A 58,575-nucleotide genomic window follows, 5' to 3' on the forward strand; every position below is an offset into this window, starting at 1 on the left:
CATGTGCACTAGAGAAGAATGTTTATTCTGTTGCTTTGGGATGGAATATTCTGAATATATGTGTGATGTCCATCTGGTCCAGTGGGTCATTTAAGGCCTTTATTTCCTTGTTGATCTTTTGCTTAGATGATCTGTCCATTTCAGTGAGGGGAGTGTTAAAGTCCCTACTATTATTGTATTATTGTTGATGTGTTTCTTTGATTTTGTTATTAATTGGTTTATATAGTTGGCTGCTCCCACGTTAGGGGCATAGATATTTTAAATTGTTAGATCTTGTTGGACAGACCCTTTGAGTATGATATAGTGTCCTTCCTCATCTATTATTATATTCTTTGGCTTAAAATCTAATTGATCTGATATAAGGATTGCCACCCCAGCTTTCTTCTGATGTCCATTAGCATGGTAAATTGTTTTCCACCCCCTCACTTTATATCTGGAGGTGTCTTAGGGTTTAAAATGAGTTTCTTGTAGGCAACATATAGATGGTTTTTTTTTTTTATCCATTCTGATACCCTGTGTCTTTTGATTGGAGCATTTAGCCCATTAACATTCAGGGTAACTATTGAGAGATATGAATTTATTGCCATTGTATTGCCTGTAAGATGATTGTTACTGTGTATTGCCTCTGTTCCTTTCTGATCTACTACTTTTAGGCTCTCTCTTTGCTTAGAGGACCGCTTTCAATATTTCCTGTAGAGCTGGTTTGGTGTTTGCAAATTCTTTCAGTTTTTATTTGTCCTGGAAGCTTTTAATCTCTCCTTCTATTTTCAATGATAGCCTAGCTGGATATAGTATTCTTGGCTGCATGTTTTTCTCATTTAGTGCACTGAATATATCATGCCAGCTCTTTCTGGCCTGCCAGGTCTCTGTGAATAAGTCTGCTGCCAATCTAATATTTTTACCATTGTATGTTACAGACTTCTTTTCCGAGGCTGCTTTTGGGATTTTCTCTTTGTTGCTAAGACTTGTAAATTTTACTATTAGGTGATGGGGTGTGGGCTTATTCTTATTGATTTTTGAGAGGGGTTCTCTGCACCTCCTGGATTTTGATGCTTGTTCCCTTTGCCATATTGGGGAAATTCTCTCCAATAATTCTCTCCAATATACCTTCTGCTCCACTGTCTCTTTCTTCTTCTTCTGGAATCCCAATTATTCTAATGTTGTTTCATCTTATGGTGTCACTTATCTCTCGAATTCTCCCCTGGTGGTCCAGTAGCTGTTTGTCCCTCTTTTGATCAGCTTCTTTATTCTATGTCCTTTGTTCTTCTATATCACTAAATCTTTCTTCTGCCTCATTTATCCTAGCAGTAAGAGCCTCCATTTTTGATTGCACCTCATTAATAGCTTTTTTAAATTTCAACTTGGTTAGATTTTTAGTTCTTTTATTTCTCCAGAAAGGGCTTTTATCTCTCCAAAGAGGTTTTCTCTAATATCTTCCATGCCTTTTTCGAGCCCTGCTAGAACCTTGAGAATCGTCATTCTGAACTCTAGATCTGACATATTACCAATGTCTGTATTGATTAGGACCCTAGCCTTCAGTACTGTCTCTTGTTCTTTTTCTTGTGGTGAGTTTTTCTGCCTTGTCATTCTGTCCAGATAAGAGTATATGAAGGAGCAAACAAAATACTGAAATGGTGGCAAAGACCCCAGGAAAATGTGTTTTAACCAAATCAGAAGAGAACCCAAATCGTGGAAGGGAGAAAGGGGATAAAAAGAAGTTCAGGGAAAAAAAATTAAAAAAAGAAAACAAATAAAGAAAAAAAATATATGTATATATTGGATAAACTAGTTTAAAAACGTTAAAAAAGAAAAGGGTAAAAGTTTTAAAAAATTTAGCAGAAAAAAATTTTTTTTTAAATTAAATTAACCACAAGACTAAAGAATCACGGGGAGAAAGCCATGAGTTCCATGCTTTGCTTTCTCCTCCACTGGAATTCTGCTGCTCTCCTTGGTAGGTGAACTTTGTATTGACTGGATTTCTTGTTGCTCTTCTGGGGGAGGGGCCTGTTGTAGTGATTCTCAAGTGTCTTTGCCCCAGGCTGAATTGCATCGCCCTTACCAGGCGCCGCGCTGAGTAATCAGCTCAGCTTTGCTTTCAGGAGATGCTTTTGTTCCCTGAGTGCTTTCCGTAGAGTTCCAGAGGACAGGAATGAAAATGGCGGCCTCCCAGTCCCCTGCCCAGAGGAGCGGAGAGCTCAGGGCCCCACTCCTCAGTGTGCCCTCAGAGAAAAGAGCCCAATCACTCCCGTCTCCCTGACCTCCGGCCGCGCTCCGAGCTCACCCAACCTACGACTGGTTCAAGGTAACCCCGAGCCGAGAGCTCACTCCTCAGCTCTGTCTCTGGAGCCGGCTTCCCCGTTCTAATACCTGTGAGCTCTGCGACACTCAGACTCCCCCGATCCTTCTGTGACCCTGCGGGACCTGAGGCCATGCTGACCCCGCATGGGCTTCACCCCGGTTTAGCCTCTGGAGCGATGTCCCTCAGCAGAACAGACTTTTAAAAGTCCTGATTTTGTGCTCCGTTGCTCCACCGCTTGCCGGGAGCCGGCCCCTCCCCCCGGGGTCTATCTTCCCGTCGCTTTGGATTCACTTCTCCGCCAGTCCTACCTTTCAGAAAGTGGTTGTTTTTCTGTTTCCAGGATTGCTGTTCTTCTTCTCTTTGATCTGCCGTTGGATTTGTAGGTCTTTGCAGTGGTTTGATAAGCTATCTAGCTGATCTCCTGCTAGCTGATGTCATCTCAGCCTGCTACTTTTCCACCATCTTGATTCCTCCTCTAAGTATGTTTTTTATTTTTCTAATCATTAAAAAAATCATTAAACTTCAGAAATATAAGAAATCTTGAAATTCATTAAGCCCCGTGTTTTCTGGATTTCTGTCACTCATGACTTTTGCCATAGTCTCTTTTTACTTGTACTATTTACCGGATAACATCTTCATAAATCAACTCACATTTAATAAATAAGTAATTAAGTATATGTCTTTCAAAAGGAAACTTCCTATTACCACTACAAATAGAAACCGGTCTTATTTGCCTTAAACAGGAAGTAATTATAATAGTCAAAGCACTAAAGAAAAGCTATTCTAGTATAAAAGTAAAATGTCTTCTGGGTTAAGATGGTGACGTGAAAACAAATGTACTGATATTCTCTGTCTCCCTGCTCAAAGACTGCTCACGCTGCAGTAAAGGGGTGTTTAACTAAAGTGCAGACTCACCAGGGGTTGGGAGGTACAGGAGGCCCCAGGCCCTGACTGTGGAGCTGGAGCATCAGAGGGTGAGAGGGACAAGCTGTGACTAACTCCAGGAAGTCTGGTTTGGGGGGTGAGGGTGTTGGGGGGAGTTTCCTCCAGAGTCCGTGGCCAGAGGTGAGAGCTGAGGGACAAAAGCCATGCGGACTCAAAGGCCCAGACACTGTCATGCTGAGATGGGGACTGGGCGTGAAGGGGACTTGGGGAAAGCGTGGAGAAGCAGTCATACCCTGGCTTCCTCATCATGAGGAGTTAAGTGCTGGTCCCCATCAGTGCAGACCTGTGGTCTCTGGAGAGTGTGGAACAAAGGGTTCTGGATTAGGGTCCAGCCTCTGGGAGGGACTGAGAGACTAGTCCAGAAATAAATGACCAAGGCTGACATCAGACCCTCTTCAGCTGCTCAGCTCCAGGCCTTTTCTCTTCAGTGAGGAGACTGGAAAAGGCCTTCCTGGGGGCCTGAGCACCTGAAGGAAAGGCCTGGAGAAGTGATTCTGGCCCTGGAGTAAAGGAAAGGATCAGAAAAGATAATACTTGCTCAAGCTTAGAGATGTAGACAGTGAGCTTGATTTACCAGAAAGTTCTCAGGGAACAACTTTGGGTAAGAGCAGCATGGAGGGGGCATGTCTGGGACAGAGGAGCCCTCATCTCTCGCTACAGGCACCAACAGTGTCAGTGAAATGGAAGAATCCAGAGATAGCACTGCTCTCAAATGGCTTCCCACCCGCTGAGGTAAAAATGCTGGAACAGACAGCTAAAGCAGACAGCAGTCACGGCAGTGGGGGAAAGGGGATGGCTGTCACCCCAGGGGGCTGAAGGATGACACCTGCTGAGAAAGGTCTGGAGCTTAGTTTTGAAGGCAGCTAGCCGGGAGAACACTGCTGCTTCATGGGTGTGATGGAGCAAAGGGTAGGACTTAGCCGCTCTCTGCTGCTCTGGCACCTGGTGCAGCCCCACAAAGCAAGTTCTGCTGCAAAATGATTGTGCTGGGTATCATGTTTGCCCTTCCAGACCCTTCTCCACTTGCCCTGTGTCCTAGGAGATGATGGGGGCCTCTTTGATAGGACCCTAACCTCACCCTAGCTGGGTGCAGAGAATGGGAGGCATTCAGAAGAGACCAGAGGGGCTGGGAGCCCCAAACCCGCCCGTGGGCCCTCTCACAGCTGCAGCACCCCTTCCTTCCCACTGTGAGTGCAAACATCTCCCCACTGTGACCCTCGGTCCCCATCACCTTACTCCATCTTCCTGCACCTTACCCCTGGGACTCTCCCAGCCCCTTGGAGCAGTCCAGCTTTTGTTTCCTGCCAGAACCAACTGGTGGGAGGGGAGAGCCTGGGGCTTTGGGGCATTTTATTTCAAGGAGCCTTCTAGAGAGTGATCTGGAATCTTCTCCACACACATTAGGTTCTTCTGTAATACTGGCCAAGTGATGCGGAGGGGTCCTTGTCCACTTGCCACTGTCACCCAGTCTCAGAGAAGACTGGCGATGACCTGACTTCAAGTCTTAGGAATCCCTGCATCGCACAGGCCCTGCCCTGTGAGCTTGGCCCAGGCCTGGAGCTTGTCGGGGTGGGTGGGAGGTCTTTGCTCTCCAGCATCTGACTATCAGCACACACCTGCCTTCCTGCGTGGAACCTTGTGCTGCAAACTCTGGAGCAGAGAGTCAGGATGCCTGAGCCCGGGAGGGAAGAAGGGATGCGGTGCGCTGTCGGACTCAGCAGCGCACTGTGCACTTGATGGCTGAGGATGGTGTGTAGACCCAGAGACTGGCCGCAAGTGGCCTGAGGGACTGGCCTGTGCTTGGGGCAAGGTGTGGGGTGGGGTGGGGTGGGGGTAGGGAGAAGGTGGGGGGTGCTCCTATTTCAGCAGCTCACCAGTACCTTCATCACCCCAGCTTTCAGGACAGCCCCTCTCTGCACCTGCCCCTGCTGGCCGAGCTTCCCAGACCCCTGTCCCCACGGCCCCAGGTACAAAGATGGCCCCACAGAGAGCCCTGTGGGCATATGCCTCCCCCTTCTAGGGCCACCTGACTGTGGGGTTTGGGAAAGACGTCAGACTCCTGGCTTCTCACACAGCTACCTGTGGTGCCAGGGCCCTAGCGCTCAACACTGCAGTCCTGAGAAAATGTAATCTCTGGACCACTGTCCTCCCCCGCGGGTGCAACTCTCACCACAGGCCCTGGCCACAACAAGCACTCAGGGTGAAGACACAGTTTTGAGGATTTCACACTAGTGAAATGTCATCAATATCAAATGTCCTTGCTTTAGCAGTAGTCACAAGCCAGACCCGGGGTGGAGAAATGTTCTCTCACCCTGCAGGTCCCCCACCCTACAAAGACAGCACTCTACTCGGAGTTGAATTTGGGTCTCTGTGTTTAACAACATGCAGTTTGAGTTTTCTTTCCTTTTTTTTTAAGATTTATTTATTTTTTTAATTTGACAGATCACAAATTGGCAGAGCGACAGGCAGAGAGAAAGAGGGAAGCAGGCTCCCTGCTGAGCAGAGAGCCTGATGCAGGGCTCAATCCCAGGACCCTGAGATCATGACCTGAGCTGAAGGCAGATGCCCAACCCGCTGAGCCACCCAGGTGTCCCAGGTTTTCTTTTTAATGGACTCTCAGGCCCCAGACTCCCAATTTTCAGCAGGATTCAAGGTCCCAGGATCTGGGTGTGCCTGCCCCTCGGGCAACCTTGGAGGTGGGAGAAGGAGAGGATGGTTGCATTATCCCAGAAGAAACCTCATTGCCCAGGCAAAATCCTCAGTCACAATAATGTCAGAAAGAAGGAATTGAAAGGAAAAGATACTGAACAGGACAAAGAGGGTTTTGTTCACCCTGGGAATGTAAACATCCAGAAGCTCTTGGCTCCAGAACCTCTGAGGGCAAATGTGGTTTCAGCTCTGGCTCATCCCTCCAACCCAGAGAAGCCTGTGGACAAGCAGTCTTGCTGGCCCACTGGGGCAGACTCTCCCCTCTCCCCATAACTGAAGTACCATTGACCTACAGTATCATACAAGTTTCAGGTGCACAGCATAGTGATTCAACAATTATATACAATTGATTCTTGAACAACATGGGGGTTGGGGTGCCCACAGCCTGCACAGTTGAAAATGCACAAAACCTCACTTCCGACTCCCCCAAAACTTAACAACTATATCCCACTATCCAGAAGGCTTACTCTTAACATCAACAGTCGAACGGTTAATACGTTCTTTGTATGTTGTATGTAGTATAAACTGTATTCTTACAATAAAGTGAATGGGAAAAAAGAAAATGTTATTAAGAAAATCATAAGGAAGAGAAAATACTAACCTACATACAAATGGACCCATGCAGTTCAAACCTGTGTTGTCCGGGGGGGTCAACCGAACACTCTGCAAAGCTCACCACTGTAAATGTAGTTGCCTTCTGTAATTCCACTGCTGGGTATTTGCCCAAAGAACATGAAAACACAAATTCAGAACGATATATGCACCCCTAGGCTTATTGCCCTCTCTAGATGCTCAAAATCTCTAGGGCCGGCGAAGTCCCAAAGGGAGGTGGTAAATCTCCTAGGAGCCACTGCTGCTCTTCCGCCTGTGCCCACACGATGGCACCAGAGAGCCAGCTTTCGCCGCTGCCTGCGTAGAGCTGAGCAAGGCCTGTGCAGGGGTCCGCGAAGGTTCTGAGTAAGGAGTGCGCTCTTTCTGCAGATTCCCGCCAGTTGCCCCGGCCTTCGGCTCCCAAGACACAACTCTCAGTCCCTGGGCCGCTTCAGTCCTGTTCTGCCCTGTAATCCATTTAGGAGTCAGGCAAAATTCTCTTTAAGTCAGGAGTCTCAACCTTGTGTGTCTTCAGGGCCAGGTGCTAAGTGGGAAGTGCCCAGGCATCCGAGGCAGCTTCCAGTCTCTGACCCACTACTGCCCCCTGGTACTGCGGGCCTTCGGGGAAGCCATACCCCCCCCCCCCCCCCCCCCCCCCCCCCCCCCGCGCCCACTGGCCCACAAAGAATTAAGAGAAATGAGGAATTTGCGTTGCTAAATGAATCTCCTTCAAATACTGGCAACAAATTCCTTTACCATCAGGTTCACTGAGGTCACCACCACTGTGATCATTATTCAGAATAATTCCACAGTCCTAAAGTGTTCCCTGTGCCCATCTGAAACCAGTCTACTCCTCCCCAGTGCTGAGCCCTGGCAACAACTGGCCGTCACAACAGTTTTGCCGCCGGAATCGGAGTGTACCTAGTCTTCACCGGCTCACTTTGTGAGCTAACATCTTGCATATGAGACTCTTCCTGTTGTGGCTCTAGGCTGTTGGAGCTGAGTGACAGCCCATTGGAGTAATAAAACACAGTGGTCCTGATTTGACCGGTTGAACTAGTTCTGTGTCATTTTGATGTCTCTTCATCATTCTTTGATCACTTCCTTTCTGGCAAACAAGATGTTCTAGACTTTCGTGCATGTGTGTGTATGTGTGCATGTGTTAATAACAAGATAAATTCACATAACATGAACTAACCGCCTTAAAGCATGCAGTTCACTGGCATTTCGTAAATGAAACAGTAACTCCCAACTTCTAGCCCCTCCCTAGCCCCTGGAACGCTTTATTCTACTTTCTGCCTCCAGGCATTTGTCTATTATAGATTCCATAAGTGGAATCACACAGGGATGTCTGGGTGGCTCAGTCAGTTGAGAGTCCAACTCTTGATTTTGGCTCGTGTTGTGAGCTCAAGGTTGTAAAATCGAGCCCTGCATCAGGCTCTGTGCTGGGTATGGAACCTGCTTAGGACTCTTTCTTTCTCTCTCTTCCTTCTGCCCCTCCACTTGCAGATACACACTCTCACTCTCTTCCTCTCTTAAAAAAAGAAGTGGAATCCCACAATATTTGCCCTTTTGTGACTGGATTATTTCGTTTAGCCTGATGTTTTCAAAGCTTGTGGGGTAGCATGGATCAGAATTTCATTCCCTTTTAAGGCTGAGTAAGATTCCATTGTATGGATATGCCACATTTTGTTTACCCATTCGTCTCTTGTTGGACACAAGCTATTTCCACGTTTCGGTTATTGTGAAGAACGTTTCAGTAAACCTTTGCATATGAGTATCACTCTGAGTCCCTGTTTTCAACTCTCTGGGGGTATATCTTAGAAGTGGAATCTCTGGGTCATATGATCACTTGATGTTTAACTGCCTCATTTTACATTCCCACCAGCAATGCGCAAGGGTCCTGATTTTTCCACATCCTCACTAACACTCGTTTTCCTTCTCTGTTTTTCTTATAATAGTCATCTAAAGGGGCCTGAAATGGTATCTCATGTGGTTTGGTTTTGCATTTCCCTGATGTCTAGCAGTGTTGAGTAGATGCCTAATTGTACTTCTGCTTTGGTGAAACATCTATTTACCCATTTTTACCCATTTTTAAACTGATGGTTTGTCTTGTTGTTGTTGAGTTATAAGAGTTCCATACATATTCTGAGATAGCTGTTTTGCAACTATTTTCTTCCCTCATATGGGTTATTTTTAAATTTTTTGATAGTGTCCTTTGAAGAAAAAGGTCTTAATTTTTGATGAGGTCCAATTTAATTGTGTGTTCTTTGGTTGCTTATTCTACTGGTGTCATATTTAAGAAGCCCTTTCCCTATCCATGGTGACAAAGAGCTAAACCTATATTTCTTTCTCAGAGTTTTATAATTTAGACTATTTTTAAAAATATTTTATTTATTTATGAGAGAAAGAGAGAACAAGAGTGGGTTATAGGGGCAGAGGTAGAGGGAGAAGCAGACTTCCCACTGAGCAAGGAGCCCACTCAGGGCTTGATCCCAGAACCTTGGAATCAGGACCTGAGCCAAAGGCAGATGCTTAACCCACTGAGCCACACAGATGTCCCTAGAAGACACTTCATAAGAGTCTTAGATATATTAAGGTTTTGGATTTACTTTGAGTTAATTTTTGTATCTCATATGAGGGCCCAGTTTCATTCCTTTGCATGTAGAACTTCCAGTTGTCCCAGCACCGTCTGTCCAAGAGACTGCTCTTCCCACCAAGTGGTCCTGGCATCCTTGTCAAAATCAGTGGACTGTAACTGTGGGTTTGTTTCTGGACTCTCAATTCTATTCCATTGATCTGTGTCTCTCCAGGGCCAGTACCACCTGTTTTGATTACTGTAGCTTTGTAGCAAGTTTTGAAATCAAGAGCTATAAGTATTTCAAGTGTTTTACTTTTTTAAGTTTATTTGGGCTAATTGGCGCCCCTTGAAATTGTATGTGAATCAGCTTTTTGATTTCTGTACAAATCTGATGAGATTTTGATAGGAGTTGCATTGAGCTTGTGAAATATTTTAGGTAGTATTGCCATATTAGTAATATTAAATCTTCCATTCTAGGGGCACCTGGGTGGCTCAGTCTTTAAGCATCTGCCTTCAGCTCAAGTCACAATCACAGGGTTGTGTGATTGGGCCCCTCATCAGGCTCCCCGCTCAGCAGAGAGCCTGTTTCTCCCTCTCTCTCTGCCACTCCGACTGCTTATGTTTTTTCTCTCTCTCTCTTTAAGTAAATCTTTTAAAAAAAACTTCCAGTCCAGAAACAGGATGGTTGTCTCCTCATTTACTTGGGTATTATTTAATTTCCTTCAGAATAGCAGGAGAGGCAAATAACAATGAAACTTTGGAAAGAAAAGTACATAGGTGGGTTTTAAAAAAAATTATAAGCATGTAAGGGAAAAGTCAAGAAGCTTGGCTTCTCATCAAAGTCATCAAAGGTTAGTGACACCATGTTTGTCTGGTCAGGGTGTGGGGGCCAGCTGACATCAAGCAAACCCAAAATCCATTTAAGAAACAGTGAGACTTTCACCTCTGGGCACTCTACAGAGCATTTTCCACACACTGGCAAGTATTTTCTAGAGGTGGTTAAAACCAAAGGCCTCTTGACTAGGGGCATCTGGGATCAAATGAAGGTGTGGATGTCATCCCAGAAAATACATATGGAATCCTACACATTGCCCACTGAGCTGCCAGAACTCTGGCAACAAGCCCTTCACTCTTCTCTGGCCAGAGGTTGGTAGAGTTTGATTTCTCAGACTCAGAGGGGACTCTGACAAGTCCATAGAAAAAGACCTAAAGGTACTGATAAGGGTCCCCAAATAAACTTCCCAGTTAGAAAATTGGACAGTGATGCCCAGATTCAGTAAGCTGTAAACACAAGCTCAGAGCTTTCAAACTTGAAAAAATATATTTTTTAATTGAAGCATAATTTACTTACAACAAAATGAAGCTTTTTTCTTTCTTTCTTTCTTTCTTTCTTTCTTTCTTTTTTTTTTTTTTGGTTCAAACATTTGTAAAACCACTGTTAGAATCAGGATAAAGAACAGTTTCATCAACCTCCAAGTGAAATATCTCCAACATTTAACATGAACATACAAATCATATGAAGCACAGGACTTGAAAGAAACAGAGATTGCATATATGCTCAAAGATAATGTATTGCACTCAGGAACAGAGACTAGGACATCCGTTCGGAAGTAACGTTCTGAGAACCATAGGATTTGGTTCTGAGAACCATGCATTTCTGTTAGAAATGCAAAATATGATAGCAGAAATTAAAAACTCATTAGATGGGCATTCATCCCAGAGAAACAAAGACTTGTATTCATCTCTCTGCTATTGTTTATAGCAGTTTTATTCATAATAATCCCCAAATGGAAACAGTTGAAATGCCTACAATGGGTGAATGGTTAAACAGTGATGCATGCTACTCAACAATAAAGATACATGAACAGAAGTGGCATTATGGAAATGGTAGAGTAGGAACTCCAGGAATCCATCCTTCTACTGAAAGAATAACTGAGCTGGAAGGAATGGTCTGAAGCAAGTGTTTGGGAGCTCTAAAATTTAGTTAAACACCAACAGCATCTAGGGGAGAGCTTGGTGAAGAGGTTTGTAAATTTTAGTGAACTTCTATTCCATGTTTCCAGCACCATGGCAGGCAGCCACAGGCACAGGGGCCTGTGTTCATGGTGTGGCTTACTGAGACAATAGGACCTTGTCCTTCAAAACTCAGGGTTGTTTTTTTGTTTTTGTTTTTGTTTTTTTGACTACCTGTTGCTGCTATTAACTACTGATGGCTGATTATGCAGAATTAAAAGGATTAGAAGAGAATACCATAAACAACTATATGCTAACAAATTGGATAATCTGGATGAAATGGGCATATTCCCAGAAATACACAACCTACCAAGACTGAATCATGAAGAAATGGAAAATCTGAATAGACCTAAGTAGTAAGTAGACTAATTCAGTAATCAAAAACCACCCAACAAAGAAAACCCCTGGAACAGATGATTTCACTGAATTCTACCAAACATTTAAAGAACTAATATCAATCTTTCCCAAACTTTTCCAAAAAAATTGTAAAAGGGGAAACATTTCCTAACTCATTCTATGAGGCCAGCATTTCCCTGATGCCAAAGTCAGAAGACACTACAAGAAAACTAAGACTGATAATCCCTTATGAATATTGGTGTAAAAATCTTCAGTGAAATACTAGCAAACTGAATTCAGCAACATAAGAGGATTATACACGACGACAATGTAAAATTTGCATCTGTAATGCAAGGATGGTTCAACTTATGAAAAGCAATCAAATATATCACATTAGAGAAAAATGAAAATAAACCCCACATGATGACCTCAATTGATGCCGAAAAAGCATTTGACAAAATTCAACACACTTCCCTGATTTAAAAAAAAAAAAAAAACACTCAGCAAACTAGTAATAGGAAAAACCTACCTCAACATAATAAAACCATATATGAAAACCCCACACTTAATGTCCAACTCAGTGATAAAAAGGCTGAAAACTTTCCCACTAGGATGAGGAACAAGGCAAGGTTGCCTGCTTTCACTTGTATTCAACATAGTACTGGAAGTTCTATCCAGAGCAATTACAAACCCATAAGAATCACACACACACACACACACATGCACTGCAGGCATTACAGTCTGTCTTTAAAAAAAGCCCATGCAGGGACCCAGACTGCCCACACTGGGACAGAGACAGAGGTGGAACCACATCCTTACCAACCTGGGGTCTTGGCTTGGATACAGCGCCACCAAGTGAGAAACTTGGAGCCTCGCTGGAAGGGACCGGTTACTGTCATCCTGACCACGCCCACAGCTTTAGTCTTAGTCCAGTCCCCTTTGTAGTCTAACTTAGCCCATTTTTGTAAATACTTTAAATCTTCCTCTGAATAGTCCCATTTTTCTGGTAGGGCTAGAGCCAGGAGTGTAACCAGCTCTTGCACTGTTTCTTGGGCTGCTTGTTTTGTGGCTTGATCTGCTAATTGGTTTCTTTTTGAAATCCTTTTTGGTGTCCTGAGCAAAGCATAACAGCCACCTCTTTTTGGTCCCAAATAGCCTGGAACAGAGTCAATATTTCTCCTCTGTTAAAATTCCTTTTCCTTCTGCTGTTAATAGGCCCCTTTCTTTATAGATAGCCCCATGTATATGGAGAATAGCAAAGGCATACCTGCTGTCTGTATGGATGTTGGCAGTTTTACCTTTGGCTATGCAGTGCCTTAGTGAGTGCAATCAGTTCCGCTTTTTGTGCTGAAGTTCCATGTGGCAGGGCTTCTGTGCAGAGTTCCTGCTCAGGAGAAACCACCACAGTCCCCGCATACCTCTTTCCATCGACCATGTAGCTATTCCCATTTGTGAACAGAGTCATCTCAGCATCTGGGAGGGGACTGTCTCTGAGATCCAGCCTTATTCCTGTGACTTGGGTTAGGACCTCCCCACAGTCGTGTGGATGGTCAGCTAGCTCCTCTGGCAGCAGTGTGGCTGGATTTAGCACCACTGGGGGCCAGAAGGTCACTCTTGGTTCATTGAGGAGGAGGGCCTGATACACTGTCACTCAGATGTTCATCACCCATCAGTCGGGTCGAGTCCAGAGAAGGCCATCAATAATGTGGGTGGTGGTCAAGATGAGATTTTGACCCAAAGTCAATTCACTTGCATCCTTGACCAGGAGGGCCGTGGCAGCAATTATGCAGAGGCAAGGGGGGGAATCCAGCTGCTACTAGATCTAGTTTCTTGCTAAGATAGGCTACTGGCCTTTGCCAAGGCCCCAGAGTCTGAGTTAAAACTCCTTTGGCCACCCCTGCTTTTTCATCCACATACAAGTGGAAGGGCTTGGCAACATCTGGGATGGCCAATGCTGGGGCACTCAGTAAGGCTGTTTGTAATTCCCGAAATGCTCCTTCGGCCTCAGCTGTCCACTCTATCATAGTGAGCTCTCCTTTTGCCAGTTCGTAGAGAGGTCTGGCAATCTCCACAAACCGCGGTATCCACAGCCTACAGTAGCCCACCGTCCCAAGAAACTCCCTCACTTGTTGGGATAGGGTGGGGCGGAGGTATCATGTGATCACCTGTTTCCTGGGCTCAGACAGTGAACGCACTCCCTCATGGAGATCAAAGCCTAAATAAGTGGCGTGGCTCTGACAGAGCTGTGCTTTCTTTGCTGACACCCAATACCCTTTTCCTGCAGAGTCTGTAAGAGAGCTCTCATCCCCTGCAAACTTGACTGATAGTCCTCAGCGGCTACTAGCAAGTCATCAACGTACTGTAATAGAGTGACTCCTGGGTTGGAGGTTCTGTACTCACGCAAATCCTCACGTAGGGCCTCATCAAAGATAGTGGGCGAATTCTTGAACTTTTGGGGAAGTCTTGTCCAGGTGAGCTGGCCTTGGAATCCTTCCTGTGGGTCGGACCACTCAAAAGCAAAAAAGGTGCTGAGAATTCCTTTGCTAAAGACATGCAGGAAAAAATGTATCCTTGAGATCTAAGATAGTATACACAGTTCTTCTGGGGCCCAGGAGGGAGAGTAGGGTATGTGGAGAGTAGGTGGCAGCAATTATGCGGAGGCAAGGGGGGGAATCCAGCTGCTACTGTGTGCATGGTCAGCCAGCTCCTTGGGTGGATATCTTCAACCCATTTATTAACTTTCCGCAAGTCCTGGACGGGTCGGTACTCCCCAGTCTTGGCCTTTTTGACAGGCAGCAAAGGTGTGTTCCACGGAGATTTGCAAGGAACTAGGATCCCGTCACCTCGGAGGTGGTTAATGTGTTTTCTGATCCCTTCCTTTGCTTCCCAGGGAAGGGGGTACTGCCAAAGGGGAACAGCCATAGCTTTCGCCTTTAATTGTACCACCACTGGAGGTTGTTCCTTGGCCAAGCCAGGGGGCTTCCCTGCTGCCCAGACCTCGGGAAACTCGTCCTGTCGGATACCCCCCTTTGTCTCCTCTGGTTTTGAGACTGGCTCATAAAGGAGGTATTCATCTACTGCTGCCATAAGCACTTGTACAGTGGTTTGTCTCAAGGTTACAGTCATGCCTCCTTCTGAGAACTGAATGCCAGCTCTTAACTTGTGGAGGATATCTCTTCCCATCAAGTTATATGGGGCATTAGGGAGGACCAAAAATTGATGTTTAACTATTCCTGAGGCCAAATTTAAAGTCCTTTCTGTTGCCCATTTATGTCTCTCTGTGCCATTTGCTCCTTGTACCCAGACTCCCTCTCTAACTAGTTTTCCCAAAGGTTTAAGTAATGATGAAAATTGGGCTCCTGTGTCCACCAAAAAAATCAACGGATTTCCCCTCAACTTTAATTTTTACTCTGGTGGCCAGCATTGCCATCTTCTTTTTGGGGCACTCCCTGGCCCAATGTCCTTTTTCCTTACAGTAAGTGCACTGATCTGAATCTAAGTCTTCCCACCGCTTTCTCTGTGCTTAGGCTTTTCCTTCCATTTACTATCCCCTACCTGTCTTCTCCCCACCTCATGTAATGCCAAAACCTTAACTAGTTTTTTGGTCTGTTTTTCATCCTCTTATGCATCCCTGTTGTTAAACATTTTTTCTGCTATTCCCACTAACTCAGATTGTTCCCTTCAAATCCTTCAATTTTCTGAAGTTTCCTATATCTGGGGCTGACTGACTGGCAAAGCAAGATTGTCTAAATGAGCTATCGTGCATCTTCCCTGAAGTTTACCTCAAGTTGTCTAGCTTAAGTAAACAAACATTTAAAGACAATCAAATCTAGAATTTAACATCCATAAAGGTGTGTTATTAGAACATAATTTTTCTCTTTAAAATAACCCTTGTTTTCAGAGATAGCCAAATCAGGACTAATTTATTTGAAAAACAAGTCCAGTTTCAATAAGCTTGGCCTAATTATTTACATAAGCTCAGCAAGAACAGTGAGGGATCATATAAATCTTTTAGAATCTGCTCTGCTGGAACTTCTCATAAGGAATCTCTAGGTTGAACTTATGATAGCCTCTCCAGGCCAGAAGCCAAGCTACATACTTGCCATCAGACATGCCTGTAATACCTGTCGATTTGGGTGAATTCCTCTTCCTGAGGCCCCCAAAGAATCCTGAGGTTCCTGCACCTGCCAGGAAGTAACATCCTTTACTCGCCTCGTGAGGCTGCTGGGAACTCTGTAAGCAAGGTATCAGGCCAACAGTTCCAAAGGGCTTTATGGTTCCAGGTTTTATAAAGTCAACCTTATTTCCTTTAAGCTGTCTAGTCATATCTGAGTCTTTTCAAATATGACATTCCAGTCAAAGCCATGGTAAAATAACCAGTGTTTCCCATGGTGTCCTGTTACAAGGAGAACAGATTCTTATTGAACTTATGCAAATGACTGGTTGCCATGGAAGAAAGAATACTTGCTGAGAACTTTTGGTTCAGAGGGTTCAGACAGAGAGAAAGAGTTGAATACCTTGATTTGTTTACAAATGACTACATTTTATCTCTGTAAGTTACAGATAACTTAAGAAAAAGTTCCCCTAGTCTGGAAGAGCAAACACAAGACAAAACATCAAGAGATACAGCATTACAATCTTTCAGTTCACCTAGTCCCATGTTAATAATTCTGGTTTAGTCTGAATGCAGCTTTTACTTCTGTTAATTCTTACCCATTTCAGTTTCTGGATTTTAACACATCAAAGACCTGTATTTGTCCTGAAAGTCTCCCATATGAATTTTCTTTAAGACGGAATTTATCTTACAAGAGAATTAAAACAATTACAAATGACAAAAACTCAGAATAGATATGGTAAAGAGCTGGTGAGATGAGAATTTACAATGTAACTGGCAAGAAAATCAGGTTACTTCTGTGACATGTAACATTTCCATAATCACAATATCAAGTGATGATCTATCAATATATTAAAACTTTAGGAAATGCATAGCATTTTCCCAAACGTAACCCAAAGTTTATCATTGGTTTAAATCTTGTCAACAATTACTAAAACCTTAGAAAATTTTAAAACACATGCCTAAATATAATTAGGGATGCTAAACACCTGATAAAACAAAACATAGAAACTGAATTTTCTGGGCAGGCAAAGAGAAAACCATAACAGATCAATTAACTTAAGAAAACTCTGTCTTTTTAAACAGAGAGAAAACCAGCTTTTCTATATCAGTGTCTTTTTTTTTTAAGTATGCAGATAATGAGTTTACTAGGTTTCCCTCCCATCGTGAATGATGTCGCAGACAAAAGGGAGGGGGATCTTTCAGATGCTGTCCTGCTCGCGTCCCTCGCAGAAACTTAGGAGCATCTTAGCTAAGGTCTGTCCGTATAAACCCCAGACCAGGCTACTCCATGGAGTAGATGACTGTTATGCCATATGACACCCCGCGAGACTCAGGGTGCAGCCCACTCAGACTCCGTAGCCGAAGCGGTGGAGTCATACAGACACATTCACACAGTCAGGCACTCTTTAGATTCAAACTTTTATATATTTCCTACTTTTTACATACAGAGTTGCTTTTCTCATTTCCATCAGTCTTAATTACACTTAACAGAATTTTGTACTCTTAGAAATACCTTAACCTCTACTGAAGACTAAATATAAACCAATTGTGAGTTGTTACAACAAAATTCTTTAGATGGCAAATTTATTAATCTGTTAAGCACAGAACGTGTTCACCAGCAGATTTCAAAAGCACAAACCCAGTTCCAACAGCCAATGCTCTAGCATTTTATCCCATTTGGTTAAGACCTACATGTCCAACAAATTTAATTACATTTGTCCTTCAAGCAACCCTTCACAGTTTCAGATTACCAAAGAATTTGGAAGCCACTTTAACAATTACCCATTAAAACCTTGAGACAGACAAATAACCATCTCCACTTCAGATGCCATGATTTCCCACTAGCAAGGGGGAGGGGCTAGGCAGTCCACGTTAGGCCAGAGAAGGCAAGGAATTCCCCAAAACAAAGGGAGTTTCGGCAGCTGCTTGGGAATATTCCTTAAAGTCTCTGTCTCAAGGTCGTTTCATCCCGCAGTGCCAGTTCTGCTTACCAAAAGTGGCCCACTAGGCACTCATATTCCACGCCCGGCTCCAATGAGCATCAGCATTGGACACCTTAGCCCGGCATTAGACTAACCCCAGTTGGCTCCAGTCATATCCCTTAACACACGAAATGAGTGAGCGAGAAGCCTCACATCTATTATGAAGAACGGAGAGATGAAAGTCAGAGTCCCCTTACTGTCTACTTGCCTCATTCCTTTAATCATAATAAACACACAACAGACAGCAAAAGGACCAGGCAAAGACAACCATAGGCCCAATGATTCTTACCCAGAACCTGCCACTGGTGGGGGATTTCTTTATCCCCCAACTGCCTAGGGGGTCTCGAACCCCTCAACTGTCCAGGGGGACTCAAACCCCCCGACTGTCTAGGGAGACTGAACCCCCCGACCGCCCAGGGGAACTCGAACCCCCCGGCAGGCCCCTGACTGCCCAGGGGGACTCAAACCCCCCAGCGACCGCCTAGGGGCACTTGAACCCCCTGACCGCCCAGGGGGACTCAAACCCCCCACACGTCTAGGGAGACTCGAACCCCCCGACCGCCCAGGGGGACTCGAACCCCCTGTCGATCTACCAGCAGAGGGATGGGGCATCCCTGCATCCACTCCAGCCCTGGGGAGCATGGCCGTGTCCAGCTTCTCCCCTGTGGGCTATACCCTAGAGCTCCGCAACCAGATAGACAGACAAAATCCCAATACCCAAGATCCCAATACCTCCAGAGGCTTTTCCCAAAAATTCCCATGCTGGCTCAGTTCTTGTCATTTGAATCCAGGTGCCGCCTCCAATGTTAGGTTCCGTAATCAAAAGAGTGAGACTGATACAAAGCGAAGGTCAAGCAAAGCTTTATTTCGTGCCAAGCATCGAGAATCAAACTGACCAGTCAGGGCCGTCTCTTGCAAAGAGGCGACCCCTCCCAGCCTCACAGACTAATTTTTATAGAGGTAGTTTAGCCGGGCTATAGACAGGTGGTCCATGAGATTGCAATACACAGGGAAAACTGCACAGTCATGCTAAGTCTGCCATGCACAGAAAAAAACTGCTAGGTAACACACAGGTGGCTAATTGAATTTCAATTTACCCTAGTAGATATATGCGCGCCCTACTGATTGGATGTCTTCACCTGTCCTGACCCGCCCTTGTATCTAGGCTTTGCAAGTAAGTTCCTCTGGGAGGGGCAGGGTCAATCTAAGTTTACTGCAACAAAATAGCTCCCTCTGATTAAGTAGGCCCTTACACTGGCAATAAAAGAAACCCAGAGTCCTCATTGGCCCACCCACAGCCTCTGCCACTAGTCTGTGTTAACTGGGTCTCCTGAAATCTCTCAAATCCATGCCCCTCACTCCATCTCCATCACCACCTCATTCCAAGTTGCCACCATCCCTCATCCATGTTACTGCCTTTGGTGGTCGCCTGGTCTACCCACACCTACTTCTGGCCCCATTCACTTCGTTCTCCACACTGCCACCAGAGCGATTTTTTCAAAACACCTATGTGGTCTGGGAGACAGACACAGAGAAACTGAGTTGCTTGCCTGAGGCCACACAGAAGGCAGTGGCCCAGACTGGGAGGCAGGAAATTGGTCTTTGAGGTCCTGCCCTAACCTCTCATACCCTCACCCCCATGATTGCTGGGCTGTGGCGAAGACTCAGGTCAGAGTCGGCCAGGATCACTTTTCCAAAGTAAGGTTTTAGCTAGTTCTGGGGCATCTCTTCTGTTCCCAGAATCTGCATGGAAGTAATCCCTACTGTGGAATGTGTTCAGGTAGATGCTCAGCCCAGGGTACTGGTTGTGGGAATGCCAGTAAGCCCTGCTCACTCCCTCCCATCTCTACAGCCACTCTGGGCTAAGCCACATGGTTCAGCAACCGCAGTGTCACTGATTGTGACTTCAGGGGCTTCTGATGTCGCAATGACCCTGTGGGCTTGGCCCCGTGGGGCCCTAGGGCCAGTACTCCTGTGGTAGCATGCCAGCCAGGACCATGGCCAGCTCCCAACCTTCTGGTGTCACATAAGCCAGCCTGTGAGTAGCCTGCAGCATGGAAGATCCACTCACCCACTCCCTCCTGGCTGGAGGCTCTGTATACTCAGGCCTGTGCCTCTCTATGTCACTGAACCAAGAGAGTGTTGTAGCCGGTGGGGGGGGGGGGGGAAGCGTGGGGGGGGGGCCTTAAGGGGTATAACAGCTCTCATATCTGGTGTCTTCCTGACACTGCCAGCACACCCTGAGCCAAGCCCCCATCATGGTCATACCAGGATTTGGGGATGCAGCCTAGATAGCTGGGAAGGACAGTCCCAGATCAGCTTGGAAAGCAGGAGCAAGACGCAACCAGGGACAGATGGCCCTGGTGTCAGAGTCCTTCCCTGGCTTCTGCAGTGGCCCTTCTGCCCCTGAGGGAGACAGATTCAGCCATGTCAGTTTGTGGGGTCACGCCCATGGTTTAGGAATCTGCAGGTAGGTATGGGGTGGGACTGAGGGGTGCCCCTTCCCCGCCTCCTCCAGACCACTGGGTTCCTGTAGTGGTGATGTATCCTCAGGTCAGTCACTGGTATGGTCACCTCTCCCAGCTCCCCGTTCAGGACTGTTTGAGGCTGCAGAGAGCTCTAATGGCCACTCTGGACCGCACCTCATTCCCTACTCACCAGGTGGGTAGGGGTATAGGCAAAGCACCTAAACTTTCAGAGCCTCAGGTTCCTTTCCCAGAAAACAGGGATGACCATAATCTGCTTTCCATCAGGAGGAGAACATTAAATGAGGTCAAGCATGGAGCTTAGCAGACACTTCACTGACCCCAGGGTCTGTGCCTCCCACTGTGACACAAGCACCTGTCCTGGACCAGGACCCTCTCCTGGCTTTTTAGCAGGAGGAGGGCCGGGATTAGGGACTTGCCTGGGTTTCCTGATAGTGAAGGGCTATGGAGCCAGGCCCTTGAAGGGGATCCCAGTATCCTTATAAGAGCCATGGTCCAGGGTCAGAGACCACAGACGCCCCCACTAGCCAGCACTGGTGTAGAGGGCCGCACTGTGAGCAAAGCTCTTTGCCAGGTGGCTAGTAGGTGGAGGGGCAAGAAGCTTCCTGGTGGGCCTGAGAGCCCGGGCCACAAGAGGAGCTGTTGGCATTTCTAGAAGGAGGCTGGCACTGTCACAAGAGGCTCTGAGGTCACACGTTCACAACACGATGGCTGTTTAGACCACAGCGAAGATATATTAGCACAGCCATTGGTGGGTGAGGGTTGCACAATTTGATGGCAAAGGAAACACCAGCAGTCAGGCCTTAACCCCACTGTTCTCCTCCCTGACCTGCCTGCCTCTGTCCAGCAAGAAGACCGTCACTTGTGTATGCTGGTGGGCATGGAAAATGGCACAGAAGTTCTGGAAGGTTTTTTGGCAGCTCCTTTTGAAACTAAACATGGACTTACCATATGCCCCAGCGATGGCATCCTTCTATATTCCAGAAAACAAAGACTTATTTTCATGGGCACACTTGGACATGAATTTTTGCAGCAGCTTTATTTGCCATAGCCCCACACCAGGAACTACCCAGATGTCCTGTAGCAGCTGAGGGTTGAATAAAGCATGGCATAGCCACACCATGGAGTACTACTTATCCCTGAGAAAGAACCACCTGCTGATACACACGGCTGGGCGGGTTCCCACAGGTGGGGAGCTTATGCTGAGAGAAAGAAGCCTGGCTCTAAAAGATACCTCCTGGGTGGTTCCATTGGTCTAACACTTATAAAGTCACAGCAATAGAGAGACGAGCACAGATTCATGGTTGCCAGAGTTTGAGATGGGCTGTTCAGCTGAGAACCATCCCAAGTGGTGGTTTTACACACACACACACACACACACACGCACACTCTCACACTCACATGTGAGAGCATGTATGACTGCTGCAGTGGGTGAGGTCGGGCATGGGTGACAGGCCAACATGACCCAGCTCTCCCTCAGCCCTGGGAGGTGGACAGGGACCCCATCCTCTGTTCCCTTTGCCGTCTTGAGGGGAAGCTGAGTGCCTGGTCTGGGTCCAGCCTGGCTCTTCCCACCTCCTTCCCTGCTCTGACAGGCCTCCTTTTGCCTTCCAGCCATGGCTGAAAAGTGTGCCACAGCTTAACCCCCTTCCGTGATGAACTCAAAGGACCCCAAGAAGTGCCCCCAGTGTAAGAAGAGTAGAAACAAGGCCCAGGAAGAATTTGCCAGGAAGTTTCCATACAGGTACTAGATCCCGACACCCCTAGGGCCAAGTCCTGCCTCCTCCCGAAGACCACACCAAAAGCGCATTCCAGGGGTGTAAAAAGTGGACCCAGGAGGAGGTTTCTCATCCACAGGGAGTTCTCTTAGCAGCTCTGTGACAGTCTGGGGTTCGTCTTCTTCACCTCCTTCCCAATCTGAGTTGAGGGCTTCTAGATAGGTGCCAGGAACTTCTGGGGCCATCCCAGAGCTTAGCTGGATCTTTCCCTCTGAGTCAGTGGCCTCACGGGACCACCTGGGGAGTATGTTCATGAATGGCTGCCCCTCCAAAGGTCTTATGGGGTCAGACTGGAGTGGGGTGTAGCTTGTAAAGCCCCAGGGCACTCAGGAACCAGTAGAGAACCCCAGACTGGGCAGCTCTGGGGCCTTGGCCAGTGGCATCAATGCACTGATGGGTCCTGAAAAAAATGTAGCAACTTTGGAGGGCTTCCTAGCTGTGTGACCTTGGGCCAATCACCTGACCTCTCTGTGCCTTAATTTCCTCATGTATGAATGGTTATGAGTTGGCGTCAGGTTAGTGCTGATGAAGAATTTGGAATGATGACTGGCGTAGAAAGTTCCGGACGAGCAAGAGCTATTTGTGTGGCTGGTGGCCGCAGGCTCCCTAAAAATGCCAAGTGCCCACTGCAGGTTCTCCTGGCTGACGGAACCCACTACAGAGTTCCTGCAGCCCTGGGAGGTCACGAAGATGAGCACCTCACTGAGGGACCAGCTGCCCCTGCAGAAGACGCTGGTGCCAACGAGATCCATCCCAGTCAGAGGGTGAGTCACAGGCTGGGATGCTGACAGCCACTGCAGCCCACTGCCCACCACCCACACTCAAGCTGCTGGCCCTCGCCCCTATGTCTGTACAGGGACACACACACACACGTGCCTCTCCCGGCAGGCTGCACTTCCAAGCTGAGGAAACTGAGGCTCAGAAATGAGACACCGAATTCCAGTGGTGCCTCCCACAGCAAGGCAGTTTGTGGGAGAGGCTGCACAGGACCCTCAGAGAGGGTCTTAACTGGAGAGTCCTCTGTCCACATTCCACACATGTGGAAACTGGCCTGAGGAGGCAACTTAGCCACCATCCTTCCACACAGCAGAGGCAAAACAGAGGAAGAGCCAGCAAGTTTTCGGTCTCCTTGCAGCCTGCTCTGAGGGCGGAGGTGTGGACGGGGACCCTCACGCTAGCCATGTCTAGACTGACCATGTCCTCACAAATCCCCGCCCCCCATGAGCATACACATACTCAAACACCCAGACACCTTTGGAAAGACCCACATCTGAGACCCAGAGAGGCGACATAAACACTCACACTTGTGTGCGCGTGTGCACACACGCACACACACATGCGCAGGAACACAGATTCATGCTTCTTCTCTGCCCACACTGGCCCTGACTCTTGTCTTGGTCTCACGTTCCCTCCCTCACCTGGCTGTGGGTTTGCTCCAAATGTCAGAACGGGACGCTGAACTGCAGAGGCTGAGGGCTGAGTCTCAGCTTCTGCTTCTTCAGAATGGGATCAGCTGCCAGCCCGGGGTCTGCCGGGGACCGGTCAGACTATACGCACAGGCCCAGACTCAGTGCTGGGGCCTGCCGTGGCGGGACTGTCATGGGAAGAGCACTTCTGGAGGGTGACACGGAGCCAAGAACTGGAGGACAAACTGAAGCTGTCGGCAATGTGTCAGGGAGCTCGGGAGGCAGGGGGGCTCCTCGACCCACCAGGGCCCAACACCGGTGGGAGCCGATCCCTCCCCTGGGTGGGACAGGTGGGCAGGTGCCAAGAGCCCTAGGGCAGGGTGGGGGCTGTGGCTACGGGGCCTCTGCCAAAGGCATCTGGAGAGAGGGAGGTGGGAGAGATCCCCCACCTCATCGTCCACCCTCGGAACTCCCACCAGCCTTCTGTTGGGGAATCAACCAGAGCAGGAACGGTTGGGCCGGAGGGTCACGATCCGCAGATGCCAAAGTAGGGCAGAGTGGGGATGGGGAGAGAGGACAGGAGAGGGCATGGGGGCTCAGGTGAGAAGTAGGGAGCTTGTAGGAGGAGAAACTCCAGGCAGTGGGAGGCAAGTGCCAATGTCCTGAGGCGGGATGGAATGATGTCCCCTTTAGGGAACCTGAAGTTCTGCTTTTCAGGATGGTGAGGGGACAGGTGATGGAGAATGCTAAATGCCCACATCTGTCTGAGGGGGAATGGGGAGCCACTGAAGTCTAGAGATCAGGAGGGTGGCATGCCCAGACCTGATGTAGCCGTTGGAAAAGACTGACTAGGAGAGGAGCAATGTCCTCACTCGGGAAATGGTCATACAGTGCTTGTGCCCCTGCTGGAGGCCATGCAGCTACTGGCAGGCATGAGGATGACACTCACTCGGTGTCTGTGCAGGCCTGGTGGGTCAAGTCCTGGCCACGTCTGAGGCCCCACATGGGAACCCTGTGGGGATTCGGACGTGGACATCGGTGAGGCGTGGTGGTGGCTAGGAGGGCAGCAGAGGCTCTGTGTGGGGTCCTGGGGAAGATCTGGGCTGGGAGCAGAGTCTTGGTCATGGCCCTGGCCGACGTCTCTGGACCTGTGGGGTTCTGTGTGTCTTTTCTAGGCTTGGGGCCCCAGATGTTACATCACTGTCCTGCTTGTACCCTCCACCACCACCGCCACCTCAGAGCCAACTTTGGGAACTCAAGCTAGTGAGCCGCCGCTTCCCCAGGCCAGGTGCCCGCGCCACCCACCCCTCCAGAAGCCTCTCCCAGGGCCCCACTCCCAGCGGCCTCCCTCTCGGCCCCCGGTTCCTGGCACTCCAAGCAGCAGCCACAGACAGAGGTGAACTCTAGTGAGGGGAACCACTCTGACGAGGCTCTTCATCGCCTCATCAGCCACACTGTGTGAATAAACTTTTCAGGTTCAAATTCTATTTCTGCCGGACTGAGTGTTTTATTTTCCTAGCGTCCATTTTCTTGTCTATAAAATGAGGTGAGGCTCAATCTTGAGGGGTTGGTGTGCGGTTTAGAGAGAGCAGGAATGTCATTTCCCAGAAGTGATGCCGAAGGTGCACTCACACACCTGATAAGGATATGTGGACAACGGTATTCATTACAGTGCCATAGCAAAGGATCGGAGACCAGCTATGTCCCCTACTAGGGGGCTGTTCACTGGTCTTCCATGGCCAGACCCTGAACTACCAGACCGCCAGAAATGAAGAACCAGCTCTTTACGTGCTAGTCTGGAACAATCTACAAAGTGTATTCAGATTTTTTTAAAGCACGACAGAAGTGTGTCAGATACACTCCCATCTTACGTACATTAGGAAACAGTATGTGTGTGTGCACGTGTGTGCATGTGTGTGTATGTGTTTGTGTGTGCACGGTAGATAATAATCAGTGTCTCTGGGTAGATGGGGAACCTGGGGACGGGACTACTATTTTCTGAAAAAAAATTTAAGATTTTATTTTTTTATCTGACAGGCAGAGATCATAAGCAGGCAGAGAGGCAGGCAGAGAGCGGGGAAGCAGGCTCCCTGCTGAGCAGAGAGCCCAATGCGGGGCTCAATCCCAGGACCCTGAGATCATGACCTGAGCTGAAGGCAGAAGCTTTAACCCACTGAGCCACCCAGGTGCCCCTATTTTCTGAAATTTTAATACAGGAGCCCAATACCATGTTGTTGCTGTATTACAAAGTCTTCAAAGAGAAGTAGCATGGACAGTCAAGAGAATGGTGGGATTGCTTTGGGATTTGTCACAGCAGCACCCCTGGAGGAGGGTGCCTGCAGGAAATGTAAGGGTTTCCCGCTTCTCTGTTTTACAGAGAAAGGGACCAGAAGTTCATCTTGGGAGGGTAAATACAATCAGGGATGGTAACGATAGCCCCCTTGCTAGGAGAGAAGGGTGTGGGGGCTCTGAAGATGACCAAGGGGGCTGCACTGAGTAAGGTGGGCAAGTGGCCCTATTGTCTTGGAAAGAAGGTAGAATGAGGTACCTGGTGAGAATTGAAAAGAGGCCCTCCCCAAGCCCTGGGGAGGAACAGGATGGTGGTTTCAAACCTGCTCCAGGCAGAGGACTACCCCTGGGGGATGGGGAGTGAGGGTCAGGGGACCTGGGTCTCTCCAGGCTCTGGTGGGAAGCAAACCGGGTGTTCTGTGCACCGGGCAGTATTGGCCTGTTGGTAGAAGGAAGTAGACACCCCAGGATCTCCTCCCACTGGGGTCGGAGGCAGGCTAATCTCCACTTAGAGTGTGTTTAAGTCTCAGGACTTTTCCTTCAACGTTCACAGCTCCGTCCTACTTGATATTTGCAAAATACAGCACCGTAAGCCTGTGATGCAGGATAGGGATGCAGTGACACACGTGACCGATGTGTCCCTCTGCCCGGGAGCTGCTTTTCCAGCCGCCCCTCTCCTCCTTCCTCTCCCCGGGGTAACCACAGCTCTCTCCTATCTCGTATCTTGAAACAATACATTGTTTGCTTCTCTCTTTTTTTTTTTTTTAGTGATATAAGATTGTATTATGCTCCATGCAACTTCTTGTCTTTAACAGCAAGTTGCTACAAGTCACCTGATGGTAGGTGCGGGTCATTTAATCATTTAGTCATTTAAACAAAGTTTGTCCATCCTCTTTCTGACAGATGCTTGGTTTCCAGTTGTTGCTGTTGTGGATACAGCTGCTCTGAGCATTGCAGCCCTGTCCTGGGCGCACATTGTCCCCTGGAGTGGTGTCACTGGCCAGAGGCTCCTGAATGCCAGCCAGCACCACCCTGTTTTCCCCGAAGGGTCCCACTGCCTGTGGCCACCAGCCCCTTGTGGAAAAGAGCCCCTTTGCATCCCCCACCCCATGCACCACTCTCGCTGTGGCCCCAGAGCATTCAGGAAGTAGGTGGGAGGGTATGCACGTGGGGAGAGCTGGTCCTGTAGGTAAAGAAAACTCCTACCAGTCACCCAGCCAGAGTGAGTCCTAAAACATGCATGGTCTCTGGTGGTTTATCTGTTGATCCTGCTATGTCCTGAATGTTTCTATGTACATGATGTCTCAAAGAAAACCAACCCTTCAGGAACATGCATTGCAGAAGTCCTCACAGGGACATGGGCGACCCCTGAATGATGGATAACAGAGGGATGAGTTAGGGTATCACAGCAGCCCAGACAGCAACCTGGGACACGCTGCCAGCATTTAAGGGAGGCCATCCTGATCCCCAACTGTCCTCATGCCCTGAGTGCAGTGACAGTAAAACTTACATGAGCAGATGCTTGAAGCCTCCTGCGGACCAGGAGCAGTGAACAGGGTGTGGCTCTGTCTTCTAGGAACATACCCAATGGTCACACCCCACCCAGGCAGGACTGGATGTACGCAGGGATATTACTGCTGCGCTGTAACACTAAAGGACACAAAGTAATCTAATTGCCCATAATTCAGGGACGAATGAAATAAAAGCAGCAAGTCTGCAATGGAATCATGAGTTTCCGTGGAGATAAACATATGGATGCACATAGTTTCCCACCTGAGGGGCCAAAGCTGTGGTATTTCTCTCCCCATCTTCCAGCAGATGTAGGTCGAGGGCTGCTCGGGGACACTGACTCCCTGCACACCGAACATCCCTGTGCTCAGGTCTGGTGGCCAGAGGGAACCTCCAGGAGGGTGGCAGATGGAGCCGCTGGGAGCCTTGAAGAGCGCTACCTGGAAGTGTTTACTGCCACAGGGATGTGGCTTGCGGGGGTTGGTGTCATGCCCAGACTCCCTTGTGGTGGGAGCATTGCCAGAATGGTAGGCTCTGGAATGTACAGTCCACAGTCTGTGTCTTCAACATTCTGCTGCCCGGGAAGGGAATGGCTCACTTGCATGGACCATGTGGAGAAGGGCTACATACAGCCTAGGGGTGGGGGAGCCATGGGAGAGAAGGGACCTCTGCCCCCAATGGCTCCATGGGGGAGCTGTTCTGACCATCTCCTGCTGCGTTAAGAGAACCCAGATGATCTGTCACTGTCACTGAGCCTTCGCCACAAACAGCAGTGCCTGCACCCCAGGAAGAGGTCCCCAGCCCCACAGGGAAGGGCGGCACCCCGACCCCTGGCCCAGGGACCTGGTGGGGAGCTGTAGCAGCCCGGCAGGCTGAGCAGCTCTAGGCCTGGCCTCCTCCACCTTCACCCACCAAGACTATGCAGCCAGTGGCCGAGGCTGACAGACGCAGCCGGCTGAGACACCCAAGCTGAATAATGCATGAAGCAGCATTCGGACAAAGAATCAGGGGTTTATTTTAGCAAAATTTTAAATCATGGAACTCTGCCTCCCAGGAAGCTGCCTGGATGACAAAGCCACCACAGAAAACTGAAAAACAAAACAAAACAAAACAAAAACCAACACCATAACTACAAAAATCTGGGAAACATTTTCCTGACAAAGCCAAAAACAGCAGAACACTGAAACATTTTAAACCAGTCTTTGTAACCCAATCCACCAGTGTCCTTTCCTTGCTGGGGAGGCTGCTGGCCAGCACCCCTCAGCTCTGAGATGGAAAACCACGAAATGGAAGACAGCTGCCAGTAAGCTAAAATGCCAAGTGACCTTCAGTTTGCGCTCTTGATTCCTTCAGGAAGTGGGGGAGAGCTTGTTAGTAGAATAAATCATTGAAGGGTGCCCGGGTGGGCACCCCTCCAGACCCCCTCTTGTCTTGTCCAGCTGGTCACGTGAGACCCTGTCTTCCTCAGCCCATCTGATGACCCGCCTGGGACCTTGCTGTTGAGGGGTGGGCAGTCAGCCTGTGACCTGTGAGGACAGACACGTTCTGGCGCCAGCCGGAGAGGAAGGCGGTCAGAGGACACCAGAGTGGGAGGAATTCCCTGTGACCCACACGAGGGAGAAGAGGCGCCTTCAGCCCCGGGGCCTGGCCTGTGGCCCCCCTACTCACAACAGAGGGTGTGACATCAAGTGCCATCAATGGGGGGTGTGCAGTATGAGGGAGTGTGTGTAAATGTGACAAGCTTCAGGACGCAGGAGGCGCTGAAGGACATGACAGCAGGTGCTGTGATTGCAGAACCAGAGGGTGACTTCTAATGGTGACGACCTGGGGGGGGTGGGCACTGGATGGGTAATAACTTCAGCAAACAGGTTGCATCAAAGGCTGCGTGGGCACTGAGGGAGCTTGGAACAAAGGTGTGTGTCATGGAAGTGTGTGGAACAACTGACTGTGAGGTGGCACGTGACACACTGTGGGTATGGCATATAAGGGAGCATGGGAACAAGCCTCCAGGTGTGTCACAGGCCTGGCTCCTCCCCCCTCATCCTGGTGCTGTTTCAGCCTCCTGGGCTTTCCACCGTTCTCCAGCAGGGTGAGTCTTCATGGGGAGCCCTGGGGCAGCCCCTTCCCAGGTCCACAGGTGTCGGCCATCACTGACCCTTGCTGGCAGACCCCATGGACACAGCGTCCATGAAGGCCTCCGCAGGCTTCTGAGAAGGAGGAGCCCTAGAACTGGAAAGGGAAAGCATCCATTGCAGGCAGGGGTAACTACATCAGCAAAGGCCCAGACATGAATGGGACTGACCTGCCAGTCCCTGGCCAGCCTGGCCCTCGCAGGCCAGTAGGGTCCTGTAACCAGGCTCGTGGGCTCTCACCACAGGGTGTGGGGGCACCACAGCCCAGGTTTGGCCTCTGCCCTGCCAAGCAGCCCTTCCTCAGCTGTGTTCTGATTTCTGTTTCTCAAAGCCTCAGGCATATCCTGCCCTGGTCTTCCCAAAGTTCTTGCATTTTGATTTACATTCAGGGAAACTGAGAAAGGACACCACATATCCAAACAGTCACTAAGGGGACATTCAGTCCTTCCTAGGGGACTCCCATGGCTGGCTGTCTTCCCAAAGCCACAAGGGGGTATCCTCACTGCCACACCCACACACCCACAGAAGGGTGGGAGGCAGCCCGAGGCCGGGGTTCCACTGAGCTGGTTTCGGCTTTTATCTTTAGCCCAGGCAGAATGAAAGGTCAGATTCCCACTGCCCCCCCCCAGAGTTTTCACCACTGCACCTCCAGCCAGAATTTAGCACCCCTTGTCATGGTGCACCCGCCCCTTACCCCACCCCACCCCCATAGAGCCCTTCACCTATGTGGGCTGCTGTGAAGGAAAGCCAGACTCTCCACCTCTCTTATCTGATCTTTGCGACCAGCCGGCATTCTTGTGCCCTTTGGCAGCAAAGGAAAACTGAGGCGTGGAGGTTTGTTGAGATGCCCAAGATCCAACACCTTCAGTAGCAGAGCAAATGGCAAAACAAAGCAGAGAAACTCCAAAATGTCAGAAGTAAACAAAACAAAACATTTCAAAAACATGGGCTCCCCAGCTCACCAAGGTCCTCTAACACCTGCCACCATCGGGCACTCTGGGCTCTGTGGGCACACACGGAAGACTTAGGATCTGGCCAGATGGAGATCAAAGGTGGGGCCAGCCACGGGGGAGGGCAGCACCGCTCCATGACAGGCAGAGTGGAAGGCAGCTCAGGGTGGGCTCCAGGGCCAGAGCCTGAACCCAAAGACACAGGGCTTTCCTCCTGGGCTACGGCTGTCCGGTGCCAGGGCAGGGGCCAGGCGAGGCCGCAGATGGCACTGAACCAGCATTCTGCTCTGTTGCACCACAAACAGGTCTGGGGTCAAAGCTGACCACCACCCCCCCACCGGCCCCTGCCAAAATGGTCTCTCACAAGTTAAAAAAAAATACTAGTAATTCAATGCTTCCCCACCCAGGGGTCTGGAGGAGTGCCTGCCAAATGGCGCAGTTAGAGGAAGCAAGCATCAAGTGACCGTCAGGGACGGGTGTACAGCCGTCTGAGGTGGGCGGCACCCAAACCTGGCCAGGTGGGATGGAGGCCCCGGAGGGCCGGCCAAGCAGGGAAACGCGGGGGGGCCGTGGTGCTCAGAGTTGAGTCCGGGCAGGCAGCCCCAGCACGCACACTGTCCGGCCCCACCTGAGACCCCGGGGCATCGGTTGGTGTGACGGACCCCGTAGAGGCTCCACGGCCTAGTGCAGCCGCAGGTAGGAAGGGGCAGAGTAGTTGAAAAGCAAGAAGTCCATCCTGTAGAGGTCGAAGAGGCGCCGCTGGTAGAAGGGGCTGATGTCCCGGAAGAGGCGCTCGGCCAGGTCGCGGGCGGCAGCCCCCTTGGCCCGGGGCGGGGGCGCCGGGAAGCGCAGGCCGGATGCGCCCACCAGGCCCAGCACGAAGGCCGAGTCCTCCGCCAGCGTCTCGAACTTGCCCACCACGTCGTAGCGCAGGCGGCACGGGTGACAGAGGGCATGAGCGCGCTCCCAGTGCTCGTTGAAGGGCTCCTCGCGGCGCGTGCGCGGGTCCAGCAGGTAGGCCAGGAACTCAGCGAAGCGCACGTCGTGGCCGCGCGCCAGCGCGTCGGGGTGCGCACGCGGCCTTACGCGCCGCACAATGCGCGTGCCATAGCGCTGCTGGAAGGCCGCGCTGTAGGGCCGCGCGAACTTGTTGCGATAGGCCGACGCCAGGCGCTCGAAGGGCTCGCGCACGAAAAGGACTGCCAGGTAGGCGCGCAGCCGCCGGTTGATCTCCGCCGGGCTGAAGTCGGCCAGTGAGGGCAGGCGGCCTGGCGCGTGCGCCTCGTGCGCGGGGATTGCAAGCGGGTCGCCTCGGGCGTGGCCGCTCAGTGCCAGCAGCACGCGCTTCCAGTTGGTGCAGGCCACCTTGGGCACATAGCAGTAGAGCAGGCCATGCGCGTCGTCCACCAGCACGTGCCGCAGGTCCTCGGGCCCCAGCAGGCGCTGCCGGCGCGTATGGCGACTGCAGGCGCGGCGCAGCAGGTCCCGCCGCTGGCGGTGCACTTCGGCCAAGGCGGAGCTCGGACCCTGTAGGCGACAGCGGAAGTGGGGGGAGGGGAGTGAAGGTGGGGTCATTGCTGCAGGCCCTGCGCCCACCAGCTCCTGGAGAAGGAACAGGGGATTTGGACCCCGGCACTGCCACCCATCATTGTGATTTGGGACCCAGGGATCTGCCGTAGGCCAGAATTGGGGTGTGTGTGTGCGACTCTAACCTCACTGAGGCAGATGGAAGGATGTGACAAATAGGGTTGGACACTCAGGACCAAGGAGGTCCTGGTAATGCATATGCTGGTGTCAGTGTAAGCCTGATTAATAAGTCATCAGAATGGTGAGCATGGGCACAAATTGAATATCTGCTCACTGTTTACTAAAAGCGAGATCGTGTATAAGAACAGTGTTAACTCCACATAAAGAGTTGAGAAATGCAGCCACCTGTAAGCTACTGAGAGACTTTTTTGTTCAATAATAAAATTAGCGAATTCTGTATTTAGGAATTGTTATGTTCCTTTGGATCTTGATTTTTCTCCCCCACCAACAAATTCTAACCTCAGTAGCTGGGCAGAAAACTTGCCCTCTCTGAAGCCTGTCTCTCTTCTGTGAAATACTAACATCCACTATTTATCTAGCACCTACTGTATGCCAGGCACTTCACGTGCACTTTACAACTCTATAAATTAGGTGGTATTAGTATACCTGGGCCAGCCCCTCCCAGCCTGTCTCAGCGGTGCTAAGATCCAAGCTACAGAATGGTGACTCCTTTCCTTCAAGTCCTTTCTGCACCAAACAGGGTTTCCACTTCCAAGACCCCACCGCCCCTCCTCTTCCTGATTTTCATCCAAGACTTCTTAGGAAAAGTGTTTTTAATTTCTCAAAATTGCCTCAAGATATAATAATAATAATAAAAAAACATTGTGGAGGACATGGGAAAATGGTACCTTAATTCATTGCTGGTGAGAATGTAGAATGATACAGCTGTTGTGGAAAGCAGTTTGGCCACTTCTCAAAAAACAAAACAAACAGATGATCCATCTAGGTATATGCCCAAGATAACTAGAAACATATGTCAGGCCAAGACTTGTACATAAATGTTCACAGCAACCTTATTCATAATAGCCAAAAGGTGGAAACAACTCAAATGTCCAGGTGGACAGTCATCCAATGATGACTGGATACATAGTATGTGGTCTGTCCATAAAAGGGAATATTACCCAGCCATAGAAGGTATGAAGTTCTGATGCACCCTAATAAAAAGATTATGCCTGCCAAGTGAAAGAAGCCAGACACAAAAGGCCACATGTTGTATGATGGATTCCACTTACATGAAATGTCCAGAATAGATCCATAGAGACAGAAAGTAGACTGGTAGTTGTCAGGGGCAGGTGGGAAGGGAGGGGGAGGGACTGCTAATGGGTGCTGGGTTTCTTTTTGTGGGTGATGAAAGTGTTCTGTAGTTAGAGAGTGGTAATGGCTATGCGGCCTTGTAAGTGCACTACACACTACTGAAGTGTACACTTTAAAAGAGTGAATTTTGTGGTATGTGAATTATATCCCAGTTATGATAAAAAGCCTTATGTTTCCATTTCAGGGAAGGACAAAGCAGCATCTGAAATGGTGGGACACTTGGTCCAATGCCCATGTAAGAGTATCTGCTGTTGCTGGGTGGGAAGGGGAAGAATATGTCTGTGTGTGAGGCGGTGCTCACTTGAGCTTCTCATGCCTTTAAAAGTATACTGCAGAAATCCAAGATCCTGCTAGTGATAAAAGCTGAAGTACAAAACAAGAGTTGACGGGTCACACTTTCAATTTACAAAGGGTGAGGAAAGAAAGAAAAAAAATGTTTCAGAAAGGATAGGTTGTAGGGAGCCTCTCATATTTTAATTTTTTTTAAAGACTTATTTATTTCAGAGAAAGAGAGAGAGAGAGAATAGGGGGGAAGAGAGAGTGAGCATGGTGGGGAGGGGCAGAGGGAGAGAGAGAGAGAGAATCCCAAGCAGTGCCCTGCTGAGATCAGAGCCCAATGCACAGCTCCATCTCATAACCCCAAGATCATGATCTGATCCAAAATCATGAGTTGGACACTTAACTGACTGAGCCACCCAGGTGCCCTGGGAGCCTCTCTTTTAGATGTATATTGAAATTGTCATGTAATGAACAAGGCTGGGATTTGCTTCCAAATAAGCCCAGGTAGGAAGGGAGGGAGAGGGGTCTGGATGAAACAGGATTGGACAAGATTTGATCACTGTTTAAACTGGGTTACGGGAATGTGGGGGTTCGTTGTACATTTTACTTCTGTATGTGTTTGAATTTGTCTCAATCTGAACATGAAGCAGAAAAAAAAGAGGACATATATACATGTAGGTATGATGCTGGAAAAGTATCTAAGCACCTGACAGCATTGGACACTACACACATGCCTGGAAAGGCACACAGGGAATGAACTGGTCACCTGCAGGGGTAACCAGGGCCAGGGTGGGAAGGGAAGTTACCCTTCACTGGATGCACTCTTTTGAAGGGTTGGATGCCCTATCATGTGCTTATCTTCCTTTTTCAAAATCTCACTGAGCGCTGGCTGCCAACCTCAGAGCAGTGAGGGGTGTGAGAGAACTAGGAGGATTCCCTTCCCTCTAAGGCAAACTCACAGGATTGGCCTCAAAAGCCTGGCTCTACATGGGTGCCAGGAGAAGGCTGTATCTAGTGGCCCCACAGCCAAGGTCTGCTTTCAGCTTCCAGACATTCCCACATATTTCTTGTCACAGGGAGAGTTGGCCATCTACCCAACTGTCAGTCACCCTCCTTCCTTGCCAACAGACCCCACTTACGGTCATGTGCAGAGCCTTGGGGAAGAACCAGTCATAGCAGCCTCACACAACTTCATGAAAGCTATGGGTCCAGGGGTGGGCATGTGGCTTGGTTTGGGCCAAGGAGATGTACAGGGATGTCTGCTAGTCTCCCAGAAAAGACTTACCTTCAGTACAAAAAGAGAGGGCTCCTGAAGGAAAAAAAATCTTTGCCTCAGCCCCTCCCTTTCTGCTTGGGGTACCATCGTGTGAGATGTCTGGAGCCCTGGCAGTCATCTTGGAGTTGTGAAGCAACAAGATATACCATATGTCAACATTCAGAGGGTGATATTGGGCAACATCCTGCTGCTGTACCAAGGGCTGCTGATTTCTGAGCATCTTGGGAAGTAAACACTGACTGTCCTAATGGCTTAAAGTCAGCTTTTCTGTTGCTTGGAGCCCCATAAATACCAAGACAGTACTATCTCCATACAAATGAAAAAAACTGAGGCTTAGAAGAAATAAGTTGCCTATAGCTCTCTCAAGTAGGGGAGTTGGGACTCCCAATGCAGGTCCCTTAGGACTCAGAAGCTGGGCTATGCCCACCAGTACAGGAACAAACCCTGCAGCTACAATCCTCATCTCTCCCTGCCTGACTGGACTTGGCTGCCTGGATTCTTAGCCTGGCTCTAATCCTTATGAGCTCTGTGGCCTTCTCTGTACCCTTGGCCTCCCTGTGCCTCAATTTCCTCATCTGTAAACAGGGATACCAACATCCCCACTTTATAGGGTTGCCATGAGGACTAAGTAAGTTCATTGAACTAGACTCTCTGGTACACAGTTAGCCGTTGTTGGCCAGATTATTTTTTTTTACTCTTTTTTTCTCCAGCTGCAAGGTGCTAAGCTCCCAGGGCCTTGACACCCAACAATCAGTGGGAACTCAGGCTGTGAGGGGGCTGAGCCATCCCCATCTACCCCTCAGAAGCCTATGGAACTAGTGGAACCAGGATCCTGCTGAGAGCCTGGCCTGCCCTCAGCTTGCTGTGTGGCCCAGGGCAAGCCTGTTACCCTCTCTGAACCAAGGCCTCCATAACTGCAATCCAAGGGCGTGGGTCAGAGAAGTTCCACAGACCCCCTTGGCTCAGCCCTCTGGGATTCAGTGTACAACTACCTACCCAGCCTGTCTGATCATTCTTCCCAGCTCGAAACCTGACTTCCCTGTGGCCCTTGTCCCACCTGCCAGGCCCTGCCAAACTGCTGCCCACTCCTGGCTTGCCTCACATCCTCTTCTGTCATCTGTCCACCGCCAGGCATGCAGCCCCCCTTACTCTTTGCATCTTAACTCCTTCCCAGCAAGTCTCAGCTCCAACATCCCTTACTTGGAGAGGATCTCTCTCCCTGATCTAAACTAGGACCCTCCCAGTAATCTCCTGTTGCACCTTGTACTGCCCCTTTAGATGCAAATCAGCCACAGGTTAGTGCAGATGGCAATGATAGGATGATGTCTTCCTCACCTGAGAAGGTCAGCTACACAGGTCAGGGACCCAGCTGACCTGCTTGCCTGCTGATATGTATGTGAGCCAGGGGCCTGTGGATCTCAGTGGGGTCTGTGTGTGTGTTTGGGCTATGCATGGTTCACAGCAGAAGTGGAATGCCTGAGACAGCAAGCCTCCTGGTCCCAGTGCCTGAGAACAGCAAGAAGGCAAGGGCTCCCTGCATGTTTCCCTATCACAGCAGGTATTAAGATCTGGGGGGGGGGGGTCACCTAATTCCTGTCTCCCCACTAGACTATCAACTTCCTGAAGGTCCTTTATTCTTTTATATCCTCAACACATGGCAGAGTACCCAGCACAGTGTGACTTCAGCCTGTTGTTGGGTGGATGGTGGATGGGTAGGAGGGTAGGTGGGTGGGTGGGTGGAGACCAGGTCTCAGCTTGTACTAAGATTTGCCCTTGTCCCAGGCATTTTCCTCTCTGCACAGGGCCTTGACTTGCAGAGGAAGCCTCTTTAAGTCCAACTGTGGGCTCTAATCCCAAGGGAAGGTCTACACTAGAAACTCAGTTCTCAATTTCCTGTGGCTGGAGGTAGAGGAAGGCATCACTGGATAGGGGTCTGTCCACCTACCTGGTCCAAGTCATAAAGCATCTGCAGGGGACTCCTCCTCTTCCCACCAAGCCAGCCAGAGCCCAAGCTGTTTTCAAATGCTATGGGGCATAAAGAAAGAGACATCAGTTGGGCTGGCAGTAGCCCTTGGGGGACTTAGCCAACTCCCTTAGGCACATTTGATCTACCTCTGGGACTCAGTTTCCCTGTTGTGTCTCACCTGCCTCCAGGAAGCTTGATGGGGTGTGGGCCACTGATAGGCCCCCTAATCCACCAGGGCAGGATACTTGGTATTGTTCCTGCCCCATGTTGCCCCCCGCCTTCAGAGCTGGAGGACACCAGGTAGGCAGGGATGAGAAGAAAGGTGGAACTCAGCCCACAGCCTACTGGTAAAAGACCTGGCCACCCAAACTTACCCATCTCCATCTGCCTTCATTTCATGCCCCATGCCTATCAGCCCCATATCCATGGGGCCCTAAGGGGCTCACCAAGATGGCTGGCATTGCAGCCTCCCGAGATCCTGGGTGTGGGCAGCCAGAAAGAGCTGGGTAGCAATAGAGGTAGCACAGCCAAGCTGCAGGTTCTCCAGTGACAGCCCACCAGGTCACATGACCTCCATGGACTCCTACAGCAGCCTGTAATTCCTTGGCCAATGTATATGTCACTTGGTGGTAAATGCAGGTTTCACTGTCTCCCAGATTGGAAGACAGTGTGCAGGGATACAATCTGTCTGTCTCGCTGCTGCACTCTACAATCTTCCTAAAATTACCAAAAACTCTGCTTACTAAATTTATTCTTTTACTCTAAAGGCATTTTAAGGAATATCTTCCTACATATTCCATTAACATAATGTAGTTGATTTAGGTAAGCATAGGCTCATGATCTTCTGCTTCTTGATCACATTTTTCTATAGTATAATGCAGTCTTCAAAAAGATCACCAAAACTGGAAAACCTTCAGGTAGACAGACCAACCAAGAAGAACGAAGTCTCAAATTACTAAAAACAGGAATGAAAGAGAAACCATTATAATTGAATCTTACAGAAATGAGAAAGGCATGAACAATTCCTAAAAAGATGAGGATTCCTGAAATTGACTCAAAAAGAAACAGAAAATCCCAATGACATAGAACCATTTTATGTATAATGTATATGTGTAATAATGTACTGTATAATAATATGTATAATAATGCAGTGTAAAATAATATATATAATAATGCAACGTATGATAATATGTATACATACACTGAAGTAGTAATGTAAAAAAAAAAAAAAAAAGAGAGAGAAGCCCAGAATCAGATGATTCACTAGTGAATTTTACCAAGTATTTAAAGAAGAATTAAAACCAATCTCTTCCAAACTCTTTACCCCTCTCAAAAAAACAAAACAGAATTGGGGGTGTAAAATATCTCCTAACTCATTATATGAGCCCAGTATTACCCTGATATCAAAACCAGGCATAGATATCACAAGAAAAGAAAATGACAGATTAGTATCTCTTATGAACATAAAAAAAATACTGCAGACTGAACTTATCAACATATGAAATGGTTATATATAACCAAGTAATATATACCCCAGGAGTGCAAGAGTGATTCAACATACAAAAATCAATCAAGGATGGGGCGCCTGGGTGGCTCAGTGGGTTAAGCCGCTGCCTTTGGCTCAGGTCATGATCTCAGGGTCCTGGGATCGAGTCCCGCATCAGGCTCTCTGCTCTGCAGGGAGCCTGCTTCCTTCTCTCCCTCTCTCTGCCTGCCTGTCTGCCTGCTTGTGATCTCTGTCTGTCAAATAAATAAATAAAATCTTTAAAAAAAAATCAATCAAGGTAATACACTACCATATTAATAGAGTAAAAGAAAAAACCCACATAATTATCAATACATGCAGGAAAAGTACAGTACAATATTCAATACCCTTCATAATAAAAACACTAAACAAACTAGAACTTGAAGGGAACTTCTTCAAATTGATAAAGGCCATCTAGGAAAAACATATTTTATGGTGAAAAACCAGATGTTTTACCTCTAAGATCAGGAACAAAACAAGGGATGCCCACTTTTACCACTTCTTTGCAACAATGTACTAGAAGTTCTAGCCAGGGTAACTGGGAAAGAAAAAGAAAGAAAAGGCATCCAGATTGGAACAGAAAAAGTAAAATTATGTCTATTTGTAGATAACATGAATATACATAGATTATATAGAATCCACCATAATATATATGTATATATTCTATAATACATAGAATCCATCAACTATTAGAGCTAAGAGCTAATAAATGAGTTCAGCAAGATTGTAGAATAAAAGATCAATATTCAATAGTCAATTGTATTTCTAAATACTAGTAATGATATATTTGAAATCGAAATTACAAAAAATCTCCTCTTATAATAGTTAAAAAGAATAAAATATTAAGGATTAAATTTAACAAATGAAGTACAAGACTTATCACTGACAACTACAAGACATCACTGAAAGAAATTGAAGACCTGAATGAATGGAAAAATATCCCATGTTCATGGATTGGGAGATTTAATGCCATGAAGGTGGCAGTCCTCCCCAGATTACTAATACTATTGCTATTAAAAACCCTAGCTGTCTTTGTTTTTTTTTTTTTTTTTAAGATTTTATTTATTTGACAGACAGAGATCACAAGTAGGCAGAGAGGCAGGCAGAGAGAGAGGAGGAAGCAGGCTCCCCACTGGGCAGAGAGCCTGATGCAGGGCTCGATCCCAAGACACTGGGATCATGACCTGAGTCGAAGGCAGAGGCTTTAACCCAGTGAGCCACCCAGGCGTCCCCCTAGCTGTCTTTTTTTTTGCAGATTTACAGTTGTTGACAATTGACAGCTGATCCTTAACTTAATGTGACAATTCAAGGGATTTAGAATATCCAAAATAATCTTGAAAAGGAACAAACTTGGATATCTCACACTTCCTAATTTCACCTACTTACTATGAAGCTACAGTAATTAAGACTATGTGGTGCTGGGATAGGAGAGATACTGACTGATGAAATAGAATTCACAATTCAGAAACAAACATTTAAGATCTAAGGATTTTTTTTATTGGGTGCCAAGACAATTCAATAGAGAAAAAATAGTCTTTATGATAAACTTTGCTGAGAAAACTGGATATCCATATGTAAAAGAATGAAATTGTACCGTTACCTCAAACCATATACAAAAACTAACTCAAAATGGATCATAGGCGTAAATGTAAGAGATAAAGATATAAGGCTCATAATGAAAACATAGACATATATTTCCATGATCTCTGAGTTGGCAGTGATTTCATAGATATTGCATCAAAAGCACAAACAACAAAAGAAAAAATAGATAAACTTGACTATAACAACATCAAAAACTTTTCTGCTTCCAAGGACACCATCAAGAGGGTGAAAAGACCACCCGCCAACTTGGAGAAATTATTTTCAAATGATATAACTGATAAAGGACTAGTATCCAGAATATATAAAGAGTGTCTATGACCAAATGATAAAAGACATAACCCAACTTTTCAAGTAGGCAAAGGATATGAATGGACATTTCTCCAGTAATATACAAATTGCCGATAATGGATAAAAAGATGCTCAACATCTCTAGCTGTTAGGAAACCTCCTTAAGACACAACTTCTCACCCACCAAGATGGCTATAATAGAAAAAGACAAAAACAAGTGTTGGTTAGAATGTGGAAAAATTGGAGCCCTTATACTTTGATGGTGGGAACGTAAAAATAGAGATATTTTGCCACAGAAAACAGTTTGGCAATTCCTTAAAAGCTAAGCCTAGAGGGGCACCTGAGTGGCTCAGTGGGTTAGGCCTCTACCTTCAGCTCAGGTCATGATCTCAGGGGCCTGGGATCGAGCCCCGCATACGGCTCTCTGCTCAGCAGGGTACCTGCTTCCCTCTCTCTCTCTCTCTGCCTGCCTCTATACCTACTTGTGATCTCTCTGTCAAAAAAAAAAAAAGAAAAAAAAAACTTAAAAAAAAATGCTAAGCCTAGTGGCACCTGGGTGGCTCAGATGGTTAAGTGTCTGCCTTCAGCTTGGATCATGGTCTCTAGGTCCTGGGATGGAGTCCCATGTGGGGCTCCTAGCTCAGCAGGGAGTCTCCCACTACCCCTGCTTGTGCTCTTTCTGTCTTACTCTCAAATGAGTAAATTAAAAAATTAAAATAAAAAAATAAGCTAAGCCTAGATGATTTTGGAAAGATGACAGACCAAGAATCTGTCCCTCCACCTAGGCAACAATTGTACTAGCAGAATCTATCTGATACATCAGAGAGAACTGGAATTCTGGAGTCCTTTGAAGGCTTTCAACCTCCAGAGGAAGGCTTATGTGGTAAATGGTGGTAAATTTCAGTCAGTTTCAGCTCTTAGCACAGGACAACTACCCATCTCCCACCCCCACCACATGGTATGCAGCTGTGCATGTGTTCTTGGAGCAGTTGACATACAGCACTAAAGAGCCAGAGTGGGCAAAAGAGACCTGTTCTCCAAATATCAGAAATCTGTGCTTTGATTAATTGTACCTCCCCACATTGTTGCAACCCCCTCCCCCTCCACATAAAGTGACTTCCAGGAGAAGTCTGGTTTACTTTGAAGAACTGGTTTACTTTTCCCCACCTTTCATTTTTCTCTTTTCCCCCTTTTGGAGCCAGATATTACAGACTAAAACATTCAAAACAACCGCATAGGTGGGGAAAAATAGAAACTGACTGAATGCCCAGAAAGAGCTCAGAAAAGACCTAAGAAGTCCTTAAATTTATACCTTGGGCTGAACCTCAGCACAGTCTACAACAATCAGAAAAACAAAAACAGAAATTTAAAACAGCAATCACTGAGAAAGAGAATCTGATTTCCAGAGCTACATTTTGATTCAGATGTTCAGTGTTCAACAAAGAAATTAGAAGTCATACAAGGAAACAGGAAAAGTATGGCGAATTCAAATGAAGAAACTTGTATAAATTCAAAATACAGTGTATAATTTTAGTATATTCAGTGTAATCTCCATGGTATCCACAAAAGAAATGAGAAAATAATTTTAACATTTTACTACAAAAAATAAATTGACTAGGCACAAAAGTAGACAGTATAATAGTAAATGAGGAATAAAAAAACTGTAAGCATAGAGAAGACAAATCAAAATGACAGATGTTCCTCTTTATCATTAATTTAAATGTCAATGGATTAAACTCTGTGGTTAGAATGAAGAAATTGGCAGAACGGATAAAAATATCTGACCCAACTCTATATGCTGTCTACAAGAGACTCACTTGGGATCCAAACTGGTTGAAAGTGAAAGGATAGAAAAAGATACTCCAAGCAAATAATAACAAAATAGAGTAAATGTGACTATATTCATACCAGACAAAATAGACTTTGAATCAAAAGTTTACAGGAGACAAAGAAGGACTTTATATATAAATAAAAGTTTCAATACAGCAAGAAGAGAAAACAATTACAAACATTTACTTACCTAATGGTAGGCCATCGAAGTATATGAAACAAAAATTAACAGAATAGGAGGGAGAAATAACAGAAATAGAAGGGAGAAACAGGAGGGAGAAATAACAGAATAGGAGGGAGAAATAATAGGTGGGAGATTTTAATATACCACTCATAATAATGAATTAAGTAACCAGAGAGAAGATGAGGAGGGAGACAGGGAACTTATGTATCACAGTAAACCAACTAGATCTAATGGACATATGCAAAACACTCTATCAAATAACAACAGCATACACATTCTTCTCTAATGCATATGGAACATTTCCCAGGATAGTCTATAGTTTAGGCCACAAAATAAGTCATGATAGATTTTAAAGACATATATCGTACAAAGTATGTTCTCTAACCACAGCAGGGTGAAGTCAGAAATCAGTAACAGAAGGCAAACTGGAAAATCCACAAATTTGTAGACATCAAAGAACACACTTCTAAAAAAACCAGTGGATCAAAGAAATCACAAGGGAAATTAGAAAATACTTGGAGACAAACAGAAATGAAAACAATATGCCAAACTTATGGGATGCAGTAAAAGTGTTTAAGAGAAAATTTATAGCTATATATGCTTACATCAAAAAATAAAAGAAAGATCTAAAATCAGCAATCTAACTTTACAACTTAAGGAACTAGAAAAAGAAAAAATAAACCCAAAGCTTTAAGAAAGAAGGAAATAATAAAGATTAGAGCAGAGATAAATGAAATGGAGAATAGAAAAATAGGGAAAATCAAGAAAACCAGACATTGGTTCTTTGGAAAGTTCTACAAGTTGACTAACTTTCAGCTAGATGGACCAAGAAAAAAGAAGATACAGCTTACTAAAATCAGAAATGAAAGTGGGACATTACTAGTGACTACAGAAATAAAAAAAAATAAGAGTACTATGAACAACTGTATGCCAAAAAAAAAATTGGATAACCTTGATGAAATAGACAAATTTCTAAAAAACACAAAATGTATTAAGACTAAATAAATAGATATTTAGAAAATCTGAGAAAACCTATAACTAGTAAGGAGATCAAATCAGTAATCAAAAATTTCTAGACAAAAAAAAATCCATGGACATGATGGCTTCACTGCTGTAGTCAATCAAACATTTAAATAACTAATACAAGTCCTTCTCAAACTTTTCAAAAAACCAAAGAAGAGGGAGCACTTCCTAACTCATTCTATGGGGCCAGTACAACTCTGATTGGGGAGGGGGAAGCCAGACAAAGGCAGTACAAGAAATGAAAGCTACAGACTAATATCTCTTATGAATATTGATGCAAAAATACTCCACAAAATACTAGAAAATGTAACTCAACAGCACATTAAAAAGATTATGCATTATAACCAAATGGGATTTATTCTTAGAATGCAAGGATAGTTCAACATACAAACACCAATCACGTAATACATCACATTAAGAGAATGAAGGGGGAAAAACAAGTGAGTTTATTATCTCACTTGACACAGAAAAAGCATTTGACATAATTCAACATACTTTCATGATTAAAAAAATTCAAAAAACAAGGAATAGAAGGAAAGTACTACAACACAATATAAACCATATATGAAAAACCCACAGCGAACATCATACCTAGTAGTGAAAGACCAAAGTTTTTCCTCTACATCAGGAATGAGGCAAGGATGCCCATTTTCTAAAAAGATTTATTTATTTAGTTAGTTATTTGACAGACAGAGATCACAACTAGGCAGAGAGGCAGGCAGAGAGAGAGGGGGAAGCAGGCTCCCTGCAGAGCAGAGAGCCTGATGCGGGGCTCAATCTTAGGACCCTGAGATCATGACCTGAGCTGAAGGCAGAGGCTTTAACCCACTGAGACACCCAGGTGCCCCAAGGATGCCCATTTTTGCCACTTCTATTCAACGTAATGCTGGAATCTCTAGTCAGAGAAATTAGACAAGAAAAAGAAAGAAAAGATATCTAAACTAGAAGGAAGTAATAAAATTATCTCTGTTTGCAGATGATATGTACTTAGATGCAGAAATCCCTGAAGATTGCACCCACAAAAATTGTTAGAACTAATAAATGAGTTCACCAAAGTAGCAGGATACAATATTAACATACAAAAATCCATTGCATTTTCATACAAAAACAATAACAATATGAAAAAGAAAGCACAAAAACAATTCCATTTACAATAATGTAAAAAAGAAGAAAATATTTAGGAATTACTTAACCAAAGAGGTGAAAGACTTGTACAGTGAAAACTACAAAACACTGCTGAAATAAATAAGACACAAAGAAATGGAAACATGTCCCATGTTCGTGGATTAGAAAACTTAATATTGCTAAAATGTCAATATGACCCAAAACAACCTACAGATTCAATGAAATCTCTGTCAAAATTCCAATGACTTTTTTTGCAGAGATAGAAAACCCATCCTGAAATTTGTATGGGAACCCAAATAGCCAAAAATAACTTGAAAAAGAACAAAACTGGAGGACTCATGCTTCCTAATTTCAAAACTAACTGCAAATAAATAAATAAATAAATAAGTAACAAAACAGTGGGTGGTATAAGGACAGACATATAAATCAGTAGAGTAGAATAGAGAGCCCAGAAATAAACACTTACATATATGGTCAAGTGATTTTAACCATTCAAAGGGGAAAGGACACTCTTCTCAACAAATGGTGCTGGGAAAACTGGATATTCACAGGCAAAAGAATGAAGTCAGACCCTCACTTCACATAATATATACAATTTAAGTTAAAATGGGTCAAAGACCTAAACATAAGACCTAAAACAAGAAAACATAAGACAATAGCTTCATGATATTGGATTTGGCAATAGTTTCTTGGATAGGATCAAAGGCCAGGTAGCAAAAGAAGAAATAGGTAAATGGACTTGCTGGAAATTTAAAAACTTTGTGCACCCATAGTATCCAATAGCTCTAAAGAATTTATCAAACTCAACCCCCAAAAAACAAATAATCCAGTCAAGAAATGGGCAAAAGACATAAACAGACATTTCTCCAAAGAAGACATACAAATGGCCAACAGGCACATGAAAAAATGCTCAACATCACTTGACATCAGGACAATACAAATCAAAACCACAATCAGCACCTCACACTAGTCAGAATGGCTTAAATTAGCAATAAAGGAAATGACAGATGTTGGTGAGGATACAGAGAAAGGGGAACCCTCCTACACTGTTGGTGGGAATGCAAGCTGGTGTAGCCACTCTGGAACATAGCATGGAGTCTCCTCAAGAAGTTAAAAAGAGAGCTACTCTATGACCCAACAATTGCACTACTGGGTATTTGCCCCAAAAATATAAATGTAGTAATCCGAATGGCACCTGCACCCCAATGTTTATAGCAGCAATGTCCACAGCAGCCAAAACTACAGGAAGAGCCCAGATATCCATTGACCTATGAATGGGTAAAGAAAGTGATATATATATATACACACACACACACACATATATACACACACACATATATATTTGTAATTGATATATATATATAAATGTGATATTATATGTCTATTATATACAATGGACTATTACTCAACCATCAAAAAGAATGAAATCTTGCCATTTACAATGATGTGAATGGAACTAGAAAGTATTATGCTAAGCGAAATAAGTCAATCAAAGAAAGACAATTATATGATTTTACTCATATGTGGAATTTAAGAAACAAAACAGAGGATCATAGGGGAAAGGAGGGGAAAATAAAGTAAGATGGAATCAGAGAGGGAGACAAACCATAAGACACTCTTAACTCTAGGAAACAAACTGAGGGTTGCTGGAGGGGAGGTGAGTAGGGGGATGGAGTAACTGGGTGATGGACATTAAAAGGACACATAATGTAATGAGCACTGGGTGTTATAAACACCTGGTGAATCACTGAATTCTACCTCTGAAACTAATAATAGTATATGTGAATTAATTGAATTAAAATAAATTAAATTTTAAAAAATGTGTGCACCCAAAGACAATGCAAAGAATAGGAGAAAATATTTATAAATTATGTATCTGATAAGGGATATATAGAGAGCTCCTAAAATTCAACAACAACAACAAATTTTTAAAAAGGGCAAAGGACTTGAATAGCATTTCTCCAAAGAGGATATACATATGACCAAGAAGCACATAAAAAGATGGTCAATTTCACTAATCATTGGGTAAATGCAAATCAAAATGATAAGGAGATACCACCTCACACCCATTATTATGGCTACTATAAAAAAAGAGAGAGAAAACAAGTGTTGTCGATGTGGAGAAATTGGAACCCTATACACTGTTGGTGGGGAGATAACAAGGGGCAGCTTCTAGGAAAATAGCATGGAGGCCCCTCAGGCAATTAAATGTGGAGTTACCATATGACCCAGAAATTCCACTTCTGGGTATATACCCAAAAGAACTGAAAAAGCAGGATGTCTAAGAGATACGTGCACACCCATGTTCACAGCAGTATTGTTCACAATAGCTAAAACGTGTTAGCAACCCGAGAGGCCATCAAGAGATGAATGGATAAGCAAAATGGGGTCCATTCATACAGTGGGTATTAGTCAGCCTGGGAAGGAAAGGAAACTCTGACATAGGCTACAATGTGGGTGAGCCCTGAGGAGATTATGCTGAGTGAAAGAAGCCAGTCACAAAAGGACCAGTTATGAATGATTCCACTTGCAGAGTACCTGGAGTAGTAAAAACCAATGAGTTATAAAGCAGGGGATGGTCGTCGTGTTGCGGAGGGCAGAACAGGGAGTCACTTAATAAGTGCAGAGTTTCAGTTCTACCAGACAAAAAGAGATCTGGAGAGGATGGTCACAAAACACTGTGAACGTGTTGATATCACTGAACCATACAAAAACGATGAAGACAGCAAAATTTATCTGACATGTATTTCACTATAATAACAAAAATTGGGGGAAAAAAAGTTAAGCATAAAATTAGCCTATGCCCCAGCAACTCCACTCCTAGGTACACACCCAGGAGAACTGAAAACACGTTCACACAAAAACTTATGCACATATGTTTCCCTTGGCATTATATTTAATAACCAAAGCCTTAAATATCCATCAGCAGATGAAGGGTTAAATACTGTGGTATGTGTATACCTATTCACTCATAAGAAGGAAAGGAGTACTGACCCAGGTTGTACTGACATGTACATGACATGTACCTGACATGGCTAGACCTCGTAACATTACTCAGTGAGAGAAACCAAACTCAAAAGTCCACATATTGTTTGATGCCATTTACATGAAACAGCCAAAATGGGCAAATCCATAGAGACAGAATCTAATGGTTGCCCAAGGCTAAGGGACACAGCAGCAGAGTCCCTGGGAAAGTGGGGAGTGACTGTTAATGGCTAATATTCTGGAATTATATAGAAGTCATATTGCACAACTTTTACAGACAGTGAATACCACTGAATTGTGTACTTTAAAAAAGTGAAATTTTATGGAATGAGAATTAGATCTCAATGAAAATAAATAAAAATACTGGTCATAAAAAAGAATAAATGCAAGGACATTTTATGTAAGTCTAGCTTACAAATTCAGTCAATGGCTAGTATAATATATTCCTGAGTTCATAAGACTATGGCTTATTCACAAGAATATCTTCAAGAATTCAGGATCATATGGGAAGAGAATATATTCACAAGATGGATGAACATATCCATGAACCTTGGCTTTCAACAAAATGAAGAGTCTTCAAAATGCTGCCAAGAATATATTCATCAAAAAGATTCAGGCGTTTTCTTTAAGATGTGTTTTTGACGAAGAAATAAACCTGGAAAATTTGATAAGCTGAAAATTTGGTTAAATGTTGGCAAACTGACCATGAGTAGTGGTTCTCAGATTTTGGCATGCGTGGATGAAAACATAATTACCTGGCCCCACACGCAGAGGTTCTAGCCTGGTAGGGCTGGAGTGGGGCCCAAGAATCTGCATTTCTAACAGCTCCCAGGTCATGCTCATGCTGTTGGCCCAGGATTGCACTTCTAGAACCACTGTATTAGAGCCAGGCCTGGCAGAGGCTGGTCAAAGGAATGAATAAGCGACAGATGGATTGGACTCGCCTTGGCTTCCAGAACCTTCTGTGTGCATCTGAAGCCTACTGTCTAGGGACTCCTGGCAATGCCTCTGGCAGCCTCAAGCACCACCACCCCCCAACTCGGAGGGAGGCAGCCAGCCTTCAGAAACACCAGCCCTTGTATGGGGACTCTCATTTCCTGCTCAGGCTACAGCCTGCAGGAAAATGGATCCCATACCAGAACTCAGGGGCTGGTGGGTGGAGGGTCAGAGGGAACAGGCACAAGAGGGAGGCCCTATTTATAGAGTAGCTATGGCTAGTGATTACAGGGCTGGGCCACACCACCCACTCCACCCTTCCCACCACACAGATCAGAAGAACCTACAGTCTAGTGGGATGGGCAGGGTGGCCATGGAAGGGGACAGATGGGTCTAGGAGGGTCAGAAGGGGATTATCTTGAAGATCCCTGGAGCCAGCCCTCCACTCTGGGAAGCTGGCGGTTTGGCTCTGAGGGCAGGGTGGCCCCAAAGAGGCATTCCCCAACCTCTACTCTGGTTGCCCCTAGCCTCTCTTGGCTTGTGTCTTCCACCCTGCAGCCCCTCCATGAGGCTTCAGGTCCCAGGCTCACTGCCAAGGGCACCAATGAGCAGACAAGCCAGGGAGAGCAAGGCAGCAGGCCCAGTCTCACAGCCAGGGAGGAGCCTGGGCCCGCCCAGGGCAGCCACAGGCAAAACCACAATGGGGTTCTATGGGGTTCTTCTTTGAAAAAGGAAACAAAAATAGAGAAGGTTATGGAAGGGGCTGGGTGCAGGGAGAGGGTGGTGGAAGGAAGGTGGGAGGGACTAGGGGGTGCCAAAGATGCAGACAGAGAAAGAGACAGAGCTACACACAGTGATGGGGACAGAGGCTGGCAGAAGGAGAAACAGGGAGATCATAGTAGTAGAACAGCTCAAAGCGAACCAGCTGGGGCTGAAGGGGAGGAAGCGATGTGGGGTGAGCTCCCACAGTCTGGGAAAGCCCAGTGCCCATGCCCAGAGGGCTCCAGGCCATGGAAACCAGGCAGCACCAGCCTCATGAGCAGACCACAGTCCCAGTCTAGGAGACCAGTGGGAAGACCAACCCAACACCCTGCAGGGCCCACTGCGTGTGGGCAGGAAGCCCCTAAGAGAGCATGGCAGCTGGCAAAAGAGGCAGTGTTTCAGCAGGGTCAGGGAGCCAGGGAAGAGGCAGCTGGGGCACAGCCCTGGGCTCAGCCAGCAGCTGGCACTGTGCTCGGCGCTTTGCAGACATTGACACACTTACTCCTATCAGGTAGAAACTATGATTATCTGCGTTTGACAGATAGGGAAACTGAGGTTCAAAGAGGAAAACAAACATGCCTGAGGCCTCAGAGCAAGTAAAGCCCAGGAATAGGATCTCACCCCAGACCAGAGCACATGTACGCATCAGAGGGCATATCTCTTGGGCACCCATTCTGCCCAGTGCACAGCCTGGTCCATCCTCACAAAACCTACAGGTAAGTGGCTGAGTCACCACACAGGGAAACGGAAAGCAGAAACCCAGTACATAGCCCTTTGCACACCCACCCCTAAGGAAAGGCTTTGGCTGCCCCTTGGAGCCGGGCAGGGTGCAAGTCGTTCTGTGGGCGACTTGAAACTTCACTCTTTTGGGGGGAAGATACTGTTTGGTGATTCCCAGTCCAGTGAGCAAAGATTACAACATGTGGTTTCTGGTTAATAAGTTCTAGCTGCGCATAGTGTTGCAAGACCAGACAGGCAGGGACAGCCAGGCCCAAACAGCACCGACAGGCCCTGGGGACCTTGCTGGGGGAGTAGGAGGGAGGGTTTCCCCAGCCCATTCAGTCCCCTGGGTGACCTGGGACTTCAGGGCTGACCTGCATGTCTCTGGGTCAGGGACATTCCCCCTGGTAATCAGGCCCATGGAGGAACACATTAACAAGATCTTCAAAAATAAAAAAAAAAAAAACAATCCTACTTCCCCCCACCCCCAGAAGAAAAGTAGAGATCTCTTCACTTGTATTTAAAATTCAGACTCAATATTTTGAACTCCATAAACCACCTGGAATGGAACCCCTGATCTGTCCAGATGATCTTGGGTATAATCTCATCACCTCTGCCTTCAGAATGATCAGGAACCATCCCTGTCCCCCAAACCCTTCACTGTAGTCAGCTCAGGGCAGCAAGCCCCTTTGGCTATGTCCAGGACAATCACTAGAGTCTCCTCATTCAGCTTCTTATTTCTCTTCCTCCTACCTTGGTTATTTTAAAATCCACATGGCTTCCTACTTGTTAACAATAAATTCCTGTTCCTTCCCAGAGGCCCTCCTGGTGTACCTCCCACCTTCCACTTACCCCCAGCTCCAGCCACACTGGTCTTTCTGCCAAGCAATGAATACATTAGGTGAGCTCCCACCTCAGGACCATTGCACTGTTCCTTGGCTGGGATGCTCCTCCAAGAGCCCTTATACTTTAAACACTTCATGTTCAGATTTCAAATCTGAAGTCTCTGGAAGGAGGGTCTCTCCAGTGAGCCGTACTCCACACCAGGATCTTTCCACTTCTCCTTTTAATTTATTCATGGCACTTATTATCACTGAAATAATGAGGTTATTTCTGGCTGCCTCTTCAGAAGGTCAGCTTTATATGGGGACTGTCTTGATTTCTTGTAATTCTTGTAACCCCTGCAGCTCACCTAAGGTCAGTGAATATTTACTTAAAGACTGATAGCTGCTTATGGCCATAGGGAGAGTACCTCATTTCCTGGTATGCCATTCAAGGCCACCCATTAACACCCAATTTATAGTACCTTTCTGGCTTCCACCCCACCCCCTCTTCTCATGAACCCAGAGCTCCACCCACAGCACAGCTCTTAGCACACGGGGACTTTTCCCTCCTCCATGCTTTTGTCTGTTCCATTCTCTCTGCCCCAAATTCCCCTTCCTCATTTTCCCACCTGGTGAACTCCTATGCAGGCTTCAAAGTCCCACCCAGATATTCCTGCCTTGCAGAGTGGGAAGCATAAAGGTTAGGGATTTAGACTAGGATTTAAATCCTATCCCCCACACGTTCTAGCTGAGTGACCTTGAGCAAGTTACTTCCCTGCTCCTGATCTTAGTCTCTTTCTCTGCAAAATGGGATTACTAATGCTTACTCTAGTGGGCCATTGGTCTTGCCAGCTAGCCTTTTCTCATGGCACTCTCCAGAGGCCTGACAGGTGCCTCTGAGCCCTAGGCACTGTAGCCGTCTCTGAGAATGGACAGCAGCTTGGTGAGCATCTATTTATTTGGCTGCCAGCAGCCACTCCCCTCCTTTGGTTAGCCCACTTGATTTCCCTCTAGGAAGGAACCTGCTTACCTTCCATCCACATGTTTCTGATAAGCATCCTTCTCCCACAGCAGCTGGGATAGACATGTGACCAGGCCTACCCAATCAGAGCATTCCATCCCCTTCTGCCACAGCAATTGGCTCAGAGGTCGACACCAGGTGACCCAATTCCGGCCAATATGAAACATCCTTGAGACTCTGCCTGGCATTGTCAGTAAAAGAGCCCTCCCTTTGGACTGAGGACGCTAAAAGTGAGGCAACCATAGAGAAAAGCCAAACCCAGAGCTGGAGACATGGTTTCAGCCCCTGGATCCACCCATTCTTGAAGGCAGCCACATCCGGCTTAAGTGGGCAGGAGTTGAGATGTCCACACTGAGACACTATCCTCTGGGTGGCTCCCAGTCTCTGGTTCCTCACTTGCCGTTGAGGGCTGAAGAGCCATGACTGAGAAAGGAGCATGCAGAGTCCCGGACTGGGGCCCCGCTGTGCAAGGGAGAGGAGGGAGAGTCTATGGGATGGGGTCCTGCAGGGGGCTCAGTGAGAGGCAGGGGACATGGGGCACCAGGCGGGTGGGGGTGGTGTAGAGGGCAAGATGCCTGCTCTAGCCTCCTTTGGCTACCCCGCAGAGATGCCTGGCTTTTGCACTGAGGGGCTGCTGCTGGGACCTCAGCTCCAAGCCTCACTGACCCACCTGAGCCCTGGCACCCCAGCTCCCTGACTCCCCAGTACTCATTGGGCATTTCTGCATTTATTCTGTGTAGAACCAAAATACCGTTTTTTCATTAAAAGCAATGGCTGCCTCTGGGACTACTATGTTGCCTCGCTGCAGGGGCACCCTATCAGAGACCCTGTATTTAGTCTGTACAGTTGTCTCTGTGGCCTGAGTCCCCAGGTGCTGTGGTGCCAGAGAAGGAAGGGCATGGAAAGGGAGGAGGAGGGAGAGCCAAGGTCCCCACCTGAGCTTCCTGAGTCCTTCCCCATCTGGAGACTTTACGGGAAGGATGGTAGCGGAGAAGAACTCTGTGAGCATCAGCCTTGAACCTCAGATAGGGAGCACTGGACCCCAAGAGAAGAGCTGTGGCCGGAAGAAAGGAAGGCTGCAGTCCAGCCTGGAAGGAAGGGACGGGCTCCACTGGGAATAAGCACCCCCCCACCTCAACCTCTTTGCTACTCTCCCTTCCCTGCCCCCAACCCCAGGTCTCCCGGAAGTGGACAGAGAGTCTCCTCCCAACATCAAGGAAGAAGCTCCACTCCTGCAAACCTAGAAAGTGGGTCCAGACCCTCCCCATGCCACCGCTGTGAACCAGAGGTAGGAGATTTAAGGGGGTGCATGGAGACTCTCCCTGTGGGTGCCTCTGGGGACAGAGGATGCAAACTGGCAATTTGGATTTTTAATATAAAAAATTTAAGGTCTGCACAGGCAGGGGTATTAATAAGTTTGGCTCCCAGCCCTAGAAAGGCACCTCGCAGGAGCATGTGCCCAGCAAATATGTGGTCGACAGAGTTACATCGCTATGCCCAGGCAGGGACACAGAGGAAGCAAGGGGTAGAAGGGGACAAGAGGGGACAGTGGAGGTGCCCCTGGGACCCTGGTGTGAGGGTGGGTGTTGAGGGCAGTGGCATCCTGGGCAGCTGTCCCACCTTGCCCCCAGCATCTTCCTCATTCCCCAGGACCCTGTGACTGGGCACTAGATCAGCATTGGTAGAATCCTGGGGGCCGAGGGGGTACCAGGGTGGGCTGTTCCAGACTTCTCCTCTAGTAAATGGGCTCCAGGCCTATAGTGGCAGCCTCTCAGGGGTCCCCTGTCCAATGTGTGGCAACACCTTCTGCTTTGGAGAAGGAGGGGACTGCACCAGACCTGCCTGCCTGGAGTAAGGTGCTGACACTCTCCCTGTGCCTTGGATCCCTATCCCCAGGCCAGAGACTCACTCCTTCCCCACCCCGCTCCCCACCCTGCCTTCAACCCCTTCCAACTTGGAACACAGCTTCAGGGACATGCTCAGAGATGCCGAGGATCCTACTGAGGCCATTTTCAGAGTCCCTGGACAGAAGGATCCACCTCCAGCTGGTTGGCAGAAGACCTTTCCACCTAGCAGTCTGCCCTTGGCATCTGCCTGGTGCCTGTGGGCTCAACATTAGCACACCCTCACTGGCTTCTGAGCTCAGGGGGTTTAGCTCATGGCTGGGGTTGGGGGGGGTGCGGACAGCAGGGGTGGTTGGGTAGGTTGGTTTGATTAACCTTCTTTTGTCACGGCCAAGGTGTCAAGGTGTTCAAATAACAGGGAAGCCCAGTGGGCACATGTCCCAAGCAAAGACTGGGGGTGGGGTTCATAAGTCCCTCTCTCTAGCTCCTGCTCTCCTGGGTCTTGCAGGAGAGGGTTAGAAGGAGAAGGAACAAAGCGCAGAGAGTGACCAGTGCCTTGGCTCATTTCTCTTTTCTCAAACCTGGGTAGAGGAGGTAGCAGAAAAGATATGTCCCAGGAGGGGAGACCCATACAACCCCAGAGATACAGACACGCAGATGCCTACTGAATTGTACCTACTCCTTTGTAGATACCCCTGAGACACACCCCCATACCAGGACCCGCACGCTCTGGCCTTTTCTCTCTCTCACACCCCATCCCGGGGGCTGAGCTCTGGGGGCTGGGAGTCCAGGCCCTGAGTAAACATTTGTCCCTGAATGACTGGGTGGACAGAAACTGTTCTACGGTCACAGACTCTGGGATCACAGCCCACACGGTGCTAGGGGACACGCTGCTCAGCTAGGACACAGGAGCACCTGCCGCGAATCTGGAGCACCACTCTCAGATGGTCAGCCTGCTCTCAGAAAGGGGGTGGTGGTAGAAACTGTTCAGAGCTTCCTTCCACGGGCTTGTAGAGGGCTCCAGATCTGGGCAGCTGAGTCCAGACATGGGGGAAACAGTGCGAGTAGCAGGGTGACTGGGTGAACACTAGGGAGGACTCTCCAAGGGGTGCTCACCTGGACCCCAGCTATACCCTGGCCTCCAGCCCGGAGGCAGGCATGGGGGTTTGAGGGAAAGCAGGAGAAGGAAGCCCCTCACCCCAGGAGATGAAGGGAGCACAATGTTACCCCTAATCATGACAGCTGACCCTAATCATGAGTCCTAAACATGACCAGCCACTTTCTGTGTGCTGTCTCCCTAACTCCTTTAACTTCATCTCCCCAGAAGCCCCATAAGGAAGAACTTGAGCACTCCATGTGATAGATGGGAGTACTGAGGACCTGGGAGGAGAGGGACTAGGTCATCCAGCAAGTAAGGCTGTGGAATGACCTTTATTCACTAATCTAGACCCAGCCGGGGGGGGGGTGTGAGTGTCCCCCCAAAATAGATTCCTCAGTCTCATCTTTTGGGCCACCTTGACCCCATGGCCCACAGTCCCTGCCTACCCTGGGGGGCATGGTTATCTACTTCCTGGGACCCTGTCTAGGAGTCACCAAAGATGGGGCTCTGAGGATTCTCACAGCCCACACAGGGTAGGGGCAGGGAGTAGAGACTGACCCCCTACCCACCCGTCCCTGCTCCCTACCCCAACACACTCACACCCAGGAAAGGCAAACAGCCCCAGAGACGGGAACACACTGCTGACTAGGCATCTCAGCCCCCAGGCAGACTGTGTAGCCTGTGGGTTAGCCATCCACACCTGTCCCTCACTCTCTCTGGCCTTAGTTTCCCACTTTTTTTTTTTTTTTTAAGATTTTATTTATTTGACAGACAGAGATCACAAGTAGATGGAGAGGCAGGCAGAGAGAGAGAGAGAGAGAGAGAGAGAGAAGCAGGCTCCCTGCTGAGCAGAGAGGCTGATGTGGGACTCCATCCCAGGACCCTGAGATCATGACCTGAGCCGAAGGCAGCGGCTTAACCCACTGAGCCACCCAGGCGCCCCTAGTTTCCCACTTTTAAGTGGGGAGGAGACAAAGTGAAGTAAGACTCAGCGCACACCTGACCCAAAGCAGCTACTTTGCACTGCGGACTCATGACAAGCTGCCTCAGTTACTCCAACTAGACCATGCAATGTGTGCGGAGGAGCCCCAAGTCCTTACCCCTGCGGACTTGGGGGCGGAGCAGGGTGCTCCAGGCAGCGGTGACTGTGGCACAGAGGGACCACCTTCAGGACCAGGTAGCGCCAAGCTTCTCCAACCCACCCAAGCTTATGCCAAGGGACTTCGGGGCGCCAAGGGGTGTTGGGGCAAGGTAAATGAGGCTGTGTTCCTGGCCCAATGCCCTCGGCCACCCACAACTGACCCCGGTCCCTGCGCACAGGCTATGAGGCCCCAAAGGATCACGTCTCTTGGTCGTTGAGAGACCGACTCCCCAGGGGCCCAACACCCTTTCGGGGAGCTGGGTCATGGGCGGGGGTGCCTAGTGCCTTTCTGCACCCACTCACCCCCTCCTCGCCACCCCCCACTTCGCCCGCCCTCCCCCAAGACCGGGAGGACACGGCAGGTGCCCCCAGTGTAGGGGCCCGACGGGCACTCACCCGGGCTCAGGGCGCGGGGCGCGGCGCCCAGGAGTAGGAGCGCGGCACCCAGACACGCGGCGGCCAGGGCACGCCGCGGCCAGCAGCGCCTCCCCATGCTGTGCAGGGCCGGCGGGGCTGCAGTCCGCCCTGCCAGGCAAGGGCAACAGTGCCCGGCCCGGGACCCGCCCCGGGACCCACCCCGCCGGGTCCCGCCCGCCCGGCGGCGCGTACCAAGGCACGGCACGGGGGTGCGAGGGCCCTGCTTGCGGGGGGCAGGGTGGTGCGGCGGCAGACCGCTGGGGACTGCGGAGGTGCGCGACGGCGGGTGGCGACCCTCTCTCGTTCGTCCTCCACGCCACACACTCCATCAAGTGGGGCACTGGTCCAGGGCGCAAAGGGTGGAGACCGGGTGGAAAGAGCCTTTCGCTGGTGAGGCTCCGCCCCCTTCAGTTTGCCCTGGGGTACCTTCCTCCACCCGAGACCAAGAAGCCTTGCCATCAAAGTGGCAGATCGGTGGGTGGGTCGGAAGAGGCCTGTGTCCTCGGTGTGTTTTCGCGGCCTCGCATGCCAGGGGGCTAAGGGCTGGTATGGGGAAAAGCCCTCTGTACATAACCCTCCCCCATCCCGCCCCGATCTTCCGTCCCCAGTACCAGGCCTAAGTGCCTCTTACTTCCCCCTGTAGCCTTGTTTTCCACAGGTGTCCCCAGGTCCTGCCTGAATTCTGGCTTAAGTAGGTCCTGGCCAGCTCTGGGAGGAGAGGTGGGAGTTCTCAGTTCACGCCCTACTGGGAGTCTGGGCTCTTGTGCTTCACCTGGTCCCAGCAAGGGATCCACACTCCAGGAGAGCACTCAGCTTGTTGAGGACTCCTGTGTGTGGGGGGATGAGAGTGAAGTTTCACATTTGAACGATAAACATCCAGCCTGCCCTGTGGGGGTGGGAAGACCAGGAATCAGGCCTGACCCTAGTGCCTTGCTGCCCAGAAGTCAGGCTAACAGGGAACCAGGGGTGCAGCTGATACCGTATACAGGTGTCTGTGCGTGTGTTTGTGTGTGTGTGTGTGTGGGTGTGCACCTGTGTGAACACTTAGTGGTGTGAGTGTGTGGGAAAGGGTGCTGCTGCAGTGAACTACAGTTTTATAGTAGCTCTTGAAAAATCCGATTCCAGACCCTGCAGGTGCCACTTAACCATTGTGTGAGATCAGGAAATTTGCCTAAGCTCTCTGTGCCCCAATTCACTGTGAGTGCCATCTAAATCCTAGATGTTTGTGATGAATTAATTTATTTTTACAATTACTGCCTGTTTCTGGCAAAAGACTGGTTTCTCTTACAGTGGTGATAACAAAAGTTCTTTCCTATTGTATTTATTGAGGTTTTAAAGGTCTCTTTAAGGAAACATATTAAGTAAATGATAGTTCTGCGGCTTAAAGAGATGGCTCCAAATGGTGATGATAGGTCTCAAATGGCAGAGAAGTGGGAAACACAGTTCACAGACCAAAACAGAAGCTCATTATTATGACTTTCCAGATGACCTAGACGGAGAGCCTTGGGACTGGCCCAGATTTCCAGTTATCCGGGTGCCCAGTGGGTCCTAAATCTAATCTACACATGCATTCTAGATCCTCCCCCAGCCCACAATCTCCATAAGGGGTTCCAGCCTCTTGGTCCTTGGTCTCCTGGGCTGCCACCTGGTGGTCAAAGTTGAGAATAATGCCTCAGCTTATCCCTGCGGAGAAAACTCTGTGGAGACTGGATCACTAGAGACCCATGGGGGTGCCTCAGTGTAGGGTCTTGGGATAGAAGGGTTGAATATGCCTTGCCAGAGGCCCAGGGCCTCAGTATCTTCCCTATGAAGACACCTTGTGCAGCCTCTGTTCTCTTAAAGGGGCTCACATTCATTCATTCAGTAGATATTGAATTACCTACTCTTTGTGGGGGCTCGGAGGGACAGAACAAGATAGGGCCTTTGCCCTCATGAAATTTACAGTATAGAATGGGTAGGGGACAGAAAACAGGAATAAAAATATAAGATCATTCCAGGTGGTAAATGGTGCGATAAGGAAAATAAAGCAAGATAAAGGATGGGAAGTGTGTATACTGCTTATAAGGAGTGAGGGTGACAGGCACCGGCCTCAGGAAGGATGTGACACTTGAGTCAGGTGGGGAGGAGCCACACAGGTATCTGGAGGAGGACATTTCCAGGCAGAGGACCAGCCCTTGCTGAGGCCCTGATGCCATGTACCAGGAGCCGTTAACTAATAAATTGCCCTAAAACTTAGCAGCTTAAAACAACCATTTAAATTTTACTCACAAGAAAGACAATGATCATACGATTTCACTCATCTGTAGAATTTAAGAAACAAAACAGAGGAACATAGGGGAAGGGAGGGAAAAATAAAATAAGACAAAATCAGAGAGGGAAACAAACCATAAGAGACTCTTAATTCTAGGAAACAAACTGAGCGTTGCTGGACAGGGAGTGGGGTTGGGGAGATGGGGTCACTGGGTGATGGGCTTTAAGGAGGGCACATCATAAAATGAGCATTGGGTGTTCTGTACAAATGAAGGATCACTAAACTCTACCTCTGAAACTAATAATATACTATATGTTAGTTGGTTTCAAATAAAATAATTTTTTAATAAAAAATAAATTTTGTTCACCATTTGTGGGTCAAGATTGGGGGAAGGGGGTGAGTTTGATGCTTCTCACTGGGGGCCTCATCCTATTGCATCAGAGGGCAGCTGAG

General features: G+C 47.7%; 2 protein-coding genes across 2 annotated transcripts; one reads left to right on the plus strand and one right to left on the minus strand.

Moving 5' to 3' along the window:
* Positions 1-21,714: 21,714 nt before the first annotated feature.
* C2H3orf22 (chromosome 2 C3orf22 homolog) lies at positions 21,715-22,605 on the plus strand. Its single transcript, XM_059388303.1, has 2 exons — positions 21,715-21,803; positions 22,470-22,605. The coding sequence occupies exons 1-2, from the start codon at positions 21,715-21,717 to the stop codon at positions 22,603-22,605; spliced, it is 225 nt and encodes a 74-aa protein (XP_059244286.1).
* Positions 22,606-29,867: 7,262 nt separating this feature from the next.
* CHST13 (carbohydrate sulfotransferase 13) lies at positions 29,868-56,200 on the minus strand. Its single transcript, XM_059390461.1, has 3 exons — positions 55,851-56,200; positions 36,525-36,604; positions 29,868-31,650 (listed from the first exon to the last, which is right to left on the minus strand). The coding sequence occupies exons 1-3, from the start codon at positions 55,945-55,947 to the stop codon at positions 30,805-30,807; spliced, it is 1,023 nt and encodes a 340-aa protein (XP_059246444.1). The 5' UTR covers positions 55,948-56,200; the 3' UTR covers positions 29,868-30,804.
* Positions 56,201-58,575: the final 2,375 nt, after the last annotated feature.

The sequence above is a fragment of the Mustela nigripes genome, chromosome 2 (assembly GCF_022355385.1).
Source record: "Mustela nigripes isolate SB6536 chromosome 2, MUSNIG.SB6536, whole genome shotgun sequence".
Taxonomy (NCBI): Eukaryota; Metazoa; Chordata; class Mammalia; order Carnivora; family Mustelidae; genus Mustela; species Mustela nigripes.

What these genes read in the sequence shown, in the direction of transcription:
- C2H3orf22 (XM_059388303.1), top strand. Translation starts at nt 21,715, where the DNA reads ATGAACTCAAAGGACCCCAAGAAGTGCCCCCAGTGTAAGAAGAGTAGA. An exon ending in GCCAGGAAGTTTCCATACAG is followed by an intron (nt 21,804 to 22,469) that starts GTACTAGATCCC and finishes TGCCCACTGCAG; the next exon opens with GTTCTCCTGGCTGACGGAAC.
- CHST13 (XM_059390461.1), bottom strand. Translation starts at nt 55,947, where the DNA reads ATGGGGAGGCGCTGCTGGCCGCGGCGTGCCCTGGCCGCCGCGTGTCTG. An exon ending in GCCCCGCGCCCTGAGCCCGG is followed by an intron (nt 36,605 to 55,850) that starts GTGAGTGCCCGT and finishes TATGCCCCATAG; the next exon opens with CATTTGAAAACAGCTTGGGC. An exon ending in TGCTTTATGACTTGGACCAG is followed by an intron (nt 31,651 to 36,524) that starts GTAGGTGGACAG and finishes TGTCGCCTACAG; the next exon opens with GGTCCGAGCTCCGCCTTGGC.